We start from the raw sequence: 72,089 nt of genomic DNA, 5'->3' as shown, positions 1-72,089 counted from the left end.
CTGTCAGAACTGCAGCTGGAAACATTTTGCTACAGCAATAGACTCTGCCACTTTGAGAGAATGTACTGATGCTATATATACATAGTTGAGAAGGAGCGTGCGAACCACTGGATGCAGTTCAGTGGGTGCAAGTTACGTGTTGAGCAGCTGATCGAGGTTCTAAAAGGAAGACCCATGCTGCAATTGCATTTCTTTGGCAGCCTATAAACTGCACAGCCAACAATGAAATGATTCCTCTTCCTTCTCTGCTACATGCAGGATCACATTCTGTCAGTGCCCAAGAGCCAGGATCCACAATGGACCTCTTGACAACACTGCTCCCACAAAATTGGGGCTGGGCCAGAAGAGTGCTTGGCTTTCTCCTGGGCACTGTCAGCGCTCATCAAAATAACCACACGATGGCAATGTTAACTCACAAAAGAAGGACATGAACTGAATCCAGCTCAAAACCAACCCCAGGACACAGCCAAGTCAGCAACGTCCCTGATCGCATATCAACTGTCTCAGGACAAAGAGATTTCACTGATTTTCCCCTTCCAAGTGGATACTCTTCTTTCCACTACACTCAAAGATCAACACAGTCTCCTCTGCCCTAAAAAACCTTTTCACTCTTGTAGAGTCTGGTAACAAACTTGAAAACATCTGCCAAATACAAAGCTTCCAAAAGTGTCAGTGGAGAAAGCTCTTTGCTGCTTACAGTTTCAACTGCACCCATCAAACTACAAACACACACCCTGCTATTGCCACTTTCCTTCTCAGCTGTAGGTACTATCATAAGCCTTCAGTCTCACAGAGTCAGGATCCAAATGGAATCACACCAGGGACTGCTCACACACTAAAGCTACAAGGGACAAAAACTCCACAGTTTGGCATCTACATTCCCATTGACAGTTCAACAGCTCCGACCCAGAGAATTGCCTATTGGCAAAACCCTTTAAATTCACTGAGGCCACCCAAAGTGCCCCTCCAAATGTGCTTTCTTTGCCAAAGAGAGCAACTAGAAGACCATCTCAAAAAACAATGGCATCCCCTCCTTCAAAATACAAAACATCCAGGGACTGAACTCATAAAAAGGTGTCAAAAAACTGGTACTAGACTATACCTGCCTGGGGCACTAGATCAGCTGCACATCAAGAACCAGCATAGCTGTTTACCTTGTCCAAAAGAAGTGTGCTGGCAGAATTTCAAGAAGGTTACCTCTGAGAAGTGGAAAACACATGCCAAATTGATTCTTTCAGGAGGGAGATCATCTTCCAAAGATGGATACTGACTCCATGGTTGTAGGAATTGAGTCACTGCTTCCAAGTCAAATATGCCAGGACAGAAAGTTGCTGCCACCCTTGGAGCTGCATGATTCCAACACTGCACTTCCAGCACTGGGGCTAAGATCTTTCCTTCCCATGAGAAAGCATTGCCACTCTCGTTCTGGAATTTACCAAGCAAAAGTTGCATACCACGTCTGGTACTGACTCTGTCCAAGAATGGCTCCTACACAGAAGGGGCCAGGACAGAAATGTCTTGCAGGACTATATTTCCCCACAGCAACTTATCAGCTGCCCTACCAACATTGCCACCATATCTTTTACTTCCCAAGGAACGACATGCTGAATCACTTGGCCTTTCCTTGCCTCCCAGTACTGTCCCTGTTTTTCCTAACCTACCCTTGTTTTGTTTGCCTTGCCCATGTCTGCCTTGCCTTGCCTTACAAGCAACTTCCAGGCTTTGCTTTCCTTGCCTACCGCTCTTTGCCTTGCCTTCCATTCAGGTAAGGCAATGCAAAGCAAGTGTAGGCAATTGTAGGCAAGTCAAGGGAGAGGTTGGCAAGTCTGGAGCCACGAGGGGAAAGCAAATAGAGGCCCAGAAGTTAAAGGCAAGGCAGGGCATAAGAATATAAGTCTAGTAATGGTTAGGCCAGGCAGAAACAGGAAGGGCTAGGCAAGGCAAGGCCAGGGAGGAAAGCCAGTTGGCAGGTCTAGGGTGGGGCATGCACATGCAAAGGAATGTAAAGCAATGGAGGATCAGCAGGGCAAGACAAGGCAAAATTGCTGGTGCACAAAAGTGGCCACGACAGACTGCTCTGTCCGGCCTTGATCTCGCATGGGCCATCTCTAATCTGCACCTAAAACACTTGGGTGTTGAAGTTGAGACTGAAGTGTGACAAAACAACACTCCGTGTTCATGCAGCAGTAGCCAAATTTTATTAAGAGCTTTTCTCTTTAAATAGCTTTGAAAGTCTGCGTGGTTAATTCTGATTGGCTAAATTTATTACCACCCTGCTAACTGGCCAATGTCTGCCTATGTCCCTAATGGCTTAGACCTGCTCCCCAACAGCCCAAAGAGGTCAAATTATATAACTGAGGTAGGTTTATAATTAGTTGCATTTCAGTTATAAAATTATAATTAGGATTAATTATAACTGTAAGGCCTCCAGGCCAGCTGTTAGCCGCTACAGTTCCTCCTTTTTGTTTTTAAATACAAAGGCAGTGTCTGATATCCTCTGCAGGGCCCTTGCATGATGATGAACACAACACAATGTATGGAACAATCATGATGGCATAGTCCAGAAACTATCAGGAACAGCTTTGCAGGGTGGTATGCTGCAAACTATTCATAAGTACAACAAACACCTAACTCATTCACTAACTGTTAAACCTTACAAACTATTATGGGTAATGCTGTTTTGTTTCTACTGCAAGGTACAAATCCATGTGCTTAGTCCTGTTCCCAAAGGATCTGTCTTCTTGAAACATAAGTAAAGTTACAGGTAGGGGTAGACTGTCATTCCACAGGTCCCATATCTTCATACAGTGGTGCAAAGTGTTGTTCCAAATACTGCTCCATGACGTCTGCTGTGGGGCTGTCAGGGAGACGCTGCTGGATGTGAGCCCGAGCAGGCCATAGAGCAGGACGCATACACTGAGCAGGCACCCATCAGATGCCAAGGTCTGTGGAAATACAGGTGTACCTGCACCCCCAAGTAACAAGGTCCCAGGGACCCTCCCATTTATTGGTAAGGAGGTCCTTTACCAATATCTTAGGCTTGGGTGACTGAATGTCACTAGAAGACTGTAAAAATAGAAAATTATTTAAAATTACAGGATTCTGAAAATTTGCAGGTACTGTTAAATGGTTTAAAGTGTATACTGACTTGGTTACCCTACTCTGCAGGGTTTCACCAAAGCCTGCCAAGGCCAGTGAGGTGCTGCTCCAACACTGCTTCCTCCACAATTTTCTCCTTGGCACCAGCCTCACCCCCATGCACCTTTCCCTGCTCCACCTAGGCTTATGGTTATGCTTAGGGTTAGGTTTCAGAAAACCCCAAAGCCCAGAGCTCCAGGGACGTGGCAGATGCAAAAGGCCAGCCAAGGCTAGCACAGTGCTGCCCCAACATTGCTCCCTCCACACTTTTCTCCTTGGCACCAGCCTCACCCCCATGGGGCGTGCTTGCTACTGCTGTACCAGCCTGCTTTCCACGATTCCTGCTATGGTCTATTTCACAACCCGGATGTGCACTGAGACCTTCTGTTTCCTGTGAATTTGTAAAGGAAATCCCTTTTCTATCTCTTCGCCTCACGGTGCTGCCATTACCCAGTGGAGTAGGGGTGAGCTTGTGCCACAGTGCCGCCTGCAGCCACAAGGGAATCAGCGCACTGGCACTATCTGGCTGGGAGCCAACAGCACCGCTTCTGGCTGCGGCCGTAACTACACAAAGGAGGAAAGGCTGGGTGGCTGAGAGAAGCCTGTTAGTGGGTTTCTAAGTCTTTTGTTTGTTATTGCTGACATTGTTGTTTGTTTGCCTTGGTTTTTTTTTATATATATATATACACATACATACATACATACATACATACATACATACATACATACATACGTATATTCTAGTAAAGAACTGTTATTCCTTTTCCCATTCCTTTGACTGAAAGCCCCATAATTTCAAAGTTATAATGATTTGGAGGGTAGGGGGTTATATTTCCCATTCCAAGGGAGGTTCCCTCCTTCCTTGGCAGACACCTATCTTTCAAACCAAGACAATGAGTAATCTATGTTCTGAATTTGACAGGAAAAGAGAGAACACTCTAGTCAGTTCTCTGTGATAAACCATGTTTCTGCAGTCTGGGAGGTTGGGAGTAGTGAGAAATCTAGTCAAAACTTTGAACTGCAGTCATTTTGATAGTAGTCTTTTATCTTCCCTCGCTTAATGAAACAGCTTCAAATTTTGCCAGGTCCTCCTCCTACTTTGCTTTGAGAGTCAGTATCACTTGCATCTTATCTCCATTGAGCTTTAGCTAACAGCCTTTAATGCAGATTTGTACCACTGCATTTGGAAGTTGTGTGATGGTTGTATCTGCGTCTGATGAAAATGAGAGGTAGAGCTGAATGTCATCATCCTACACTGCAGATCACTTTACATCACAACTGCTTCCAGTAGCACCTGCACAGAGATAATGAATAAAAATAAGCAACCACAGGGAGCCTCATAGGTCTCTCTGCAACTGAAACCACCTCAAAAAAGGGAGGATCACTTCCAACAGAATTTAGTCTTTTAACAAAAATGAGTGAAAGATCCTGTTATGGTTTAGAAATAATATTCCCCAACTTCATGTTCCCACTGAAACATCCCAGACCACATACTGTTCATTCATTTACCCCCAGACCTTTTGCAGCTGTGGATGGAGAGAAGAATTGGAGGCACACAAAGGTAAAGATCATGGGTTGAGATAAAGAACAATTTACTAGAAACAGCAATGAAAAAAGAAAACCATCAGTAATAACAGCAATACTACTAATAGTAGAATGTCCTGGGTTACTCTCGGATGTCGCCGAGCTTTGCGACCCCAAGATGTGTTAAAAGTCTCTGTTTCAGCCCGCGCATTCAAAGGATGAGTCGAAGTTCCTCAGTTTTCGATCTTGGAGTTGTTTATTAAATCTTATCTATAATTTTTTTCTCCTGTCCAGCCGAGGTCCGCTCAGCAGGACAGTTCCGGGCACTCTGCCTGCCCCTGGGGCAGTGTTATCTTTATATACTAAAAACTACGTATAACATGTTTATAATTATTTTCCAATACCTATCACCTATGTTAGACAGTGAGCTTCTACTCTAAACCAATCTAAAAGTGCCAACATCACCACTGAAGATGGAGGTAGAGAAAAAGAAGAAGAAAGGCTAGACACGCCCAAGTCTCTCCATCTTGTCCCCATAACCTTTATACTAAAAATCCCAAAACCTACATTTACACCCTGTGATAACTTTATTATTACACTATTTAAATTGCGGTGGCTTTCAGATCTTCATGTAAAGCTGGCAATTTGCTCCACGGTTCATAATTGAACCCACTGGTGTTCTGGGCTGTGTGCCAGAGTCTCTGAGACCCCTGGCAGGGGTTCCAGCAACTCCAGACTCCCAAAGGGATGTCCTGAGTTCCGACATCTCCCCCTTCTGTTTGCTCCAAGAAAACCTCTTTGGCAACTTGGTTCATGACCCATCGCATGTACAAAAAGATGCATGGCATGATAAGCAAAAGAACTAAAAGCCCTGCTAAAATATAACTACCTATCTTTAAAAAAGTTCCTTCTACAAAGGTGAAAGGCTAAAAAATCCAGCCACATCATCTATGAAGCAACCTAAAGTCCACAGTCTTCTGTGGGCAAAGCACAAGGGTTGGAATCTCTGTGCAGTCCACATCTGTACATCTTCTTTTCTGCTTGTGAAATGGTCAGCGTTTTCTTGCCCGTGCTTCTTGTCAGCATTCTCTTGCACTTGATGGAGTTTCATATTCTTCACTGAGATCCACCTGGACTTTTGTACCTGCTAAAACAAACAAATCCACATCCTCGCAGGGACTGGATGATTTTATCAAAATCCCAGAGGTGGAGAATGGGCCCTGGTGTGAAAATAAAACATTGATCGGCTCTGTTTCAGTCTCTATGCAATATTGCATAGGGAAATGTCAGATATCAGCAATAAGAAATCAATTCGATAATACACATAACCATTAACACATCTGAAATCATACAATTGTCAAGCACTACAACGCTGAACTGTCATCCCAGAGTCTGTGACAGCTGATGAACCTTAAAACAACAGAGAACTGGAGAATTCATGTCCGGATTCATGTTTCTCCAAACTCCCTCTGAAAACAGGCTCAGCTGTCATATATGGTCAAATTGCCAAGCCAAAACAGCTTGAATGCTTTTTGATGCAGAAAACACCTGGGCTGATTGTCAATCACTCCATTCAAGTAGAGCTAGGACTTGGCCAGAGCCCGAACTCTAATTGATGGATATCACTTAACACATTCTTGAAACGAGACTTAAAAACAGCAATAATGAATAGGAAACCTTAGGATTAAAGATCAATCAAACCATTAAATAATTGAATCCCTCCAAAACTTCTGTCAGGATAGAAATTCTTCAAACACAGCAAATCTCTTGAATTCTTGGCTGGAGTACCTCTGTAATAATTTAAGAAACAATAACTGAAGAAAATCGCGAAGCTGGCAACCTGGATTTAAAAGAAATCCAAAAACCTATGAGTAATTAGGAAATAAAAAGACAAGATTCTGAAGAGACATGTGTCTTGTAGATGATCACACAAAGAAATAGTGAAACACATGAAAGCTGGCTGCAAATACTACAACACCTTGATAATAATTCTTAGCACAAAATCTGAGAATTCCTATTATATAATCAACTCATCAGCAGGAAGTGTTTGAAGGGGTTAAGACAACCTTTTTTAAAGTATTCATATAACATTAACAATCCTTATTTATCAGTATTACCTATAAAGTCCAAAAATAACAAAGGTTACAAACTCAATAACAACAATTCCTAAAACTCTGAACCATTGGAGAATCAGCTGATGACCACACAGATAGGATCTGATTGATGTTTCTCAAATGCTCTGTTTTCAGAGACATTTCGGGCAATTGAATCATTGCTAATACTTCTATCTTTATATGGTGGTTTCCCTCCCTGAGAGGCATTTTTCACAGTAGAAGATTTCCATCTACATCATATTTGGAATAACATTGATTTGCATTGATTTTCCCTCTTTTCTGTATCTTGGGCAAAAGCCTGGTGCTTTCTCACTTTTCTCTGATTTTGGACAGCTTTTTTACATGTCCATCTTTTGCATCTGAAGCCTGATCATCTGCCAAATGCTGTTTCTGTCACTTCTGCAATTGTTCTTGAACCAGGTTCTTCAGTGCACTCAACTTCTTTTGTTCAAGGGGCCACTGATCCACCCAGATAGGATTGTCTGTCTTCCAGGTTAACTTCAGTGTGGGGAGTGACTCCGACTAAAAATCCACTTCCAACTTCATGCCCCATTGTGCTAAAAGTCTGTCAATTCTGTCGATTTTTTCATTCTGCGTTTGCATCATCCTCTCCACTCGTTCTCCCAACCGTCCTTCCAGTCTTCCTTCCAGCTGTTCTTCTAGCTGTCCTCACAATTCTTGCTTCATGATGGAGGCAACATGCTGAGGCATTCCCACCTTGCTGCATGCCTCTACCATTTCTACCAAGGAAGGTTGACTGGGCATTGCATTGATGACCCCTTGGCAATCTGGGTTGGCATTGCCATAGGCAAGATCTTTGATGACATATGGCTTTGCATCTTCATTGGGCATTTGTTGATCCACTGCTTGAGTGAGTCGATCTGCGAATGACGAAAAAGGTTCAGTGATGCCTTGCTTGATGTTTGTGAAGAGGGTATCTTGCACTCCCGCTGGTGCAATCTGCAGAACTGTTCTTTGTGCTGCCTCTTTGATGTCATTCAGCACCTCTCGGGGAAGCCTGGCTGCTTGCTGCGCTGGATTATCGTCTGGAGGATCACCTGCTAACTGTGCCACTGTGAGGTTTGCATTTGGCCCGCCGTGGTATCTGAGCCTCAATTCATTGAGAGCTCTTCTCCATTTTGCGTCCCACACGAGATTCTGCGTATCTGTGAGAAGCATTGAAAAAAGACATTTGATGTCATAGTGTGTTAAGTCACACATATTGAAAGTTCCCCTCAGAAGCTGCTTAAAATATTGAGAACCCAGTTCATTGTCCCTAATTGCTTTGGGTAATTCTTTGACTGGTTCATGATCCAGTCTGTCCCATCTTGGATTCTGACCCTGTGCATCGTTATGTCACAGGCATTATGATGTCTCCCATACCTTGTAATAAATCCTTTTCCTTTTCCAGTTCTTTTCTAATGTTCACCCAATTTATTGCTGGTATTGTCCTTTCTTTGGGTACCTGCATTCCCATGGGTACTTGCATGTACATTGGAGTCATCTGTGGAGGCTGTGGCCATGCTGCAGCCTCTTCCATCTTGGAAGTCATCGGTGTTGTAGGAATCTCCATCCTTTGTTGAGTTGAAGCCTTGGTCCTTGATCCCAAATTTGGAACAGGAATTTGAAATTCTTGAGCTGTAGTTCCCATAGCTTTGCTTAAATATTGTAAAAGGTATTTTGCTGCAGTCCTTGGTATGGTAACTGTTGACCCCTGGCTGGATGAGCCGGTAGTCGCTGCTGAAAACATCCATGTTGGAACACCCTCTGATGCAGTGATGCGTACGGTATCATCCTGTTGCTGTGCCTCATCAGAAGTATCTTGAGTCTCATAGGATTCATGAACTGGTGAAAACTCCACTTGCTGGGCTGAAGCCTTTTTCTTTGACCTGGATCTCTTTTTATATGTTGTTGGAAAAAATTGTTGCAATGTTAAAGTCCCGCCACTAGATGGCGCTGCGGCTTGAACAACCAAATCCCGCACGACGACCTGCAGTGTGGTGGTCCTGCCACTAGACGGCGCTGTCGCCTGCCTGACTGGATCCGACATGGCGACCGCCTGCAACATTTGCGATCTTTTTTTTGATCTTTTTTGCGAACATTTGGTGGAGGCTGAGGCTGTGCAGTTTGTATTTGGGGTGGTTGCTGCGGTTGGATACGTGTCTGCTGCCTTGGGACCGGAGAGGGGGTGGTACCCCGGGACACAGCCGCGCCCCAAACATGCCCCCTCTCTGCTTGTGTCGTCACAGGGGGGGGGAGGGCAAGCATCCCGCCCCCGACCGCGCTCACCCCGTGCTTGTCCTTGCGCGTGCGCGGTTTCAGGAATGCCCCGCTCCTCCCCGAGACTGAGGTCACCACTGTCCCAAATCTGTTCTGTCCCCAACGTTTCCTCCCTCTCTTGATCCCTTTCGGAATCCTCCTCCTCTTCCTCTGGCAATGTATTCACCCCCACGCCCGACGCGCACAAATCATGTGTGGTACACGCCCGTGACGCTTCAGCGATGCAAGCAGATCTTCTTGTCCCGACTTCTGGGTGTGGCGTCCTCCATGCACGCCTGCCCCGTCTGCCCGCGGTTCATAATTGAACCCAGTGGTGTTCTGGGCTGTGTGCCCGGGTCTCTGAGCCCCTTGGCAGGGATCCCGACAACTCCAGACTCCCAAAGGGATGTCTTGAGTTCTGACAGGTTACAACATGGGATGTACCACCATCTACAACACTTTTTGATGAACTGTTAAGATTGGTGGAAAAGTGTTTCTTTATCTTTACCCTGACTCAACTGTGTTAACTCTCTGTGGGAAGTAGCACCACCACTCACCTTGAGGGGAGGGGGTCATTGCTGCTAGTGGACCATCAAGGACTCCCGGGAATGACTCATGGAATTACATCATCCATTGTGAAATTCCCTGCCCTGTGGGAGATTCCAGACATTCCTGCCTGTGTATAATCTGGGGCCTGAGACACACGACCACCACTGGACACCCAGAGGACAAGAATTCTCCACCACCACCACTGGACCACCAGAGAAGGACCAGGCCTTTCCACAGGACCACCATTTTTGGCAAGACCATATCCATCACTTCAACGGAACAGCAACCACCATTCATTTGGGCTGCTACCGCCACCCTGACCAACAGGGTGACTCTGACGTTTTGGTTTAAGCCAGTGTTTCTGTACTATTGTCTTCATTGTGACTTTCCTAGTAAATTGTAACTCCATCTTGAAATCTCTCACAAGGCATTTGTGTGGAGTTAATTCCTCCCCCTGGTTTACCTTCAAACCAGCACACAGAATGTACAAAATGGGCAAAAGATTCACATGCAACTGCTCACCATGCAGAACTGTGGATCTTGCCATCATCCTACTGCACCCCCTGCACAACCTAACAACACTGGAAAAACCCTAGCCATCTCCATGCCCTCTGCATATGTCTTGAGGTGGTATCCAAACAACTCCAGGGTCCTGGCTGTGTCCCTCCTGGCTGCTGAAAAAATTGCCCCTATCCTGGCCAGAATCAGAACAAGTCTGTATATTTCTGCTAGATCCTGCTACTTCTGGTCAGCAGTGCCCAAAGCAATTGAAAAGATAGAACAGGTACTGATTTTTGGGTATTACTTTCTAGAGATCAAAAATCAATTACAATAGCTCTATTTCAATGATAATAGCCATTAGACTCTGTTCAGAGTCTAAGATTGTCAAGCTTAGTAAGGTTGCCTCTCTCTTACCAATGATATTTTCCCAAGGAAAAATGCTAAGTTTTAACAAGTAGTTGAGGACTATAACAAGCATGTAGAAGACATATAGAAGAGGAATTATGTAGAGTTCTCCAGAGCATAAAAATACATTCAGGATAAGAAGGTCCTCTTCTCAGAGGTGTCACCAACAGTGAGGTGAACCAATTCTCTCAAAGCAATGTGGTGCCATTAGAAAAAGTATGTATGTTCTCAAAAAGCTGCCTCAAAACCTGAGCTGGATGTGGGGTTGGGGTTTGAATTTTGCAGCAAGTTTCAAAAGATCGGATGTCAACTGGAACAATTAATATAGCAAAATAGAGGTCTGTGACTGCAAGTCTCTGATACTCCTGTGCTGTTGAGGGTATGGGAAAAAAAGGCAGAGATGGAAATAATAGAAAAGGCTTTTCAAGGAATCAGTATAACTTCAAAACAGCTAGATTTCATTTCAAGGTTTTCTTGTGTTAAAGGCCATCACTTGATCTGAACCAATCTCTCCTTTTTAAAATATTTGGTTGTCCTCCTGGATACCTAAGATATTTTATGATTTCCGCCCCCCATGATTTAAACAACAGCAGGTTTCTAGAAGCTTCACTGGGCCATCTGCCTTAAGTATGCACTGTGTGCATATCCTTTTCCATTAGGATGAATCAGCCTGCTAAAGTAGAACTTAAAACATGACACACATATGCAACAAAATGACATAAATGTGCAGTGACCTTAAGGAATGTTCTCACTAAAAATTGTACAACCTTCTAAAGGCCTTGGGATGATGCTAGACTCAAGGACTGCAGATAGGGTATACTCACACCACTGCTGGGTGGCATAACCTTACAGAAAGTATTTCGAAAAGCTAGTAATCTTCCTTTCTTTGCTGCCATGTAGTTTCTATACTGGTGAAGGTGACATCACTACATCCTAAGTTTCCATTTTATATCCATTGCTGGACTTAGGCATATAGAAGTGTGTGAGATACATCAAGGAGGTCCATAGTAAACTGAAGCAGACAAGGTATTACCAAGAGCTGCAAAGTAAATTGTTTTTCCAGCAGGACTTCTCTGGGGCAAACAGGCAGCTCAGGATATTCTTGGAGGGGAAAAAAAATACATGAAAGTTTGAAGACTCTTAATTTCTCTCTGCTTCTTTCTGGGACCACAGGACTTCCCCTCCAGACTTATTCAGTACATAAAATGTATTAAAATGCAGCACCTTCCTCTTAATCCCATTTGCAGTTCCCTTACTTAGGAAACAGAAAAAAAGAAGAAGGCCTTTACCTGCTTCATGTGTATAAGAGGGGAAAAATACAGGCTGTGGCATCATAAAACAAGTGGAGGCAACACTAAGCAGCTAAAGAAGGTGTATGCCTCCTTTGTGCAAGGTCACCTGCAGGAGATAAAAGTGCTGCAAAGAGGGATTTATGTATAACGACTCTATTATTCATCATGTTTTATGAAGGGAGAATTTATATTTGGAGACTGTTTTTATTAACCGATGACAAAATTTAACATAAATGTCAGGTGGTATCAAGACAATAATAGTTGTAAAATATTTTTCAGGCTCCCAAATTTGACTGCAGATTTACCAAGCCTTCCTGTTGTCTGTCTCTTTGCCTTTCCCTTTTCTTTAATATATACTTAACACTAAAATTCACTGTGTTATACATGAACATAAACAGTGTTATGTTGGCACTACAGCAAATATGAAACAGCTGTTCACTTCTTAATATTGAAACCAGAGAAAAACACATGGAAAATCCTGTACTCTTTAAAGCATAGGAAAAATACATACTATTTCTTCTTGTACTTTTGAAGACACGGTTCCTTCCACTACAGGCAGTATTTCTAATGGATTATGGATAATAAATAAAATGCACATTCTTGGTACTCAGTTAATTAAAAGAAGTATTAATTGAATTCTGTGAGTATTGCAATGGTGCCAAACCATCAGAGGAGCAGGCAAGTAGGAAGAGTGAAGGTGTGATAATTGAAAAAATTGCTGCTTGGTAAGTCACAGGAGCTAATGTGGTAGCTCAGCATGTGGGGAAGCTGGGACATTCCCAGATGCTGTAAAAACTGTATGTGATCCCCAGCACCATTAGTTGGGGCAAGACATATCACAAGACACCATGACACAGTGAGCCAAATGGATTCAGTTACTTGCCTGATTGATTATCTCTTGGGCTAACAAGGGCTCTTCCAGCAAGCTAATGAGTTTCTGTTGGCGCTGGAATGCCTGGGAGCAATGTGTCCCCTTGGGTCAGCACTGTACAGCACAAAAGCCATGCTGCCTTTCCAGTGCATGGCCAACCAGCAGATTGAGAGGCAAGTAAGCAAGGAACAAGAGGGTGTGGGTGACTACAATACACACACAAATAACACAGACTTCCCATGCCTCCTGATAGGAGCTGCTGTTAATGAATTTTCAGACACACACTGAGTTAATGGGGTGAGCAACACTGAAACATGTTTTAGTTATACTCAGTACTTTACAAAGGGTAATTGAAAAAAGGAAGGAGCAGCAGGGGTGGAAGATGGAGAACAAGGAGAGGGAGGGTGTAGAAGGGGAGAACAGCTCTATTTTTCAGGTGCTGAATGCAAAACCTTTGCAACAGTTGAGTTTACATGCAAGCCCACATCTCATCAGGGCAAAGATACAGTGACTGGCATCAAGTATTTCTTCCCTGCGTATAGCATTTAGCCCCATATCTTGCCCAGACAGCTTTCTTAACTGTGAGCTTTAGCGTATAAACAGCCAATAAGTAAGAACAGTAACTGTAGCTCCTGCTGAGAGCTAACTCTGATGGTCATGCATTTGCTGGGTCCTAATACAGGACAGCAAATAAAACTTCATTACAGAACACTGGAGTTAGCTGCCAGAGCCTACAGATTTGAATAAACAACAAATAAGCAACATCTGCTCCAGCATATGTGTATGGTGAAAAAAAAGTTACAAAATAAAAGAATTTGAAAATGCCAAAAGCAACACTAAACTGCCTGTGCTACTGTAGAGTGAATTTTTAATTGCACATGCATACTGGCAGGCTGTGGGTATTAGTCTCACATATGTGTGGTTGCTGCCAACCTGGGAGTATAGATGAATTTAATTAAATAAGGATTATCCCTTCTCCCCAGTACAATTACTTATTTATAACAATGATAAAATTGCCTAATAAAAAAATTTGTCATATTTTTTAAAACAGAGCTAGTAAACACTCTGCTTTTCCTGTAAGTCATTCAGGGGTGTTTGAACGTTTGAGTGTCTTTTAAAATTAGGTCTAGGTAGTCTGCCAAAAAAGAGGGGGGAAAGCCTTGTCATAAAGTCTACTGCAGTTAAACAGCCAGACTCTACATTATTGAGAAATATAAAGAAGGCACACTGCAGTCAGGGAATTGGCTTTCATGGAGAATGTAGAAAATTAAGCAATTGGACTAAAAATAAGGCCAGGCTACAAAGCCAAGGAATAATACCACTGGGACAAGTACTTCTAAGAGTCTTCTCTAATATGCTTCATCCAGGCAAAGCAGTCTGTTCCTGTCTACCTCTATTTCTTCTCATGTTGGTCACTTCACACTTTCACTCAAGGAAACTCTCATTTCAGCAGGGTCATGCCAGGCTCTCAAGTGATCGTTACTCACACCTATTCCAAAAGATCCCATAGGCAAATAAGTGTGGACCCTTATGGTATCAGGCACTCCATGAGAGCTGAAAAATAGGCAGCCTGTGCCCTAGGGGAATCAGAGGCCAAATATAAATTCAGGCATGTGCTTCCAGGAGCTGAGATTTTCTTTGTGTAGGGTCCTTATGGACTCTATTTCCCACTTGCTCCTATTTTGAGGACCCCTCTTATGAGTCTGAGCCACATCCTACTGAATTTAATGGGAACTTTCTCAAAAGCTAAATATTAATCACTAACAATATTACATTAACCACTGAATATTTTAAGACTATTTCTATGATGCACAGCAAGTTGAAGTCACAGAAAGACTTCCTTGAATAGGGAGGGATATGCTATTTAATAGCAGTGAGAAAAAGACAAAGAATGTGAAAAAAGTCTGTTAAAAAAAGCTGGAAATCACCACTTTAAATTTAGGCAAAACAACAGAGGCTCTAAAATGACAGAGAAAAGAGAATGAAAAATTATGTTGTTTAAAAGAAGTCTAAGTAGTGGTTCTACAAAGGCATAAATCTTACATTAGTTCAGTCTGCTTTTATAATTTTGGTTGATCACTGAACTAGATGACAGTCTTACCTGAACTGAAAATAAATAATTGCAGTCTGTGTTTTCAATCATGAAATTACTACTAAACATGTGCTTATTCATATGTCTTGAAAGAGTATTCAGGATATACTGTTGGTTATTTGCCCCTTATTTTGTGATTACTATACTTATACTACCTGTTAAATCCTTTAATTAAATAGCACATTTTTTAGAGATGGACAAAAAATGCAAAGAAGCATTTGTGTGTGTATCGTTACATTTTGGAATTTTTTTACCAGTAGGACTATGTCCACATTCTCGCTTTTTAGTTTATCACTGAAGGTTTATCTAAATGGTGTTTTTCATTTCACCAGTCCCAGGGCATTGCTATTATTTCTGCAAATACTTCTATGAGCAAGACTACTGGTAGGGGTTCACATCTTTGTTCATGAACATCACAACACTCATCACAAAACGAAACCGAAGTAACCTCTTGTAACTCAGGTGATGAATCTGAATAGCAACGACTTGATATTGAGCCCTGAAGGTTGATGAAACCACATGTTGACAAACTGGACACATGCAAAAATACAAAGGATGTGGCAAGAGCAATTGAATGCCATAGGTATGCAATCCTGTATACAGATAAACATCACACCACTACCACCAACCCCTCCGAATAACAGCAAATATGTTTACAGTAATTTGAAAACACAAATAAACACTTCAGAACTAAATAAATAATAATTCTATTCCATCACCTTTCCTGAGCTCTAGCACTAATCAAAAAGACCCCACGCATTTTGATAAAAAACATCGGCCCCGCTGTAGGACACTGACTTCAACAGGCTCATGATTTCACCCCTGCAAACACAGCTGCCACTCTAGCCAATGGCACCTATGAATGCCCGGCTCCAGGGGATACCTGAAATTTTTTAGATACTGTTTTGGGTTTGGTTATCCCAGTGAACTTTTTCCCATTTCTTACCTGAAAAAGAGGCCTCTGCAAAGAAAGGGCAGTTGAAGCTGAAGCAGGGTGGCGTGTGAGGAATGAATGATGGGCAGTTAAAATATAAAAGAATGATCCAATGGCCCTTTCATTCCACTGGAAATCTTCCATGGAGGGAGGGCATGGGTTGGACACAGGTCTGCTGAACGGGGAAGGGGTGTGATTTTGGCAGTTTCTTAGCTGAGAGTGGTTCAGTCTTTACCTGGCATGGAGGGGGGGTGGTTGTGGTTGCAATTATACCAAAGAGGATATTGCTTGACAGGCAGAAAAAGGCTGGTTTTTACCAGGCTTTTCTGGTTTGTTTGTTTTGATTTTTGTTTGTGTTTGGGTTTTTGTTGCTGTTGTTGTTTGCCTGTCTTGTTTTTCATATATGTATACACATTCATACATACATCTATATATATGTATATATGTGTGTGTATATATATACTCTAGTAAAGAACAACTTTTCTCATCTTTGCCTGAAAGCCCCATAATTTCAAAGTTATAATAATTTGGAGGGAGGAGATAATAGTTTCCATTCTGAGTAGGTTCCCACCTTCCTTGGTGTTATGAACAAAAAAAAAGGTTATCCATTTTTTTTGGAGATGAGGAGTTCACAATTTAGACCAGTGACTGCCAAGTGGGAGCTCTAACTATTTGTTGTTGATTTCATGTTGTAATGTCCTGTAGCGTGTTCTCAATAGTGCGCTCAGCCATCTCACCGCTGCCTGGTGACCCGGGAGCGGTGGGGTGCCCCCCCTCGGGCACGGGTCCCGGTGGTGCCGGGGGAGCCCCATGGGTGGTGCCAGTGGGGACCAGCCCGCCCCGGGGACCGGCGGGGGGCCCCTCGCCAAGCACGGGCCCCAGCTGAGCCGGGGGGGGCACCGCGGGGGTAGCAGGGGGGTCCCAGAGGCAGGAACCAGATCGAGTCCCTTTCCCGCAGGGGCAGCTGCTGGGCGTAGACCGCTGTTTCCGGGGAGAAACACCTCCGGGCGTGGGGAGGAAATTCTGAGTGTGAGTAGCATGCATCCTAGAAGTCCTGACAAGGGAAGTCAGGCAAGTTTAAGGCTTGATAAGGGATTCGAGCAGTGTCACAAGTCCTGCAGGCACATCAAGTCCTGACAAAGGTAGTCAGGTACAGATCCCAGCAAAGGAGACCGGGATTTGTTTGTAAGTCCTGATGTTAAGACTTACATATGAAAAGAATGCGTCTGCTGGGAGGCGTCTGCTTTGGCTGTCTCGGAACGGGTTGTTCAGATGTTTCGGTGAGGGTCACAGCAGCCATCCTGTTAAGAGCGGTTTCTACTAGAACGCAGAAGCCGGTCTTCAGGAATGCACATCACTGGGCAGCAGTAACTGTTTCTCGAAGAGAAGTCCTGCTCAATCTGTGAAATTTCTTCCACTCTGCTCGGTGCGCCAAATGTGTACCGCCACTGGGCCTCTTCTAGCCGGATAGCGAGACGGGTCGAGGGTTCCTTCAGGCGAGCAGTCTCGGGCTGGGCAGCTCAGCCTTCAGCAGGCCGAGTGTCCAAACCCAAAATGCCCTATAGCCTGACACCTTAGCGAGCTCAGTGATTATCAGCTTTTAGTGATTTTCAGGTCTTTTATAATTTCAGCTTTTTGCTTGCTAAGATGCGGCCTCAGTGGCATCCACAGAGCAGACGGAGAGAGAAGAGAAGGCAGCCTCGGAGATTCCATGATGGTTTATTTGCAGGGGGTTCGCGAAGGGTTCCGACGGCAGCTCTTCTACCCAGAATGGGCCAGGGTGGCTACTTATATAGGGTTAGGAGGGATTGAAAACTGACCAATTGTAAGGGTTAGGGAAAACTAGCCTATAGGGTCACAGAGATAAGCTAGGCCAGAGGACCTAAGTGAAGACTCCAGGCTTAGCTATTCTGACTCAGCATTTCCGTATCTCTAGGCTTACATCCTCCATGGGGCCCTAGCCATCTCAGTGTCCGCTACACTGATGGATTAGAGAAATCAGGCAGCCATTTTTCCTGACGGGGGATGTCAGGCACGAACAAGAGGTTTCGTGATTCAAAGTCCTGATAGACATAAGACCTGACGTGGAAGGTTGGGCAGTCAAGAGATCGGGCAGTTGTTTTAGGCCAAAGCTTCAGTTTGTTTAGTCCTGAGCTTCAGGCAAACCTACACAAAGTCCTGACAAAGGGAGTCAGGCACAGATCCCGGCAAAGGGGACCGGGGTTTGTTTAAGTCCTGATGGATTAGAGACATTGGGCGGTTATCTTTCCTGACGAAGGAGGTCAGGGCCACGAACAAGGGGTTTCATGGTTTAAAGTCCTGATAGACTTAAGACCTGACCTAGAAGGTTGGGCAGTCAAGAGATTGGGCAGTTCTTTTAGGCCAAAGTCCAGAGTTTCAGGCAAATCTAGTTTGGTGGGGAAAGCTCCTCAAACAAGATTTCTCTTAAAATTATCTGTTAGAGAAGGTACCTTTGGGATTCTTTTCTGTTAAAACTTAAAAAAAAAAAAAAAAAAAAGGGAGGTTGTAATAGAAGACAGGCCAAAGATTAAGGAATATACCTCCCCATAGTCCCTTAGGAGAACTGTGAGAAAAATAGGATTCTATAGAGGCCACAGAGGGATTAGATAAAATTAAGATGATCCATTACTGTGTAGAGGTCTGGCCAGAGCTAGAGGCGCAAGGAGGATGGCCTTGGTGTGGGACAAGGGACAAGTGGATGTGTCAACAGCTGAGCCGCTATCTGACAGCTCGGGAAGATACCGATCCCGAGCAATTATTGTATGCAGCTTGCTGGCTGAAGAGTGCCATAGGGGATGAAGGTGTGCGAATTTGTAAGGTGCAGAGGAAGAAAGAGGGGAATGAAGGAGGGGAGGCTGGAATTAGTAAGAGATAGGATCCCCTAGATTATTTGCCTCCGAGTGCTCCTCCACCTTATAATCTTCTTCCCCAGGCATCTCAAATGGAAAGTCCAGTCTTTCCCCCAGCTGCCACCCCATTACCACCTCCTCAAATCTCTCCTCCTACCACATTGGCTTCTTCTATGGTAGACCCGGTATCTCCACTGGTAAGCACTCCCTTACCATCCTCTTTGGCTCCTCCAGTTGCTTCTGCACTGCCACAAGAGTCTTCTCCACCTGCTGTCTTCTCCACCCCTTCTCTACCCCCGCTTAACATGCATGCAGGTTCTTCTCCCCCTCCTATTGCTGTCCCTTTAACTCCTCCTAGTTGGGACACAAATGGCTCCTTGCCTGATAAACTGTTATCACCAGAGACATCTCCTAGAGACCTAGAGAAAATTAAAGGTAATGCTAACAGCTCTCAGATTAGTAGTTTGCCTGGAGATGGGCCATACTGCAGTACACGACCCAAGGCCTCCAAGGCAGAGAGACTTTTTCCTCTCAGGGAAGTTCCTATGGGAGGAGTGGTAGGAGGTGTTGGCTTTGTGAATGCTCCTCTATCCGCTTCTGAGGTGAGAGGATTCAAGAAGAAGTTAAGGAATTTAGTTGAGGACCCAGTGGGCATTGCCAACCAAGTGGATCAATTTTTAGGTCCAAATATCTACACTTAGGGGGAAATAAAACTCCATTCTGAATATATTATTTTTCCCCAGAGGAGGTCCGGATGATTAGGGCAGCTGGCATAAGAATTTGGGAGAAGGATAACCATCCAGGACCCCAGGTGCCATCAGGGGAACAAAAATTGCCACTAACGGATCCCAACTGGAACCCTAACCAGGAGGAAGGGAGGAAGGCCATGATGGAATACAGGTCTTTGATAATTTGGGGGATCAAAGAATCAGTTCCCAAGAGAACTAATACCAAGTTGGCATTTGAAGGTGCACAAGAAAAAGATGAAACTCCCGCTACTTGGCTTAATCGCCTAAAGCGGAATTTCCAATTGTACTCCAAAATAGACCCAGATACAACAGAAGGTCAGGTGTTACTAAAGGTCCAATTTATTACCAAATCTTGGCCTGATATACGGAGAAAACTGGAAAAGATTGAAAATTGGCAAGAGAAAGACATTAATGAGTTACTGAGAGAAGCATTGAAGGTGTATTTAAGGAGGGAAGAAGAAAGAGCAAAGGCCAAGGCTAGGATCATGGTTGCAGTAGCTAGAGAAAGTGCAGGGGCAAGCAACTCTATCCCACGACCCAAGGTAACAAAAGAATGGGCGGTTCCACCATCAGGAGGAGGCAGAGATACGCCAGTACCATCAGGTACTAGAGGAATGGAGAGACCTCCAGTCCCTTGGAGTGAAAGGCGCTGCTATTATTGCAGAGAGACCAGACATGTAAGAAAGTTTTGTAGAAAGGTCAGTATTGATGAGGCAATAGCCAGGGAACAAGATGACTTACAGAGGATTCTTAGGAGGAACAATTGGGGGTGTCAAGGGCTCTATACTTTAGGGGACCCAATGCAACATCTAGAGGAGCCCTTGCTACACTTTAGGGGACCCCTAAAGGAAGAATTAGAATTTTTGATACATACAAGAGCAGATAAGACCTCAACAAGGCACCAGAAAGTATAGTAAAATGCACAAAGGCATCTGGGGTTAGACAACACAGGTAGAGAGGTATCTGAGACTGGCCAGCAACACCTAAACTGGTAACAGATGATGTGAACCTAGAAGGTACCTCATTATTGTAATATCATTGTGAGTGAAGGTAAGTCACACAAAAGCACCAACCTCAACTTCCCGAGCAGGTGGGAAGGGGGGGCAGTGGAAAGAGTGACCTGCAAACCAGGCTATTGTCCCCAGGCAGGTGGGGCTTTAACTGAGGAGTGTGTGTGACCTGCAAACCAGGCTGGCATTCCCTAAGCGTGTGGGGAAGCCAAAGCTGGAGAGTGAGTGACAGACAGACAGCCTCACAGGTGAACCGGCACCTGGGGCGGCCAGAGTCAGGGCCCTTCCAGGAGGCCCAGAGAAAGATCCACTCGGTGTCTTGAGAGTGTGAAGGCATGTGTGATGGTGAATGAGATAGAAAAGTGAGTGAATGTAGAAAAGTAAGTGAATGTGGACAAATGGGAATAAAAGTAGTGTAGAAAAGTGGTATTTAAGCTACTAGTGAAAGTGAGAAACAGAAGCAAAGGATGATTAGATGAGATCTGAAAAATCATAAAGATCTGGAAAAATCAGTAAATAAGATACAAGGAAAAAAGGGGGGGAAAAAAGTACTAGCAGAGATAACTCCCAAAGAGCTTTCTTGGAGTTAAGTAAGATAACAGAGATGCAAGAAATACAGCTCCTTGCAAAATATAGAGTATGTAAAAGTTGATCAGAGAAACATGCAAGCTATGGAAAAAAAGGGAAATTCACCAATTATACATAACATTAGCCCAGGAGATTGAGTTTTGATAAAACCATAAAATAGTAGACCATTAATGCCTATATTTACAAGCTCCTTTCAGGTACTCCTAATTGCAGCTTCGACTGTGCAGACCAGAAGAAAGAGTTGGACCCACATCACCAGATCCCACACCACTCTCATCCCCTGGCAATGGTACACCTTCTGGCATTGGACCAGATTCCACACCACTTTCTCCCTCACATCCTGTGGCATTGGACTGAGTACAGCATCAGCCTCTTCTTCTGGCATTGGGCCAGATTCCATACCACTTTCTCCCTTGCATCCTCTGGCATTGGACCGAGTACAGCGTTGGCTTCTTCTGGCATTGGGCCAGAATCCACACCAGTTTCACCCCCTAACATTTCGACCAAGATTCAACATCACCTTCTCCCTTTGGCATTGGGCCAGAATCCACACTACTCTCACCTCCAGGCACTGGACAAGATTCATCCACATCGCAAGTATACAGTTATAAAAGGACAAAAAGATTTAAGGTTGACTCTCAGGAGGAAGAGTCAAAAAGAGACTAATGAACTGTATAAGGAAATAGATTGGTATTGGAACCATAACATATCTTAAAGGGTTTTGGGAGGGTTCTGTGTTTAAAAAAGGTTGTAAAAAGTTAAAAGCTGTTAATAAGTAGTTAAGCTCCCCCAACTTAAGACCAAAGACTCCAGGTTAATCTTCTACAGAGTACCCTCCTCAGGATAGACCAAATTAGTAAGGACAGACCAAGAGAGGCTTAAACAGAGAAATGGGTAAAAGGGACTCTACAGGGCTTAGACTTCTTCTAAGTAAAATCCCCAAGAGGCAAGGCTGGGTGGGCAGGCTGTGTGAGATGACCCATACCGGACTCTTGGGAAGGGTAGTAGTGAAGGCTTTCATTGCTGGTGGTGCTCTGGGGAGCTGTGCTGTAAGTGCTACCAACTCCTTGATGAGGAAGAAGGAAGCTCCTCATCAAGAGTCCACACTAATTTTACCCTAATGGTGTTAACCTCTCCCAATTGGTCTTTTTGTCAAACAAGATGACAGAATGTATTAGATGGCCCAAAATACCACCACTTTTGGCAGCGACTCCTAGGAGGGTGCCCTATGGGAAAAGCCTGGTTGTGCTTTAAATGTGATGCTACTGAAGCATACCTGGTAGATCTGGTTAAAGAGAGAATGATTCCTTTTACACTCTAAGCCCCTCCCAAAGTTTTGTCAGTCAACTCTTTCTCTGGTGTCCATTGGTGAAGATTAATTTCTTACATCTTAATTGGAGGTCAGCTGTTGTTATGCTGCACCTCCTGGTAACAAGCCAGCCCTCCCCAAATGCCCTGACTACCAAGGCTGTTACAAGGGGGAGGGGAAAGAGGACTATGGAAGGACATATTACAATAACATCACTATACATCTACAAAACTTCTCTTAACATACACATAATATCTATCTCTTAATTGCAAGAGCCAACCACCACTTTACTCATTTATAACAACCCCCCCTTTTCCTTTTTCCGTAAGTCATTTGGCTTGAACAATTAACTCTCATTTTTGATTTTCAATAATCTACTCCTACTTCTCAAAAAAAAAAAAAGAAAAAAAATTAATGAGTTATACTAGCATCTGTTGATGTGGTTTCTTGCCCCCCCCCTTACCATGCCTACACGGTTGCTGCCTGCAGCAGGACTATAATCTTCTCAGTGGTGAACAAAAGGGCCAACCCTGTCTTGCCCTCTATTTCTTGTCTTATTATACTGCTCGGTTCCTAAGGAAACCGCCCCAATACCTTATTGGAATTATACCAATATAACTGGATGGGACATGCCTGGGCTTGTCTGGCCCTTGCTGCTTGACCAAAGGTGGCAGCTGTGGTGTTTTCACCTCAGAGACAGCTTTGGCTAAGCTGGATGCCGCAGCTGGGTGCTAGAGACAAGTCCAGACATGCAGGAGCTCAGGTTTACCTTGGTGGAAAAGTTTTAAGGCAAGGTGAAGGAAAAGGAGTTGGGTTTTGCTGGAGGGTTTCGATCCAGAGCTTTATTCCTGGCCCACAGGCCTCTGAATCCAGTAACAGCTCTAACAGAACTTTCCGAACCGCGTGGTTGCTGTTCCTTTTAACCCTGAGGAGAGGATCTCACCAACCAGGTGCAGGGCAGGCAGGTCTCAGGTGAAAGGGACATCTGGATGGCCCAATGGCCCCCAGGGATGCAGAGCATCTTTTGAACTCTGCCAATCACTCAACGCCCTTCTGGAATGCCAGGACTGACAGACAGCTCTCAGCAGGGGTCAGGGTGGGGGAAAGGAGGGGTGATTGGCACCTGGGGAAGGACCGAGGAAAGCTATGACATCACACTGCAACAATACATCTTATGGTTCCTTGTGTATTTCTCCTCAACAGATGCTTGTAATTCCCATTTATTAAAACAGGACAATTACATCAATGATACCGTTCAAACTCCCCGTCCAAAGTGTTAGTTAAAACAGTCTTCGAGCTAGCTGGTGGTAGCTTGACTTTACTTTTCAGACGTCTTTGAGCTTCTTTGGTTATCTCTCATCTGGATGAGGTCTGGATGTTCTAGTCTGTCCTTCGGGTTCTTTCACCAGGCCTTTAATTCTGTTGACATGAGTCCATACTCACTCTGTGTTTTGCACAGCTGATTCAGTGGTTAGCAGTACCAGGAGCACTTCCACGTAGAGTTTGATCCTTGGAATCTGAATCTGAAAAGAAAGGAGGAAGAATTCTTTCTATTGGTAATGATTTTTAATGTTGGAGAAGTTAGGAGCAAAAGAAAAAAACAAGCAAAAATAAATTCTGGATGTTTCAAGACGAAAACATGCCTTGAAAACACCTTTCAGATGGTTCTCTTTTTGTAGCCTTCTCTTTAAAATAATCTCAGAACCTTTCCAAGCCTAGGTGAAAGTAATAAATTCATAAAGGTTATAATACACTAATAATATTGTTTAAACAAACTCAGAGAAATGTCTCTAAGAAAAAGACATTACTTAGCAGAAGAAATCCAAGAAAATATTTTTGCCAAAGGATATATGTAAGGTCAGATTTTTTTTACTCTAGACCTATTTGACTTTTTCATAATAGCAATGAGTATATCATGTCATAGTGCTGCATAAACTCCTTCAGAAAAAAAAAATTCAGAGAGGAGGGGATCTATTAGATCTAAGTAACACAGTAACCTTGATGTTGGTCTGTTCTCCATGCAGTCTGTAGCGTAAGGGGTCCCTAATTCTCATTTTCAAAGGCTAGAATAAGAAAGTAGGATCACATGGTTTCAAACAGTACATGGTCTTAATTTATTGATGTGGTAGAGAATAGTCAGAAGTTAAACAATATATTCCCTATCTAATTTGAGAATATAGCACTTACCAAATTATCTTAGACATCTATCTGGGGAGTTTACAATCACCTGTGTTTATTGCCCAGTCAGTGCCCTCACTTTTGTTTGAACTTCTAGTCATGAAGCTGCAAGTTCAGCATGCTAAGTGCTTTTGAAAGACATTGAGATTGCGCCAGGGCTATAAATTTGCAGTGCTGCAGATCTGTAAAAGACACTCTTATTTCCCACCAAGGCTGATAATTAGGTCCATCTCCAACTCTTGAACAAGCTCTACTGAGAGAAAAGCTGCACCAACATAATCACAGAAAAATACACTTTTGGAAGGACTTGAAAAGATAAATATCTTTTCCTTGAGAAGAATACTACCACCTCAACTTTCACAATGTTTTATTTGATTTATAATAAGCTAATTTTACAGAGTGATAGATCATTTCAAGCACTACTATGAAGTAAGGCTAATTTTGCCATGCAATCTTCTGAAAAAGCACAACAAAAAATCAGTTTTGGGGGAAAAAAGAAAGATAGGAAAAAAGGATCAACCCTGGTCAATGACTAGATCTATAAAAATATTCTTTACCATATGTATCAGTGTCCCTGCAACCTCTATAAAAAAACCCAATACCTAGTGCTGTGTTGGCAAAATAAAAATATTGCCATCTTACACTATCATACTGGTTGAATGAATCATATCTCAGTAACTTCAGTGGTAAATTCTTTGACAATATCCTAACACAAAGACAATTTAAAATTATCAAACCCCCAACAAATAGTGTGAGTTCTAGTAATTTTCCCCATAATTCTGCTGTATGGTGTTTGTTGAAAATATTTACTTTAGCTCCCATCCTGAAAAAGGGAATCCAAACTTACACTGTAAATAGAATGGAGATAAAAGTACAAAATTGAGGTTACCTCTTAGATTTCAAAAGAATTGGCACCTTGCAGGTTAGGTCAGCCACTTTTTTGAGCATGTGGGCCACCAGAAATGGAGACTCTTTTCTTGGCCTGTTTATGGCAGGCATCTTGCATGCAGGAGAATTGTGGGGCTGTTCTGCAGCTAGGTGCAATGAAGCCCACTCTTTGATGGCATTGGTGGGCACTGGGATGTAGGATATGCTAAGGCACATTTGTTTCCAGGCACTTGTTGCTGTGTCAGACAGCCTAATTAATACATGCTAAATATGCGCCTGGACTGTCCCCCCACCAGCAACATCTGCACAAGAACAGGGTTGCTTTTTTCTGGAGAATATGGGCAAACTGGCTTACCCAAGCACTAACAAGCCCTGTTTCAGTAGCTGATGTGGATTTTATTTTTCTGGTGAATTTTGTCCCATTTGTTACCTGAAAAGGGGGACATTGTGAGGAAGACACAGTTGATGCCCAGGAGGGAATGAATGGTGGGCAGTTAAGAAAATGTGGCTGAGTTCCTTGGCATACTGTTGGAATGATTCTGGGGGAGGGGGAGAAGTGGAGTGGTTTTGGCAGTTTCTTAGCCGGAAAGTCATCAATATTTTTCCCAGCTGGGAACAGAGACAATTTTGTGGCTTTTTCTTCGCTTTGCACCTCTCCTGTGCAGCCATTTTTAACATGGAGCTCTGCCCGCTGCAGGCTTGTATGCCTGTTGCTTGCAACAGAAAAAGAAAGTCCCAGCTACTCCACAGACACAGACTTCACCAGCTCTGTCTCTGACAGAGACCAGCACAGTCTGTGTGGGTGCCTGGGGCAGTCGACCCTTCTGCCTTCTCCCTCATCTGAGTTATCACCACCACCGCGAGGTCCCGCTCTTGCTTTGGAGTGCCGCCTGAAGCCGTGAGGGAGGTACTACAGCCTCTCTGCCTCAAGGCAAGCCAACCGTGTCCCCTGCCAGTTGTTGTTGTAACTACATCAAAGGGCAAATTGCTAAATGGGCGGGAAAAGGCTGTTATTGGATTTTCTTTCACTTGCTTTTGCTGTTGCTATTGTTGTTTTTGTCTTGTTTTATATATATAGTCTAGTAAAGAATTATTATTATTATTTTTCCCATATTTTTTGCTTGGAAGCCACATAATTTTGAAATAATAACAATTTGGAGGGAGGGGGTCATCTTTTCATTCCAGGAAAGTTCCTGCCTTTCTTAGCAGACATGTGTCTTTTAAATGAGGCAGTAGCATTGGTTGCTGAGAAGACCTTTACAGGAGCTTGACTTATTCTTTTCCTCTTCAATTATGTGATCGCGGGTCTGAGTTTTGCAGCATCCAGCAGAATAGTGTCACCCCTGCCAGTGTCCTGTGCTTTGGTCTGTTGGGTATTGACATGGGTCAGCAAAGATGAGAGGGCACTGACTACATGGTCAAGTACTTCCAGCTGTCCTAAATGTTCATAAGTTTGGCAGAATGGGAGGCAATATGGTTATTAAAACTCATTACTTGAAATAATCAGGTACAATGATTATTCAGACTTGTCATTACCAAGGCGCATACTAATTACTTCATTAAAAAATGGCTACATTTTTCCATTTGCTTCCAAAGGACCAGTTCATGCTACATAGAGACATCAGTGTGTAGTTCTTTATATTAGAAAACCATGCAATGTTGAATTCATTGGGTCAAGTGCAGCTAAATACTGCTCTCTGTGAAAGAAAGTTACAGAATCCAGCCTGAAATTCTCCAGTTGGTTTGGCCAGACTTGGATGCCATATTTCAGGAAATATTAAAAATCATGTGAAGAAAGTTATTGAAGTCTGACCTCAAAAATGTACAGCTGCCAGCTGTCCAGGATAGCCATAAAATGTATAGTCATTAACTGATGAAAACTGATGACAAAAGCTATATTCTCATTTTCATAGGAGTACAAAGTAAAACACTTATCTCCCAGGAACTCATAGCTGATATTGATATTGTACTAACCCCCTGTAATTTCTGGGGCATTTTTTCCATGATACAATAGATATAGAGAGATAGGTCAAGAATGTTTTATCTAAGGTATCTTGGAGACTACACTACACTACTAGGAAGTTATACAGTAGAACACAACACATTTGCTTGCATGTTCTGTTAGTACCTATTTCCTGAGGCAAAAAATATGCCACCTTGAGAGATTCATTGAGGACAGTAGATGGCAAAATGCTAACTTTCTTGGCTGTTGTTTCACTTAGAGAGCAGACACATTTTCTCTATGCAGTTGGCATGCAAGCTGTTGGTAAAGCTGGTTCACTGACAATTAGTCAATGAGGGGATATTTAACATGAATGTGGGTTGGTCCACTGGTTGTAACACCATTACACGTAATTCCTTATAGTTACTATCAGAATACTCCTTTCTGTCTTTGCCACTGCCTATATTTTAACTGGAGAAGAACCTGGCCACCTTTAAAAAAGGTTTCACCTGATACTGTTTAACAGAGTTATGTGGTCTATCTGATTTGATCAACACTACATGTTGCACAGTGCTGTATACTTTCCATTTGTGTTAGGGTCTCAGAGTCAATATTTTTTTGTTTTGTACATCCATTGTGTTATTCTCCATATAAATCAGATTTTATGCTCAGTATTTCATCTGGATTCCACTACATATCACACCATAAACATGTCAAGTGCTAATCTCCTTTGTCTGACAGTGTCACAGCAGTCCAGTCATTCCTTGATTTGAACCAGAAAAAAAACTTGCCGTGATTTGTTTTTTTTTACCCACTGCTTAGATTTTGTAAATTATTTTAAAGAGCTTGAGATACCTAAAGAGCAAATTGAACAAGATAAATTATAAATAAACAACAAAAAAATAAACATCTTACTCATTCACAATGTAATAAATACTCAGGTCATGAAGAAATTATGTCAGGATAGCCTTGTTTCATGGACTATTTCTCTCCAAGCAAGCAGTGCCTTCCATGTCTATGTATGTTCTCTAAGTATTGCATCTCAAATGAGCAAGAGGCTAAAAAGGTCTCCTTAATCCCTAAAAAATAGTCTAAAATGGTAACACAGTGCCCCAGATTGCAAGGCAAGATGTATTCTATTTGCCATCTGTATGGCAGTTGTCTTCTATTAAGTGGGCAGTTTTCCTTATCTGTTCCACATCCACTCCTCCTTCTGGGAGGGGGGAAAATCTGCTGATAATAGGCTATTGAAAGTCACTGCATGACTGATAAGAACTAAAGCATCCCATTGTGAGAGGCTCTGCCCAGAGGGAGGAGCCAAGCATTCTACCCAGATATAATCTGGAGATTCTAAAATACCAACACAGCTTTTCCACTAGATTTCCCAGAAAAACAGCAGCTGCCTCTTCTTCCACTGGATCATCTAAAGAAAACTACACCCTTTTCTACAGGATCCCTGCTCCAACAGAACCACACCTGAGACTCCAGGAGAACTGCAGCCACATTTCCAATTGGACTGCTACCAACACCCTGACCACCACAACCAGTCAGGTTGTGTTCTGATTCTGTCAGTATTGTTTTAGTTTACTGCATTGTTTATTTTATCCTTTTACTTTCTTCCCTATTAAAGAACTGTTATTTCCTGCTCCCATATTTCTTGCCTGAGAGCCCCTTAATTTAAACATTTATAGCAATTCAGAGGACGGGGGGGGTTTACATTCTCCATTTCAGGAGAAGCTCCTGCCTTCCTTAGCAGGCACTTGTCTTTCCAAACCAAGACACACAGATAATCTATTTAATGACCTAAACATGGATTCATTTTTATTAGAAACTTCGGCCAAAAAAGCAAATGGTCATGCTGTAAATAAGATCAATCAATCTTAAATAGCATCTCTATTTTTTTATCCGTTTGTAATGACTTTATTATCAACCACTTTATAGTTTAAGAGAAGAAACTTAGTTTTGTTCCTCCTTCCTTAGATCTGGTATTACACAGGCTGATGTAATTATCTATGTGAAAGATTTGGAAAGTCTTTAGTAGGCCCACAATGAGTTGAAGAAACAGAACATTTACAGACCCAGCAAAAAATTTTCAATCAACAAGTTTTTTCACAGCAAATGGCAGAATTTGAAAAAAGATATTCTAACTTTTCAGTGGGAATATCAAGACATCCGAAATGGTTCAGGTTTTCTCAGGAGAAGTAAAAATGTAATTTCAGCACTGTCTACTTTGTCATATATTAAAATATATTGGTTTCTCTAGATTGTTTCAACTCAAGTCTTGGCAATACTGCCTTTGTTTGAATCAAAGCTTTGCTTCAGAGACTACATTTAGCAATGTATATTTCATTACTCTTTTAGGAGTGGATGACATGTATTTCCTCTCTAACTATCCTGTGGTAGTGACAGGACAGCAGTGTATGATGGGGAATGATACCTAATTTACTTTTCTCACAGAGAGGTGTAAGACTTGAACTGTTCCAGTGAGTGGCTTGCAGCAGCCAAGACAGACAGAAATGAGTGTGAAAAATCCACAGAAACAAGACACAATACCCCAAGTATATTTAGATAGGGCATTATAGACAGGTGACACAGAAATGTTGTGGGTTGGGGTTTTTTATTATTAAACACCAGATTGAAACATTTCAATATTTCTGAACTGAGATGTTCAGAAACTTTAAGTTTTCAAAGAATTTGGGGATCAACATATTCAGCTTTTCACTTAAATTTTCTGACTGTTTAGTGACTATTTTCTTCTGTTAGGAAGTGGCTAATATCACTTCTAATGAGGTCAGTAAAATTTTACCAATGTAAAATGATGGGGATAAGCTTTTCTTTTGGATCTGGCTGAGAAATTAAAAGGGTGAATAGTGTTTCTGAAAATACACCTTTTTTTTTCTTTTTTTTATTGGTGAACTGAACCTCTTGAAAACTCTGACAATGCTGAGGAAACAGCATTGAGTGTGGGTAAAATTAATAAGTCTATCGTAATCCATGCTTATTTTAAAAGATCTAATCAGCAGTGAAGGAGGCCTAGAAAACTATGTTCCTGAAAGAGCCAGACAGAAACAGAAAAGGACTGCAACAGGAAATTAATGAAATATGAAAATGGAAAGACATCGCTCAACTCTGAAAATCTTTAGTCTCTCTCACCTCCCTCTCCCTTTTTCGTCCAGGTTTCTCATCTTCCATATTTTATCTATAACTTTTCTCCTTATCTCTTTCCCATTTTGTATGATATGATAATACATATCATACTAAATCAACTAACTTTCTCTGCTGACTCAGAGAATATGAAGAAGTAAACTGACAATGAGAAAACCTCTCAAGTATTCTCTAACTCATATTAAGGAATTTCTTCCTTTTCTTCCTCAAGGAAAATGAGAATTATTTAGAGTGCTTTATCATTGAAATGGCTCAGTGATAGTAAACCAAACAGTTACCATTAAGTAACTGAATTCATCCAACACCACTATCTCTGGAATCAGTGTTTCAATACAGTCTTAAATGTCCAAAAGTGCATATGGTCTGCCTTATTCTGGTATTTCTTCTGGTATTGTCCAACAGTAAGGAGTCTGGAATTCACTAAATTGTTCGTGGAGAGGTAAATGCTGTGGAACATCTCTAGACCCGAAATTTTGTGATGGCTTGATGCTGGCTAAATACCAGTGCACCCACTAAAATAATTTATTAATTTTCCTTTGCTCTAGTTAAGCAGAGGAGCGGGAAAGAAAATTCATGGGGTGAGATAAGGATTAGGAGAAAAACATTTTAAGGGCAAAACAGGCTTAAAACTTCAAAAGGTAAAAAGAAACACTTATTAACAGAATTAAAAGAGGATAATGAGAACTAAAACTGTTAGAACATCTTTACCCCTCCTGCTCTCCCCCACTCCCTTCTTTCCTGCCCACAGGAAACAGCTCAGGGAAACAAAACATGGGATTTTTAGTCAGTTTGTCACTGTTATTCAGTTCACTCAGGGAGAGAAGTTTATTTTGCTATGCCATGGGGTCTTTCCTACAGGTAACAGTTCTCTGTGAACTTCTAACGTGGTTTTAATTTTCACGCCTAACAGTCTGCCCAGAACCCGCTTGCAATGTGAAATCCCTTCCAGAACTTACAGTCTTCTCAGACCTGCTTTTCATGGACTATCACACACTGTTAGATACTGTAGGGCAGTGTAGAGTCCTGTACAGTGTAGGATACTGTAGGGTAGTTTTACAGGAGAAACACCTATGGAAGTAATACAAAAGCTTCTGTGTAACTAACGGTCTGTAAAACCACTGAGAAGCTGTACACACCTCTGTGAAAAACACATGTTAAAGATGAAAAATCCCGGGAAAGCTGTCTTTCTCTTCCAACCAACAAAAAAGTAACCCCAGCCCCCTGTCTTGACCAAGCCAGGCTAGGTGACCCCAGCCATGGGGCTGGGCCCCTTCCCCTGGGACACCCACCAGCCCCTCATCAGCTGCCAGGGAGGGGAGGGAGTACCACTGGCCAGGCTGGGCCATAGCTACAATTTCTAACATCTTACCACTAGTTCAGTGGTAATTAGCGAACCAAAACCACTACAGGCAGCAGACAGAAGCAGGGGGGCAAGGAGATAAATCAACAGCTACCCCAATCACTCAGGCTGCAGCCAACACCCCAGCTACTCAAATAGTAAACCAAACAGTAAGCCTAAGCCCATAGCTAAACTGGACAGTGAGCCTCAACCAATGGCTGTTGCTCCTACCATGAAAGGTGGAAAACACAACCAAAACTGCTCAGCCAATAGACAATAATGATGATCTGGGGGAAGGACCCTCAAAGCCAAAAGCTGACACAAAACCAGAAGTCGCTATTAAGTCCTTTTCCCTACAAAATCTTCATAGCCTAAAAAAATTACACTCGATGACCTAATAAATCTATAGTTAGTTAGTTTGTCCATCTTTAGAATGCTACAAGAAAAGCTACAATTCTAAACAGTACTGAAGTGAGGCATTTGAGATCCCTGTCACGTTATCTGATTATTGACCAAAGAATTATGAGGGGGGCTGACCCTCACAATATCTGGGCACAGGTCCTGAAAAGTGTAGCACAAAGATATCCATGTAACAATTATCTCTATATGCAACAAACCCAGTAGAAGACCATAGAACAAGGGATTCAATGCTTGACAAAAATGGCAATGGCAGAGATTGTCTTCTCAGATGACCTAACACTATAAATCCAGACTTGGTACCATACACATCCATAATGTAACTTGTATGACTTGGGCCACAAGAATATGCTTCTGCTTTAACAATATTAAAGAAGATTTTATTGTTTGTTGTATTGCACTAAATAGTTTATTTAGTTGTTGTTTTGCACTGGTTGATATGAAATTTGCAATGAGTATGTTATGTTATGTCATGTGGATTGTCCCTTCTCCCATCACATGGTCTCTCCCTCATTCACCCCCCTGCCCTGTACCCCTGGTGGTCTGCCCCCCTGGCTACCCCTCCCCTCGCCCCTCCTCAATGGTATCCCATTAGCTAAGGTCCTTTTCTCCCGCCCCCATTCCTTGGGTGTAAAAGTCCCCTGCAATGAGGCAACGCCCTCTTTTCTACCCCGGGGGGTCGCCAGAGTCTGAGGTGTCCCTTCCCAAGCCAATAAATAGGACACTCGTTCCCACATGGAGAAGAGCATTTCTCGTCTTTTGCTTTCGTCCGTGCAAGACCATGCGGGCCATCCATAGCTAGCTGGAGTGGACTCAAACAACAGCTCGAGAGACACAGATTTTACAGGTGGCACCCCACGTTGTCATCTCCCACAACGGTCAGACGGCACGAAGAAGCTGGTAATTCACATGAGTGGATTACGTTAGCTTTTGGGACTTTCACTTTCCTCTGACTTCTTCATCGCCTTTTTGTCGGCAAGAATGCTAGAGGGTGGAATTGGGACCTCGCCATGCACCTGGCGTACTGGTTTCGGACAAGAACTTCCTTATAGCTGTCCCAGCCAACCAAAGTCCCCGACAGGGGTAAGTATTCCCTGTGTGTGGTTGTGGGACTCCAGGGGGCCCCCAGAGGGTAGGGGTAAGCTCCCGGGGCAGGGAAATGTCCAGTCCCGAGAGTGAGGGTTTGTGTGTCCTGTGGGTCTCTTTTTGTGGGTCTGCGCAGATCCACGCGGGCGGAGTGGCTCTGGTGCTGCGGCAGCACCTGGGCGTAGTTCCGGAGGCTGCGAGGTTCCATCGGTCGAGTTCTCCCTGCATGCAGCTCTGACAAGTGGCGCCACCATCGCACGCAGTGTGATTCAGTGGCGTGGGCAGGTTTCGGCACAGCAGAGGAGTGGGCATTGGCCAAGTAGCTGCGGCTCGTGTTTTTTGCCGTGAGTGGTCACTCCCGGGCAGTGGTGGACTCTGGCAAGCGGCAGCGGACCGTCACGGGTGGCTCCAAGCACCCGCGTGGCAGACACATGGTGCGGGGGAGCCGACTGCTGCCGCCTGCCATTTTAAAAGCTGTGTGGTTTGCACACGAGCAGATTCGTCTTCCCTGGAGAGGAGGTGGGGGGAGGCTGCCCAGATTCTTTCTCGGATTGGCTGTGGAGTCAGTGCTTTCAATTTTTGCTCATGCTGGCTGTAAGGGAGGTAGATTGGGTGCTGCAGAGAGCAAATAGCATCAGAATGGGTGCAAAGTTTTCTGCAACACAGAGAATAATTTATATCCTAATTTCAAATAGCCTAAGTAGTGGAAACATTATGGTGTCCAAAGCAGTTTTGAAACACTTTGTTTGCTGAATATCTTTCCATTTCCCTCAGTTTACCCAGCAGAATGTTAATTCTGTCTCTGCCTGGGACAAAATTGGAGCCTGGTTAACAGCGAAAGAGGAACAGGGAAATGGGACAGTGTCTCAGTCTTTTCCTGTGTTCCTTGTGTCTCAGATAGAAGCGCTAAAGACAGATTTGAAAAGACAGCCAAAGAAAATCTCCCCTCTCACGGCCTCTCCTACCTCTCTTCCTGAACCCTCTGCCCCCGAGCTGAGAGAGACGAGCGAGGCTCCCCGGCAATCACAGGTGTAGTGTATAGTAGAGATAATTCATGCTATATATGTGTATAAAATCCAACTTATGTCTTTGACCACCCTGGCTGGGAGCAGAGTCTTATTTCTATTCAATTAGTTCCCGGACATCGTTAAGATAATATCAAGTCCATTAACGTAAGAATGAAACCTTCCCAGGCCATGAGTGCCGACTTCCCAGGAACGTCTGAGCCGTTCACGAGAACTTGCACCTGGGTAGATTGCATCTACCAACTCAAGCACCGGCACCACTCTGTTACATGTGAAAGAAGGCTATTCTGAAGAAGTTCAGACAGCCATCCGGACATCTGGACTGGCTTTTGTATATTTCTGCATCTGTATGGTCCCAGTTATACATGTGAAGGGACACAAAAGAACCTTCTGTCATTTCTGCCTCAGGCAGAATAAACGGGATATAATCTAGCGGCATGAAGCAGGCGGGGTGAACCACTGAGGAGATGCTGGCACTCTGTCAGTTGGATCCAGGTTCACCCAGTGCCGACTTCCGGGGTTGACGCTGCCTTGGCTATGGTGGTTTTTTGAAATTCTATTTTTGCTGTTGATCTAATAAATCTTTGTTAAATTTTTTCATAAATTTGGCTGCTGATTTGATCATTTATAACAATTTGGTGAAACCCAACGTGATCTGATACTGGGGTTTGGGAACCCCTTTTCCTACTCGGGGGACGCCCCGCTGAGTTCAGTGGCCCGAGCAGGGATTAGATTCTGAAAACAATCAGATCCACAAAAAGACCCACAACCGGAGCCGCGGACCATAATTGGAGCCGCGTGCTGCAAACAGAGCCACAGCCAAGGGAGATAGGGGGCCCAATTCTCAGCTCCAGAAGATCTAGAGAGATTTCCGAGACCCAAGGTTTTTTAATCCATAAAATTCATCGTGCATGAAGAGATCCACGCAAGAAAAAGAACTGTAAGTATTGTGTGGTTGAGTGGAGCGTGATCGGATGTGTGTGTGAGATGTGACATTGTCATGAGGCGAGTGTGGGCCCCCAGACTGCAGTTCCACCATCCCACAAGGGGCGTGGTCAGTCAAGGGGGAAGTGAAAGGTTTTTGTTTGAAACACAGGAGGCCTGGGACTCAGGGAGAGTCTAGGAGGAAAACTGATCATGTTTGGGATCAGGAGGTGAGAGACGAGACTGGAAAATTCCAGGAACCTGTCCACCTTCTGAAACTGGAGAAAACAGGTAAGGAAAACAGCTCAAAAGTCAGCAGAGCAGTTTGCTGTCCGACTTGGTCAGGCTGGCAGCTTTTTGCAAGCCAGAAAATGCGACATTGGAGAGAAAAACGGGACTCGAGATGAACGTCCCGGTGAAATGAGAGAAGGTAAGAAAAATTGTAACTTTCCTTGAGAAAATGGGGTTGGGAAAGAGCAGACACTAGAAGAAAACTCAGGAGAAACCCTCTCGAGTCCCTGAAAGAAGTCTACCAGAAATCCCCAGAGACAGTTCCCTGAGGTAGATGCTGGAACACTGGGACGAGAACCCATGGAGGGTGGGAAAGTCCAAGGAGAAAATGATCCATTTTTGTATGGAAAAATGGGGAGGGAGGGAGATTGGACAATATGTGGTCTGGCTGATATTCGGCATGTTCGAAACCTGGACTTGTGAGTCTTTGTTTGACCATGTGGCCAGCTGCAGCCTGTGGGATCCTGAGGAAATCGAGTACACTGACATGTGGAGGCATGCTTGCTCGGGTCTATACCCCAGTGTGAGCTCGCCAGCGCGTGACGAAAGCAGGGAGGGAATGGGAACCGTTGGAAAATCTTCCACCCCCTTACCTTGTGGCCCCGCAACAGCCCGATGCCTCACAGGCACAAGCGGTGCTAGGGATGCCTCCCGAGGCAGGGGCTCCGCAAGCCCAGGCGACTGCACCGCCACCGCCACCGGAGCAGGCGGTGGCATCCGCTTTCCCACATGGCCACGTGGCTGCAGCACAGGCATCTCTGAAAATCGAGGAGAGAAAGGTAGACGTCTCCAGGGACGTCTCTCCCCTAGCACATCGGACAAGGCGGAGAACGAGGAGGTCGACCGTGGGGGAGAGTGGGGACGAGGAGGAAAAACCCGCTATCTATCCCTATGGGAGGTACCAACAGCTCCAGGGCTGATTGGATATGTCTACACCCCGATTGACACCAGTGATGTAAGGGCATTCAAAAAGGCAATGGGAAAATTAATGGATGATCCTTTGGGGGTGGCGGAGAGGTTGGATGAATTTTTGGGAACCAGCAAATACACCTATGAGGATCTCCAAGCGATCTTAAGATCGCTGTTTAACAACAAGGAGAGGAACATGATCCGGTCAGCCATGATCAGGGATTGGGAAAGGTGGAATCCGAATGGGGGAGTCGGGGAGGAGCAATGGCCAAACCAAAAGCTGTCTTGGGAAGCCCAGACGGAGGAGGGGAGGCAAAAGATGATAAATTTAAGAAATATCGTTATTCAAAGTATCAGGGAGGCAGTACCGAAAGGGCAGAACATGAGCAAGGTGCTCCAGGAATGTCAGGGGAAAGACAAAACCCCTATGGAGTAGTTGGAAAGACTCTGAAAAAGTCTGAGAATGTACTCAGGAATGGACCCTGATTCCCCGGTGGGGATGGTGTTGTTAAAAACACAGTTTGTGGTGAAATTCTTGGAGGATATTTGAAGAAAGCTGGAAAAAATAGACAGATGGCAGGAGCAGGGATTGCAGGAACTGTTGCGGGAAGCTCAGAAAGTATACATGCACCGGGATGAGGAAAAGCAGAAGATTCAAGCCAAGGTCCTTGTGGCAGCAGTAAGAGAGGCTCAGAAGCAGGAACAGGGGAAGGACATGGCAAAAAAGGCACCAGCAAAGAAACCGGGTCCGTCTCAAGAGAAGGGCTCGGACGAACAGAAGCGGGATTTGGAGTGGTTTTACTGCAAACAGAAGGGGCACATTAAACGGAATTGTCCCAACAGAGCCAACCAGGCAATGTTTCAGGAAGATTAGAGGTGTCAGGGGCTTTTCAGTCTGGGGTCCAGAACATCTAGGGAGCCCTTGATAAAACTAAAAGTGGGACCCTACAAAGAAGAAATATGGTTTATGGTAGATTCAGGCGCGGAATGGACAACAGTGCTACAGCTACCGAAGGGGTGCTCTCTGAGCGATGATGCCATGATGGTAACTGGGGAAAAAGGGGATCCTTTTGAGGTTCCAATCATAAAAAATGTAGAAATAAATACAGGAAACAGAAAGCACAATGGTAATATTTTGTTGGCAAAGGACGCGGACTTCAACATACTGGGGCGAGACATGATGGCTGCTCTGGGAGTGCGGTTAGCGGTGGAGAATATTCGGCTCAAAATAAGACTTTATAGCCTCACTGTTCCAGATGAGGAAAATATAGACCCGAGGGTGTGGCATGTTCCGGGGGAAGCTGGGAGGCTGGACATAGAACCAATTCAGGTGGAAATTGAAAGACCAGAAGACCCCATATGGGTCAAAAAATATCCCCTCTCCATGGAAGGGAGGAGGGGTTTGAAACCAGTGATTGATGAATTAATAAAGAAAGGCACACTGGAGCTGTGCATGTCAAGGCATAACACCCCAATTCTGGCAGTCAGAAAACCAGATGGCAGCTTTAGGCTGGTGCAGGATTTATGGGCTGTGAATCAGAGGACTAAGACTTTGTTCCCCACGGTCTCAAATCCTTACACATTGCTGAGTAATCTCTCTCCGGAGGACACTTGGTACAGTGTAATTGACTTAAAGGACGCTTTCTGGACTTGCCCTCTCACCGAGGACAGCCGCGATTATTTCACATTTCAGTGGGAGGACCTGGAGACGAACAGGAAGCAGCAACTCAGGTGGACTTTGTTGCCTCAGGGCTTCGTGGACTCTCCAGACTTATTTGGACAGGCACTTGAACAGGTTTTAAGTCATTTTGTACTGACTGGAGGGAAAAAGCTTATACAATATGTAGATGATTTGTTGGTCACTGGTCAGGGGGAGGGGGAGGTAAGGGCAAGCACAATTGAGCTTTTGAATTTCTTGGGAGAAAGGGGATTGAAGGTTTCAAAGTCAAATTTGCAGTTCACAGAGCCAGAGGTCAGGTACTTGGGACATTGGTAGACTAAGGGCAAAAAGAAACTGGACCCGGAAAGGGTGGCAGGGATTATTGCCCTGTCACCCCCACAGACAAAAAGGGAGGTCCAGCAGCTTTTGGGATTGCTGGGATACTGCCGGCAATGGATTGAAAGTTACAGCGAAAAGGTGAAATTTCTCTATGAGAAACTCACCACAGATCAGATCAAATGGACGCAAAAAGATGAGGAAGAATTCAGGAGAGTCAAGGAGGCACTCACAGCAGCTCCAGTACTGAGCCTCCCAGACGTGAGGAAACCTTTCCAGTTGTTTGTGGATGCTAGCAATCACACAGCACACGGGGTATTGACGGAAGACTGGGCGGGGATCAGGAAACCTGTGGGATACTTGTCCCGGCTTTTGGACCTGGTCAGCAGGGGTTGTTGGCCCATGTGCTTGCAGGCGATTGTGGCTGTGGCTTTGCTAGTGGAAGAGGCAAAAAAGGTGACCTTCGGGGCACCTCTGGTAGTATTTGCACCACACAACGTGCGGGGCATACTACAGCAGAAAGCAGACAAATTGCTCACTGATGTGAGGTTGCTAAAATATGAAGCCATTTTGATTCACGCACAGGACTTGGAATTGAGGACAACAAGTGCGCAGATTCCTGCGCAGTTTCTGTTTGGAGAGGCTGCAGAGAAATTGGTTCATGACTGTGTGGAAATAGTCAAGTTGCAAACCAAGATCAGGGAGGATTTGGAAGAAGAAGAATTGGGCAAGGGGGAAAAGTGGTTTGTATATAGGTCAAGCAGAATAATTGAAGGGAAAAGAAAATCGGGATACATGGTCGTGGATGGGAAAACAGGAAAGGTGATTGAAGCAGGTCCCCTGAATGCGAGCTGGTCTGCATAAGCATTGCGAATTGTATGCAGTTTTGAGGGCATTGAAGGGACTGGAAGGGAAAAAGGGAACAATTTTCACTGATTCAAGGTATGCCTTTGGGGTGGTTCACACGTTTGGGAAAATTTGGGAAGAGAGGGGGCTGATCAACACGAGGGGAAAGGAACTGATGCATGGGGAGTTGATCCCGCAAATTTTAGAAGCTTTAAGAGGGCTGGAGGAAATTGCAGTGGTCCATGTGAAGGGGCATCAGACAGGAATTCAGTTCTGGACCAGAGGGAACAATTTGGCAGATCAGGAGGCCAAAACTGCGGCGTTGATGGAGGTAAGTACCCCAGAGATCGAAAGGGAAGAAACCCCTGTCGACGCCCCCCCCCAGCTCTCCCAAAAGAAATTGAATGCTATGAAAAGATCAGAGGTGAATTGAAGGAAGGTAAGTGGAGGTTACCTGATGGGGGGGAAGGACTTTACGAAAATTGCACCAGAAAACGCACTGGGGGGCACAGGCCCTGGCAGAACAATTTCTGAAATTTTTTGGGTGCAAGGGAATTTATGAATTGGCAAGACAAGAGCTACAAGGGTGTTTGATTTGTCAAAAGGTAAACAAACCAAGGGCCAAAAAGGCTGCCCTGGGGAGTTGCCTCATTGCGTACCGACCATTTGAAAGAATTCAAGTTGATTTCATGGAATTGCCAAAGGTGGGGAGGTTCAAATTTGTACTGGTAATTGTGGACAAATTGACTCATTGGGTGGAAGCCTTCCCCAGCTCACGGGCTACGGCCCAGACCATGGCCAGAAAATTGTTAGATGAAATTGTACCCCAATATGGGGTAGTGAATTGCATCGATTCAGATCAGGGAACACATTTTTCATCAAAGGTTATTAAGCAAATGGTTGATGCACTGGGCATCCGATGGGAGTACCATACTCCGTGGCACCCCCAGAGTTCAGGACAAGTGGAAAGAATGAATCAGACTTTGAAGGCACAGTTATCTAAATTAATTTTGGAAACAAAGATGTCCTGGCTGAAGTGTCTGCCCTTGGCATTGCTTAATATCCAAACCATGCCTCCTTTAGAGATGGGGCTTTCACCGTTCAAAATGCTATATGGAATGCCATAGAAACATAGAATGCCAGTGGGACACCCCAGGTTTGAGGACGGGCAGATTCAACCATATCTGGTTGCAATCAACAGAAATTTACAGGGACTCCAAAAACAGGGAATAGTGGCACAGAGTGCTCCTCTGGGGTTCACTATTCACAAAATCCAACCGGGGGCAAGGTGTTTGTGAAAGTGTGGAAAGAGGTGCCACTCTCTCCTCACTGGGAAGGTCCTTTTCTTGTGCTCCTGACAACAGACACAGCCATTCGGACAGCGGAGAAAGGCTGGACGCACACATCTAGAGTGAAAAAGGTCGAACAGCAGGAGGAAGCACCTGATTGGAGGGTCAGTTCTTCTCCCGGCGACTTGAAGATCAGACTCCAATGTCCTCGTAAATGACCAACAGCGAGCGGGTAAGTTGTATACTGTCAGATTGTGTATGCTATCTGTTTGTACACTTTAAGTGTGAAGATTGTCAGGGGGCTTTTGTGGTTCATTGCCGAAGGGGACAGAGGCCAAAGGGACTGTGTACCTGGTGTTTAGAGGAGGAGCTTGAATTGACTGACCATATCCTGACCTTAGCCACCAGTTTGGGTATCTTTGAATTGGACTCGCAGGAGTGGTTTCGCATTTTTCAAAACGGGGTGCGTGGGAAGCTTAGATCTCAAGCAGAAATCTTGGACGTGGAGTCCAGAAATCCATCAGGGTCCCGTGCAGTTCTGATGCAATCAGGGTATCACGGTTGGGAGCCTTTAAGAGGAGGTATGCGGCTAGGTCTGAGGGCGTCTTCCCCGAAGAGTACTCCTGCTGCTGCGAAGATGGTCTTCCTCACCACTGGTGGCACCCCAGGGAGCGGAGACAAAGGCAGAGGAGCACGCCTAGTGGGAATCCTGATTGGCCTGAGCCTAGTCATGTGCAGGACACAGAGTCTGAGCACTGAGGTCCCAAGGAAAGGCAGAAGGGAGAGCTCCACGGATGAGTGCGAAAAGTGCACTCAGGTGGTCCCAGTCGCAGGGGACGGGGGACACTCGGCATACCAAGCCCCAAAGGAATGTCTCAGGGCAACTGGCAGGTACTGTTGGAGGAATGACACTTGGGTAAAATTATGTGAATTGGAGATCGGGACTAGGTGTATCAATCCCGACACTGGGCTAAGGAACGGACAGTCAAATGATCACAGGAACCAAAGAAGGAAATGAGACATGGAACAGATGTCAACCCCCATTTGTAACCAGTGTAATTGAACCATGTGGGTCGGGGGGAAGACAGAATCTATTTTCATTGGATATCACCAGGTGAACCCATTGTGTTATAACGCAAGGCTGGAAATATGCATGATGAATGGGAAAATATACTGGATGACAAAGAATATGAAATTTGACAGTAAGATTACCCTGAACAAGGACCCTCTCATATTGGACCTGGCACCGGCAAACGATGCCTACAATATGATAGGGTGGTTTGCTTTGCAAAAAATAAAAATAATGAGGATCCTGAGGGAAAGATGAGAGAGGTAACTCAGGAAATGAAACTAAGGGAGTCAGAATCGAGGCGACAGAGAGTTGAACAGGAACGGTTGAAAACACTGGGCGAGCAGTACGCAGTACTGGAAAGACAATATTCTGATGGGGAATTACCTTCCCCAGACAGAAACCTGTTCATTGATTTGATGCAAGAAATCGCAACGGAATTGAGTTTGTCGAATTGTTGGATTTGCAGCGGGCTGAAATCTGCAGAAAAATGGCCTTGGAAAGGGGAAGGTTTGTCTCCAGAACAGCTCTCGAAATGGGACAATCCGAGGGTCTCAAAATTGGCGCAGAGACCCGAGGGGTGGATTTTGAATCAAAGGGTGATTAGCACAATCTGTGTCAATCGGGAGGGAAGAGAATACACCGAAATGGTGGAATACACACCGTGTGCATCTACCCTGACGGTGAACTCAGATACGAAGAGCAGAGCCTGGCACCCAGCCCCTCCTTTGGGGTATTGGAGCCTGAAAAATGATACAAATTGTGAATGGGATGAAAGAATAGGATTGTGCTGGGTCAAAAGTCCAGGAGCCAACCCTTTCCAATCCTTGGAAGGTGCGAGGGAATACTGGGGAGACCCAGGGAAAATAAATATTAAATGGAAAGCCCCTGATGGAATTTACTGGATATGTGGGAAAAAGGCATACAGTGAGTTACCCGCAAGGTGAAAGGGGTCTTGCCCTTTAGACATGATCCGACCAGATTTTTTTACTCTCCCAAGAACAAAAAGTAATCTGTTGGGGGCTCCATTATATGAGACCCTGAGAAGGGAGAGGAGGAGTCTGAAAAAGATAATACTGGTGATAAGCGGTAAACAAGCTTGGGGGGAGGAAGAGTGGCCAGCAGCATGAATAATCAATTATTATGGGCCGGCCACGTGGGCTCAGGATGGAAGCTACAGGTATAGGACTCCGATTTATCTACTGAACAGGCTGATTAGACTGCAAGCACTTATGGAAATTGTTTCAAATCACACCTCCAAAGCCCTGAATTTACTAAGTCGGCAGCACACCCAGTAGCCAGAATCCTATTCCTCCCTTCTCTGATTCCATGCTTTATCAGACTGATCCCCTCTGTGGTCAGGGGAATGCAGATTGCAATAGTTCCCATAGACTCGGAGGGAGCTTCCAGAGGCGATGCATCCAAGATCATGTGGTTGGGAGAAAGAAAGTATGCCAGCAATGCTGCAGAGGCATTGCCAAAATTCAAGAAACAGACAACTGGAGAAACAAGTAATGTGATATATCAGGGTATCCCACAAGGGGAGTACCGAATAGTGTAAAAGAGTATTCCATTTGTGAGGAACCCTCAACAGTGATGGGTAGAAGTAGAAAGTTAAAAATTTAACAAATTGTAAGCATGAATTAAATTGGTGAAATAAATGGGGAGGGATTGTATTTTATAGTAGAGATAATTCATGCTATATATGTGTATAAAATATTGAAAGATCCAACTTATGTCTTTGACCACCCTGGCTGGGAGCAGAGTCTTATTTCTATTCAATTAGTTCCCGGACATCGTTAAGATAATATCAAGTCCATTAACGTAAAAATGAAACCTTCCTGGGCCATGAGTGCTGACTTCCCAGGAATGTCTGAGCCCAAGAACTTGCACCTGGGTAGATTGCATCTACCAACTCAAGCACCGGGCACCACTCTGTTACATGTGAAAGAAGGCTATTCTGAAGAAGTTCAGACAGCCATCCGGACAGCTGGACTGACTTGTATATCTCTGCATCTGTATGGTCCCAGTTATACATGTGAAGGGACACAAAAGAACCTTCTGTCATTTCTGCCTCAGGCAGAATAAACGGGATATAATCTAGCGGCATGAAGCAGGTGGGGTGAACCACTGAGGAGACGCTGGCACTCTGTCAGTTGGATTCAGGTTCACCGAGCGCCGACTTCCAGGGTTGACGCTGCCTTGGCTATGGTAGTTTTTCGAAATTTTTTTGTTGTTGTTGATCTAATAAATCTTTGTTAAATTTTTTCATAAATTTGGCTGCCGATTTGATAATTTTTAACACAGAGTACCTGGCACTGCCACTGTTTCCCTGGCCTCACATCTCCCTCTCAGTACCCTGGCACTGGGAGTTGTGCGCAGCCTGAAAAAGCACCTTCCCTGCACCCCTCTAACCTAGTTCCTGTTACCCTGATTTCGCGTTCTGCCCCCTCCATCCCCAAAATGGCTACAATCACATGGCTGGCATTCAAGATACTGCTAACCACATGGTCGGAGCCCAAAATGGAGGCATCAATGTGTTTGAGCCCTCAACTTACCCTTTCTCTCCCTACAATCTGTTTCACCCACCTGTCCCCTCCCCCAACCCCTTCCAGTCTCACAACCCCTTCCTTTCCTTGGACACTCCTCCCCCCACCCTTCATGTCCCCGCCCCACATTGATTGTTCAATATTATTCGGTTTTTATACTAAAAAATATTTTGCCTGTTAAATAAACAAATTTTTTCACTTTTCTCCAAAAAAATCTATTCCCAAACCAATTAAGAAAAAAGCCACTTAAATCTATCTTCAAAAAAAAACCAAACCTTTAAAATATTCTCCCAAATTTGTCCTAAACCAAAACAAATACAAGTAGTAATGAAATTACACCTTGGTTACTGACTGTACTTACACTATGTAAACTCCTTTCCTCAAAGGCTTTTTCTCTTCTCTCATTCCTTTTTAATTCTCTACCTTCCTAGTTTCCATCCACCATAACAGGGTCATAGAATGCCTTGGGTTGGAAGAAATCTTAAAGACAATCTAATTCCAATTCTCCTGTCTGGGCAGGGACATCTTTCAGCACAGCCCAGCCGGTTGCTCAGAGCTCCATCTAACCTGGTCTGGCACTCCTCCAGGGATGGGGCATCCACAAGTTCCCTGGGCAACTTGTTCCAGTGCCTCACCAACACCACAGTAAAGGATTTCTTCCTAATACCTAATCTAAACCTATTCTCTTTCAGTTTGAAGCTATTCTCCCAAATCCCATCATTACATGCTCTTATAAAAAAGTCCCTCATCACCCTTCTTGTCACTATGTTCAGGTACTGAAGGGAAGGCAGCAACTAGGTCATTCTGAAGCCATCTCTTCTTCAGGCTGAACAATCCCAACTCTCTTAGCTTTTCATCATAGCATTTTCTCTTTTCTTCCTAAAAGCTCCATCCCTCTGATCATCTTGGTAACCTTCCTTTCAACTCACTCTAACAGGTCCTTTCTGGCTTGAGGACCCCAGAGCTGGATGCACCCCTCCAAATGGGATCTCAGTAGAGCAAAGCAGAGGGGCAGAATCACCTCCCTCAGCCTGCTGGCCATGCTTAATTTGATGCAGCCAAGGACACATTTTGCTCTCTGGGCTGCAAGCACACATTTTTGGGTACTGTCCAGACTCACATCCATCAACACCCCCTATTCTTTCTTGGCAGGACTGTGTGGGAATCCACAAAATCAGAGGGTTTTGGGAAAGCTGCACAAGGCAGGCCTCAAACACAGCAGAACTGTGATTAGAGCTAAGCAGTAGCCAGGAAGTAGGTCAGCAGAAAAATTATTTAAAAAGTAGAAAAGCAAGGACAATAGAACAATGGTCTGTGTTTTAACTCTTGTCTAGAAGAACTCCCTAAGCTGTAGAAAAGTTTATCTAACAAGATATAAGAAGTTTGAAGCTTAATAATGGAGCTCTGTGCATTGTGTTTTAAGGCTTACAAGCAGGTATTGTATTCAAAATAAGAAAGCATTGTTTTAACCAAAGGTATGTGTGCTTACAGTGATTGGATGGAACTATTGTCAATACACTTCTGCTTTGTGTGATTAGTCAAAAAACTTATAAAGTAAGTTGTAACATTAAGTTCTTTGTCTGCTGCCTGGGATGTGAGCTGCTGGCATCTCCCCATTGTCATAACCATGTGACCAGACTGATGCTGAAAAATAAAACAGCTCAAGGTGCATCCACAGCAGTCGTGTCCCGTTTGTGATTTGTACATAGGCCCCCAGCTGGCGATAGACTGCTCTCTGTCTGTTCATCCTCCAGCCTCAGTCAGAGGCAGCATCTTGCACTTGGTTTTGTTAAACTCATGAAATTCCCACAGGACCACTACTTGAGTTTGTCCAGGTTCCTCTGGATGACATCCTGTTCTTCAGGTGTGTCAACTGTACCACCCAGCTTGCAGTCATCTGCAAATCTGCTGAAGGTGCACTGGATCCCAGAGTTCATTGGGATTGACTACTAACATTGACTACTACCCTCTGAGCCACTGACTACTACTACATCCAACCAATTTCTTATCCATTTAAGAGTCCTCTCATCAAATACATTTCCATCCACTCATACCCAATAGCTCAGATCCATCTCTTCCCTCTCTCTAAGGAGAGGAATAAAATGAGAGCTGAGAAATATCTTTTATGTATTGGTTTGCTGTAAATATTGAAATATGTGCACAGGCCTTGCTATAAAAGGAGAGGGACTGGGAGGGGCAGGGGGATCACATTTTTCACAATGCTTTGACATTTCACTTTCAATTCTTATTCCATCCTTACTTCTTGCTTGGTGCATTTCTACACAATAATACATGGGCTGTGTGAGAGATCCTGCTTCACTGAGCATCTTCAGTAAACAGAAGATTTCAAGAGCCATCTGGCTATCCTGTGCCACAACTTGTGGGAATATGATGTCAAAAAGAGACTTTACAGATGTATGATATACCAGCAGATTAACAATGCCATTTTAATGCAGAAATATCTTCAGGATGAAGACCTTGTATTCATTTCTCAATAGCAAAATACACAAAACAAGAACTAAAAGCATCTAAATTAATAAAACTCAAGACTGTGTGCTTGAAATGGTGCCATTTTGAACAAGGAATTTGTTGTACTTAAAATATGATCTTCATCTACCCATAATGCATATTTGAACCACAAAACTGTTAGGTTCTAGTTAGGGTCTAATGCACAAGCTCTGGTACCTCTGGTCATGGGAAGTTAATATCTTTGTTATGTGCTCTGAACATTGTCCTGTGAGAGGACTCCACCAAGGGCAAAAGGGAACGTAGGCCCACACCTGGCCTGGCAAAATTCCATACCTTCTCTGTTGCAGTCAGGTAGAAAAATGATTTAAAAAGGCCGCATAAAATCAGGCCTGCTCTGTTAGATCAATGGCTTGCCTGTCATTTCTAGTACTTTGCAAGTTCCCTTGTGGAAATAATCCTGGTCTGAATAGTTTGTTAACATAACAATCTATTCCTGGGTGGAAAACTACAGCACCTGCATAAACATTAAATCTATCCCATGAGAATCCGTGAAGAAAATATGTAAACAATTTAAGAACAGAGAGATTTGACAGACAAGTACATGGTTTCCTTTTACTAACCAATAGAGTAATTGGCAAGAAAGCTATTAACTAGTTGGAGTCACACACAAGGTCTGTAAAACAGTATAAAAATGAATTATGTGAATAAAGAAGGGCTGTTGCTGCATGAAGAAAATGGAGTCTAACGTGTTTTGTTCCAATATCTATTGACTTATATCACCAGTGATGGTCAGAACATATTAATGTACTGCTGGTGAAGTGGCTGAGTCGATGGATGCATTTAATTCTGCAGCCTCTGCCACACCAGGGACTATCTCTGATTGTATGGTAGGTCTTACAGATGACATGCATTTTTTTTTTTTTTTAAATGCCACAAGCTGATAGCTTCAGAGCATAATCAGAGTCCATAGCTGAGTAGAGCTAAACAATACTTCAGTCATATCAGGAAATATCATTGTCACAAAGGGCTCCTCAATGTCTCCTAAATACATCTCTTTTTCATAAATTTTCTTTCATAAGCCTCTTCTTCTCTACCCTCTCAGTTCCCCTACTATTTATGGCTGAAACTTCTCCTTTTGCCAAAATGTTTCTCCTTACCATATAGGTTTGGCCTCTCAATGTCCATCTGCTTCTTCTGAGCTTCCAAAAAGGCTCTGATGTCAAATCCTTTTGCCACAGAAACACCACTGAGGAAGCGAGGAGGGATTTTTGCGCGGACATCAGGTTCTTCTGCACCAAACCCCAAATTAAGCAGAATCTCCACTGGATCTTTTTCCCAGAACAACAGCCATTCAGTGATGCTGTGGTGAAAACATCAAGATTATTTGCATCACTGTCTTGGTACCACTTTTATCTTGCAGTAGCCCTCATATGGTCTTGTTTTTAATAATTATCTTCCCTTCTTTTCCTCTCTTGTGGGGACTACTGCTGAAGTGGAAGTGGTCACATTGCATTTTGGGTCATGTTGCTAAAAGATTAATATATGTTCCTTTCCCCAGAAAAATCTGGTGGCATTACATCTAGATAGCTTAGCAAGTAGAACATTAATAAAAGGTGTAGGTTCCCAGCTCTGCAGGCTCCCTTTGCTCTAGACACAACACAGACAAGGCATGCTGCAGCTGCCATAAAGTCTCACAGCCTTTTACCTTTCAGAGGATGCAAAGCCCACTGTAGCTTCAGGTAGGTTTTGATTTTTTAAAAATACACTTGAGATCAGTTAACTATTATTGAGAAGATTATTTTAATCTTGTTCAAATAAAGCAGTACATGGCTTTTACAAATTAAGACTTTGACTCCTTATTAAAAATTGTACTCACATTTGTTGATGTCTGGACAGACTAATAACTTGTATTCCTCTCTGGTAATATATGGATGTAACTAACCTTTGGGGTGGACCAGTGGGCATGATCTTGTGCGAAAAGCTGAGACTCCTGCAGCATGACATAACTGGACTTTCTGAAAACTCTAGCAGGGACCTAGTTGGTAAAAAAGCAACCATGAAATATGTTTACTTACATTCTCCTCTGAGATGTCATTATTATTTCTTCCTAGAGTAAACATTTGTATTTTGTCTTAGTTTATTATGATACATAATAATACATAATAGCAATATCTTTGAAGTGGAGTTGATATGAGTGAGGCAATAGGCTTCTCAAGAGCAGTATGTTACAGTAGGTGTGAGAATGTATGTGTAAGGTACAAGTTAATTATAAAGGTGGCACAGTGGCTCACTTTTTGACAGATGGTGAATCTGCAGAACGAGTTGCAGCAGCAGGAGTGGCAGCTGAGAATGATTCTGTTCTTTACTTTATTGTGTCTGTATTTGCTAATCTGTAGAGAAATAACTGCTTTTCAGAGCTCTCACACTGTAAAAGGAATATCCCACACCATGGGATAGTCTTTGCCAACAGGTTTTATCATGCCCAAAATTAACTTTACCTTATGCACACCTATTAAGATCAATAGCAAATGTTTATATAGAGTAGAAGCATTGCATTGATAATTTTTTTTACCATTGCAGGTTATCCATCAGCTCACATGCCTAGAGGCATATGCAGATTATTGAATTAACACTGTTGATATAAGTTTGAGAGAAGGAAATTGCAAAGAAGAACTAAAAATAATTTATTTTTCTTACATTTTTCACTCAAAACAGAAATTGTCAAACTAGAGAAAAGACCAAAAGACTGATTTAATAAAATAAGAAAAAAATTTACCCTGAGTGACAAAGTTCAAACAAACAGTATCACTGCGTGAAGCTCAAAGTGTAGTTTAGTAATAGAATAATGCAATACATGTCAATAAGAAAAGGAAAATAAGTACCTTTGTATTTCATGAATCCACAGGAGTACACTCTAAGCCCCTGCATTTAAAAGTAGGCACTATGAATTGGGTTCCACTGTGTACCGCAGAACCATTGAAGATATATATAGAGCAAATTTGATTAAAATAAATTTCAATCCCTGGTTTGTTTTTTTTTAAATAAAACCCCCACAACTGTAATATAGTGCTTTATATTCTCATTCCAACATATACAGGTATGATTTTTTGGTACATAATAGTTTTTCAAGTATATTCAAAATTTTGTAAATATTTGTGAATATTGATTGCTCTGGGCTTAGCATCATACACTAAATATGTTTGAGAGTAGTGACAGAGGCTGAATACTTGCAAGAGTTTCTCGAGGAAGAAGTATATGTCCAAGAACTTCAGACACTGTTTAGCGGACTCCAAGTGTGCTATACCTGTGAGCTGTAAGGTATATATTTGATCATTTCATGAGGATGAGCTAGAAATAAAATAGATAAAAATATACTGTGCCTGTAGTTGTAACTTCCAGTTCTAACACTGAAATAACGCACTTGGCTGATCAGAAAGCTAGGGTAACATTTGCCTACAAACAGCAGAAGATACCTGAATTACATAAGATAAATACAATGGGCTTTTTCATCTATAAAAATAAATAGAGAAGAAAAACTTTCAAAGTTTTCTCTTCTGCTTAGAAAAATTGTCTCAGTAAAGTAGGAGAAACCATCCTTTCAGAGGATTATTATTCTGCTCGTAAATGAGTTTCTTCTAGCTTATTCAGTAAAAGAATATCCATCCAAACTGAGAACATAAAGGTTACTGACATCCTGTAATTTGTGTAGTAACATAAAACAGACTTTCTAGCAGCAAACTGAGCATGTTTTGAATGAGAATCAACTGCTAGTTATATACTATTTCCTACTCATGTGCCAACAGAAGCTGTAAATTCACTATAAAATCCTAGAAAATGTAAAAAATAAGATTAGAAAGTGAGAATTAATACAATTTTTCGCCTAGCAGCACATACATACTCCTCTCTGCAAGAGAACATTATACCACAAACTGACTGCTGGTGTGATTTCCTCAATATCTCACATTGCCAGGACTCAGTGAACACAAATGCTTCAAAATAAAAACCTAGCGCTGTGAAGCATTGGCTAGGATGTTAAGTAAAGAACATAATGACGATTTTAAGGTTGCTGTGTTTATAGGCAATATAGGCAGTAGCAAGTCACCAAATAATCAAATGGGCAGAACATGATAGGTTATTCCAAGTTGGGTAAGAGGCAGTAGCTGGTGTGGCTGTACTCTAAAATGGGGCAAACACAGGCTGTGACACCTTAACTAGCTTTTGTTGTAGGCCAAAGTTGTCCTGTATTTCTATAGGGCAAGAGCATACCAATATACTGCTACCAATACTAAGACATCCAATCTGTGAAGTGGTAATAAACTGCTCAGGACTCCTTGTCCACCTCGTGACTTGGTCAAAGTTTACATCTCTGGGTAGGGCAACACAGGTCATTTCACTCATGGTTAGTGTCAAGCTTTTCTCCTAATGAGAAGACTCTCATGACAAGTTTCTCATTAAAGAGGTTGTAATTTTTTAGAGTTTGTTTTCTCCATATTCAAGACATTACAGAAATTGTAATGGGGAGGGCACAGTATTTATGTTTTCTGATCTATATAAGTATTTTGTTCCCAACACTAGAAACACTGAATCTAATTACCAAACTGGAACATACTTCAGGGGAAATAATAGAAATAATGCCCTTTAGAAATCTGTCAGAAAATATAATGAACATAAACAAATAAAAAACTCTTTTTAGACCAACTGTGGTGCTGATGGGGACTCTTCACTGAACATCTAAGTATACCTTTGCCAACCAATGTGGCCTCATATACTTGAGGAAAGATGGGACATTTTTAGCCTTAGTAATCTCTTACTAACAGGAGACAAGATTAAATCACAAACTGTTGAACTTCATCTTCTATTCAATAAACAGAAAGTGTAGATATGAAAAGACTGATAAATAATATTTTGGGCTTCAAAAATATTCTTCTGTGGACATGAAGAACTGTGAATTGATCTGAGCTTCTGGTTCATTTCCTATTAAAAAAAAATCTCTGAATTCCCTGTGCTCAACAGATGAAGAAAGTAGGTGAGAACAAGTGAGAAGTTTTGCATTTAGGTCAAGCAGAATTACAGTCACCTAATAATCTCATACCATAACTTCCAGAGTACGTTGCAAACACATCCTAGAAACTTCTACTCCTTCAGCAGAAGAAAATGAAATCATGCCAGTGAAGAAGGTGAACCTGGGACTTTGTGGTTGAAGGCCTTATCCGAGAAAAAATATAGACCTTACCATGGTATCACATTCTCCCAATAACTCCCCCCCAGCCCAGACCAAGTTCTGTGATGCTTGATATTTTATCATTAAACAGTTCTTATTAGAAATGATGAATGGTGTTCTGATGTTCTGTCTTACCTTCCTGCTCTTGGCCTTGCATGTTATTCCCCCTTGTTGGTAGACTGAGAAAAAAACAAACTCAAAAGAACATCTGCTCTGTCCCAAAGAGAGACCAGTTCAGGAAGACAGTCCAATGGGCAGGCACAACACAGGTCATTCAGGACATGGATGGGGATGGCTTGTGGAAAAACAGAGCCATAGGTTAATGTTTCCTGTATGCATATCCTACTTTCCCTTCAGTATATATCAACTTCTGTTAAGTATTGAGATTCAAAACTTGAGTTTATGCTTAAAGCAAAACTAATGAATTTTAGCATTCTGCATGAGTAAAGTCTGCCATTTCTGAACTTAAATGTTATTAAGAACCTAAATAAATCAGCTTATCTGGGCCAGGAGTGACTAGAATGGAAGTAAAAGCCTTTTCAGTGTATCACCTATGAGGAAGCTGTATGATAGCTCTCAACTGTTCCATGTTTGCATAGTGACATGGTAATTAGTAATGACACCTGCAATAATAGCTAGCTCTCCTTTCTATGAATGTGGCTGACTTGGTCTTACCCTAATATTGAAAAATGTTACTATGACTGTAATAAAAGGCAACTAATTTTTTTTTCTTTGCTCCTCATCTCACTTCCAAATATCATTCCTAAGTCTGCATATGTTCTTTTTTTTCACACTTTAAAAGCAGGGAATACATGAAGTCGTACTGAAGAATTAATGGGAAATACCAGTCTTTCAGGCTTTGTTTTTATACGCAAGTTGGACAAAAATTTAAAAATATCTCAATTTTGGTGATCAAAATACAATTAATTTTAAGTAAGTTTAAGGTTAAAGTATATTTCTCTACAGCGGTATTTTGCCTATGGAATTAGGTACAATATGTGTAATCACAATTTGTGCTATAAATCATTCTTGTACAGTGTGCTACATCTACCCTGGGGCATACAGTCTTGTGAAATTACCATGGCAAAGCAGACTATTTGATCAGAAAGAGATTGAAACACATGATGGGAAATTCTCTCTTTCAAAGAATAGCCTGGAAATTAATGGAGTATTGAGATGCATTTCTCATAAGGGACTGTGTCATAAGCAAGACAGGTCGTTTCAGAACAAATAGTTGTGTAGAAAGCATTTTGATGGAGTTTAACAAAATAAAAAGCTCAATCTTTCATTCAAATCAGCCAAAGTAGAACATTTTGTTCAGCATTTTCAGGGGTCACAATTTTCCTACCGGAATCTTCAATACTGAAGATACTATATTTCTTACTGGAGGAAAAAAGATAAATAGTTATATAATGAAGTAACACAAACTTACAGAACACAAGAATGCAACCAGTGATGGATATTTTCTGCTATATAGTCCTCTAAAAATAAAAGTAGAGCTCTCAGAGGAAGACCATTGCCAAATTATCTTACCAATTACCACCCCATTGAATTACTTCATTTTTGGTCTAACTTAGAATGGATAGGCAATACTGGGAGAAGAGTCTAGTAATTTCCTTTAGTGGTCTGATGGCTTTTTATAACTAAATTTGGAAAGAAAAATAAATTTGCAAAGCATTACTTTATTCTATGCAGCCGTAAATATTCTGGAAGTATCTAGCAGTCCTAATGAAAATTGAAAACAATATTTTCTTATTCTGCATGAATGCATCCCTGCATTCATGCACAGTTCCTGCATAGCTTGAATTGTGGAGACTGTCCACTCTTGTGCAGAGGGAGGATTATCTTCCAGCACAGCGAGAAGTGGATCCCAGCTCTCCCACCTTTCTTTTCAGTTTTTTAACCCAAAGATAAACAAACATGGCTCACAGATATTTAAGTCATTGCTGAAGAATATCAAAAGCAGGCTTCTTTCCCTGCAGGTTCAAGGAAAGCTAATGAGACTATCAGTTTAAGGATACATTACAGAGGAGGGAGGCGAGGGCTGATCGGCAACATGGCTGAAATAGACATAAGATAAAGTGGGAGGTGGCTTCATTGCATTATTACCTCCTGGATTCAATGCTGCAACTCTCATTAGCACAGTGAAAAGATTGGAACATGGAAAGATTGCAACAGTCACAAGTCTTTACACTCAAGTCTTTAGAGACCTAATTTTGACACGTGGAATATGAATTTACAAAGTTACTCTGTTGGGTTTTTTGGGGGATTTTTGTTAAACTACAAAGCAACAGATTTGTTTGAAGACTTCATGTCTGCCTAGCTGTAACTCTGAAAGCTCATAATTGGTTCACTGAAGATTAGACTATACCAGACCAGTAAACCAGCATGTTTTCTCTCAACAAATCTTTTCAGTTCTCTTTATGGTCAGTAAAAGAGTTCACCCATATTAGGAGGAAGACACAAAGAGGTTTTTTTCTCTGTTGATAGAAAAAGCAGCCTGGCCTTGGACTAAACACAGAGCTGTGAAATTATATTTCCTGACAAGTGGCGCATTCACCCCAACAAAAATGAAAACAGTAAAACACTCGTGAAGGTTTGGTGAAAGAAATATTAGATTTTGCTACACTGGCAATGTTTTACCTATCCATTAAAGAAAAAGAAGGCAAACCACAATCATTACTATGAGACTGAGTATCAATATAAAATTCTGGTACTTAAAAACTCCCTTGGGAAAAAAGAAAGTTGTGCTTTTTTAACATTTCAATAGTGTAGTGGGTTGAGTGCATCCACTAAAATTAGTTACTAATTTTCTGCTGTGAGATAAGGATTAGAAGAAGGGCAAAAACAGTTTCAAAATTTTAAAGGGTATAAAGAGAGCTTAATTAACAGTACTAAAAGAATTATAAGAATCAGAATAAACCTTCAGAACTCTTCCCCCTACTTCCTCTTTTCTTTCCCACTGACAAAATAAAGAGACAAAACCTGGGACTTTCTGTCAGTTTACCACCTCTAAAATAGTCTTTCTTCAGTTCACTTAGGGAGAAGAGTCTCTCTTGCTGTGCCATGGAAACTTCTCCACAAGAAAGTGTTTTCTTGTGACTTCAACATCACAGTGAATCAGCTGCCCTGGAGACAGAAATCTGTTCACCATGTGAAAGTCCCTCCCCTCAATTTACAGCTTTCCCCACAATTGTTTTCAAGAGCTCAATCTTTGGCTAATGTGGTACACTTTTAAGGATGAGCTGTTCAAAAGCAAAGGTTCTCTTCATCTATCTCCAAGCTCATCTTCATCTCTGGGAACAGAAGTGCAAAGACCTTGAAGGAAGGAAGGTCTCATCTCATCTCATCTCAGGAAGACCTCATCTTCCCTAGAGCCAAAGTTCTTAATTACTTATCTCTCTCTGTTCAAGCTTCTTACTGGATCACAGCTACTTCAACATCTGCTTGCTTTAGAGCTGGTGCCTTTGCTCATGTCTACAGTTTAAACACTCCATCCTGTGAAATACAAAGCTGTGTTTCGTGTCTGGCACAGAAAGGAAATGTGTGTATTTGTGATTGCGATATGTGTGGACACCAACCATGGGACGACTGCAAATTCTAATATTAACTGAGGAAAGTAAAGCATGGAAGGCCTCTGAACCTAGCCTTTGTTTGCAATTAACCTGGATTAATTTAAGAGCATTTGAATTACAGCATTCGGGATGTTGCTCTTTGCTTGTAGTCAGGCCTTAAAGAGTGCTGTAACAGTAACCTTTTTAGGTATAATTTTGGAATATTGATTGTATCCTTGAAACTATAGCTTTGGAATGTGTAGAAAGGAAATGTGCTTATCTCACTCCTTAACAAAACTGAGAAAAACAGCTTGAGAAAGGAAGAAGGACATCCTCTGAAGGATTTACAACTCCAAGGGGAAGCTGGACATCACTGATAGTCCTTGTGATAACAAGGGGGACCCACATCTGGGGAGCTGGACTTCACCAGATGGGATTCATCATTGTTCTTGCGGAAACTGGACCAACATCTCGGAGGCTGCCACCACCATCTGGAGATCCTCCTTTTTGGGACACATCCTGAGAAAAACTAAATCACAATAGTGTATAGAATTGTGATGTAAACAAGTAGAAATAGAAACTGCTGAGAAAGCTTCTGAGTACCCGTATAAATACCTGTAAGCTCAAATATCAGTGTACAGTTGGAGGGAAAACTGCCTTCACTGTACCCAGCGCTGTTTTGCTCATACTTTACCATAATTAATTAATAAATTGATTGTTGCTTGAATATTGGCCTAGTCAAGCTTCTTATTTATAACAATCCCCCCATGCGTTTAATGAATTACATATATATTCTAGTGTATCATAGTCCATCACAATGGACTTAAAAAAGAACTTCAGCTCTTAAGTTTGAAGCATCTCCTCTTTCTCCTTCCTCTAGATTTCAGCTCTTCCTTCTTCACTGACTTTGGTGTCTCTGTGTCGTTCTCTTCATGTGCCTTCACTTTTTTACTTTCCTCTGACTCAGCAGAGGATTGATGTCTGTTAGTTTCATCTGTGCACTGAAAGAGTTCATATCTCACTGGACCTCTTCAGACGGTGCTGTGATCTCTGCAGAGCGGTGGCTGCTCGGGCTGCCTGGCTGTTTTCCGGTCCCTGCCGCGTTCAATTCCAGCCGCGGCGCTGCCTTCTGCGCGGGGCTGCAGGCCCGGCTGTGTTCTTCACCGCATGATCTGCCGCAGTGCCAGCAGGACGGCTCGGCAGCTCACGGCTGGAGCGGGGCGCGGCTTGGCTCCACCCGAAGTCAAGCGGAGCCGGCCGTGGTTGGAATTCCGTGGCGGCAGAATCCCAGCGAGCCGCCCGGCAGCACGCCGCGCTGCGGCCCGACCTGGCCAGGCCACAGGGCGGAGCGGGGTCCGGCCCGGCACCGCCTGGCCTGCGCTGCAGCAGGGCCGGGTCCGACCGGGCCCTGCCGGGCCACGCAGGCCCCCGGTTACCTGTCTGTCCAAAAGCCGGAAGCAAGAGAGTTTTTCCTGGGCTTTGTTAGTTTTTAAATGTGATTTCAGAGCAGCGTGTTCAGCTTTCCTAAGGGGTTTAAGAGGGGTGTACACCCCAAGGGGTGTAAATATTCAAAACTAGCCGGCTGATTGTTTCTCTTGGGTCCGGAGGAAGCTGTTAGGAGTCCTCTCAGAAAATCACTTCAGTAGCTGATGGATTTCTCCTTAACTAAAAACCAAGCTATGTTAAACCAGGACAAACAGGAAATACAAACAGGTGCAAAGATTCCACCAGAACCTCTGTGCACAAGAAAGCAACATGAGAATAAAAATGAAGATGGAATTAGTGACTGAGAACAAAGCACAAATGCTTGTCACCGGTACAATACTGAGTCTGATGTCATCTCAAAAAGCAAGTCTGGAAACTAAAGAAAAAAATCCCCTGCACTTATTTTTTGTGAAACATCAGTGGGTTTAGAGCCCATCAGTCAATAGAGAGCTCTATTGCTGATGATATTGAGGGAAGATATTTTTGGAGGATGAATCTTTGGGCTGCTACTCTGGAAACACGAGTTCCAAATGGACAAATCTTCTCTTTCTGTTGCACATCAGTTTCCTTTGTCTTGCTAATAGTATCCTTTTAAATTGTAAGATTTCTGTCATTGTACTCTAATCAGTGGAATAATGTGCTCTTTTTTTCCTTTTTAATATCACTGTAACAGAAATTTGGAAATCCTCTGAAACAGCAAATGTTGGGTCATCATGTTTTTTATCACTTCTCATGTTTTTCAGAAATTAAACCTTTCCCAAATATTCAGATGCCTTTGCAACCAAATGTGAGTTTAGTGTTATAGCACTGACATAGCTGTCCAGCTGCTAGCCCTCAGACCATGCAAACTGCTCCATCACACCACAAAAGCAATGTTTCTTCAATGCAATTTTTAATCACATCAAGGTTCCTGAAATGGTGAGAGGAGTAAGGAAAAGACATAGAAACCAGGCTGTGTTAAAGACATTCAGAGAGAAAAATAGATTAAGCCCTGCAAAAGCAGCTTTTAAATGGTTTAGTATCAGGGGACATGGTGTTGAAAGGGAAGACTTATAAAATGCCTAGACATATAAAAGACTTATAAATGTATTATTCAGTGAATTTGGAAAGCTTCTTGTCTGACCTTGGGAGTGTTGGTTCAAGGCACAGTTCAGCTGCCACAGAAGAAATGCCTTCACTTTGCTGAGACACTTGATCTGCATCACCTGGGACAATGCCACCACCTCCTGAGGAAATCCCATACATGAGGTGAACTACATCTAAGAGAGGTGATTTTATGACTTTCCTGGCATGAAACACAAAAAAGCCATGTCTAGGTCTGCAACAGTCATGCACAACAGCTCAGATGTAACACCAGAGGCAAAATATGTTGCAAAAACACTACAACTGTTTGGGGTAAAAAAAAAAATTTGCTTTCCTGTTACAGCATCACAAAATAACAAGGTTGTAAGAGACCTTTAACACCACCTAGTGCAACCATCAGTATGGTAGCAACATAATGACCCTAAACAATACCCCCAAGAATGCTTCCAGAGATGGCGACTACATCACCTTCATGGGCAGCTTATGTCAATGCCTATTTACTCTTTAGGTGAAATTTTTTCCCTAACATCTAATAAGAACCTCCCCTAGTGGAACTTAAGGCCATTTCTTCTCATCCTTTCACTTGAGCCATGGCAGAAGAGATTGACACCTACAACTTTCTTTCATGTAATTGTTGGGAGAAATGAGGTCTCCCCCCCAAGCTTCCTCTTCTCCAGGGTAAACAACCCCAGTTCCCTCAGCTGCTTCTCACAGGACAGATTTTCTAGACCCTTCACCAGCTTTGTTGCCTGTCTTGAAGTGATTTATGATGATAGTCTATTCCATAATCATCTGCTTTATGCCCAAAAATGGTTGCTGTGTCTTTAAGGCCCAGGACTGGATGTGTGCCAGACCAGGGAAGGGGGAAGCTTTGGGCTCTTTGGTGGCCATTTTTGAAGCCTCCCTGCCCAGGCATTCTGTGATGCTGTGTGGTTAGGTTTTGCTTGGCTATCTTCGTTTTTTGGCCCAGGCAAAAACTTTTCCCTTCCATGTCTTGAAGGAGCTGCAGTAGAAATCTTTCTGTTTCCTTGAGGTGAACTGAACATCTGCTGGTCCAAGAACTGAGAAGCAGGACTGGCTGGAGTGGGCCACTCTGTTCCAACCCCAAGCCTTGGAGAAACAAGCCAGGGAGACAAAGCACACCAAGAGGCTCCAGCCCAGCTGCTTCATCCACTGTGATTGCTGTGGAGAGGAGGTTGATGCCAGAGAACCACGAGGTTTTCACCTACCTGGACCTCCCCCATGGAAGCTCCACTTTCCTCAGAGTGAAAGCTGGTGCTATTTTGTATCACATGTCAGGAAGAGGTATTTCTCCTACATTTGCCCCATTTTCCAGGCATTTTTGGGTCTTTGTTCCTCTGTGTGTGTGGGTGGGTGTGAACTCTGCTAATTTGGTGTTTATTAGTTCTTTACTTTTCTGCCCTGCCTTGTGGGCATTTGTTGTTAACAAACTCTTGGTCTGGGTTTTTTTCCCACTTTCTGCTATTAGTATTAACTTTATGTTGGTGGAGAGGGATTGTCGAAACCCTTTAGAGGAGACTACTCATTACAGAGTGTCCTCTCTTAAATATATCTCAAAATTGAGATGTTGCCCTTCTTTTAACACGCTCCAGCACCTCAATGTCCTCTCTATTTGGGTGTATTTGTGGTGACTGGGTTGTTTTGGTATGACAACAGAATGCTAAGTATGCTTTTGCAACATAGAATGAATAGGAAAAAAGTATGCTTTTTTCAGATCCCATAGCTAGGATAAAATTCTGTTATCAACTCTATGAACTGTAGAGTTCATACTCTGTATCTTTTATGAATTAATTGTTGCTTTTAGGTAATGCTTAAAAAAAAGCAAATGGGAGGAAAACAGCAGATATCCTTCATACTACAACTGTGGAGTCACTTACATGACACAGTTGTGCTCTCCATTCTGATTTAGCTACACTTATGGCAGTTCCATCAGGGAAGAAGAGCACAGTATCTGTCTACCAATGGCTGCTCCAGTAAACAAGAAGAAATATGCATCTAGTCAGGTGCCCTGAGGAACAGAATAGTCATTTTATGGTCTGTATTATTCTTTCTTTTCAGTTGCCATGTATTAGGACAAATCACTGCTTGAAAACGTACTGTTTTCTCTCTGTCTTAATCAGTAGCACAAGGAGATGACAAAAACCTTTTCTTTAGCTTTAGGATCTGACTTTGGGCAGCTAAATGAAGCTGGGGTCCCCTTTCCCTGCCCATGAACATCCAAATTGTTAAGCACACTGAACTCAGAGCTGCTGTAGGATGATCTTATTTTTCTTTTTTTTTTGTCTCTCCAGCATACCTGCCATTGGCTTTGACAGGAACAAAGGACACTCAGTTTGATATTCAAAGCACTGCTGGAACATGTGAAAACTCACAAGGATGAGTGATTCCAGGAAATGAAGCTTCCCTGAAAGCATAACAGGTAATGAATGCTGTAATCACACTTCAAGCTTTCTCATATGCTGGTAAATATAAATTTTGAGAGGGTTCTACCCATGTGAAGCCTTTGGTAAAATTTCTGTCCAGAGGCCATAATATCAACTTGATCTGCTCTTTTCATAAAGCTGTTTGAGACAAGCAGTGTTGTTCATTCTAAATAACAAGATTGGAAGCTGATGGTATCTTCATGCTGGATTTTAATTATTATTAGAGAACTCACTCTAACTGAGAACACTACAGATAAAGGTAAAAAACAATAGCTAAAGATGTTTCACAGAATCACAGAATGGATGGGCTTGGCATGTACCACGGTGGGTCATCTGGTCTAACCTCCCTGCTCAAGCAGCCTCATCCTAAAGCACCTGGCACAGGTTTGTGCTGAGATAGTTCTTGAGTCTTTCCAGTGAGGGAGAGTATATACCTCTCTGGACAATCTGTTCAGTTCTTCTTTGTATTCAGACAGCATGAGACTGTGTTGAAGAGGGAAAGAATTGCATTATAAACTTTCCAGATACATAAGGAAAAGTGCATAAATTCAGTGCAGAGGTTGCAAAAGCAGAAAATTAAAACAACATTGGAAACAGTATCAACAGAAATAATTTTACAGTACATTCAGTTTAAGTCTGTTCCCTTAGCTCAAAAATGTATCTGTCCAGTCAAAAGAGAGTCTCTGAAGCTATGAAAGAAATAAAAGCTCTTTAAATCTGGAATTTAACTCTTTTAAGTAGAATTAAAACCAGAAATTAAGAGAAAAAAAATATCTTTACATCATATTTTACAGATTAAAAAAAAATCTTTCTAAAATATTTTGCCATTACAAAAAAAAAACTAACTCTAACCTGTATGGCTTGATCCAGTTATTAATATAGTGGAATAATAGGAGGCTGGTGCACCTCTGCCTCTGCTCTACTACATGTCTGAAAAACTGGAATACGAGCACTGGCATTCTTCACTTGGCTTTCCACACCCATTGTTTATATTTTTTTGAAAATACCAAGAAGGTCAAAGAAAGGCTTTTGCAAAGAAGTAGTGTTTAAGTTGGCAGTTTGACTTGATAATTGTTTGCTTAGCCTTTTGGCAAAGGGAAAGCAGAAATCAGAACTAGTCTAGCTTTTAACAATGGGAATTACAGAAAAAGACAAGAAAGGAAAGAGAGGGTGAAGGAGTGAGTGCAACAATAACTGACACACAGAGAAAATAATTAAAAAAAAAAAGCAAAGATGCTTTGGTTGCTTCCCTTTCCATGAAATATACTACTGTTCCTTTAATTTTGTATGCCTTCTTGGCACATGTACCAGGGAGAGGATTACACTTCACTAAGGAAGTAATGCAAACTTACCTTCATTTGGTTACCATGGATATGGCACTACAGGAGTCAAAGCCTACAATCTGCATTGCAAACAACCACGGGGAGTGAAGGACACACAATATGGTACTCTGACAAAAGACTGTCCCAGGATCTTCTTTGTGACTGATTACAAGTAAAACAATCACCAGCTTTGGGTCTACTTTGCTATGAAGAGAAAAAATATAAGGGATGTAGCATTTCAGATGAAGAAGGAAGAGACAGAATTACACACATCTGCAGAACAGTTTGTATTTCTTGTACTACCTAGTGTAAAATAGCTAACAGATAGGTATGACAACAATTCAGCTTTCTGTCCTTTTCCCTGTGGGATACTGAAGCTAAATGAATATGCTGATAACCCGGGCTAAGCACTGGAATGGTTTAAGAAGCAGCCAGATCTTAGGACTGTTCTGCAACAGTTTTAATCTAGCCGAGTGTCCTCTTCATTCTGCAGAAGTACTGTATAATATCTTTGTTACTAAAGGACAAGTTAAATGAGCAGTTCTCTAAGGAGACCTAGTTGGAACCAGTGCAGTACAGTTAACAGGGAGGAGGAAAATTGTCTTGTTTCCCAAAAAGAAATCATGGATTATGATGTTTGGCTGTTAGATCACTAGATTGTTAGCAGTTTTTATTATTACTGCTTTAAGTTCTTCCAGATATAAAGTCATATATCATTTTTATTTCAATTGACATGGGGTACAAATGGTGCAACCCTGCTTCTATGGAGAAACTTGGCCAAAGTGCCATTGGTTTGACAAGAAGAAAACTGCATACCAAATGATTCATCCACATATGTGAATCAAGGGTTTTCTTTCCAAAGGATCTTAGGCAGAATAGTGGAACAGATGTTGAGCAAAAATATTTTCTTCCCTTAGCACTGGACTAGGCACTTCTCTGGTGGTGCTAGGTAAACTATATCATTCCAAGATACTCTTCTTATCTCCCCACTTTGGGAGAGTGGCCCACAATTGGTGACAGGGCACCAGCACAATCTCAGTAGGTTTCTTTTGACAAGAAGAGTGCAATCAGACCTCTCTGTTCTCACACCATCATTCTCTGTGCGTACGAGGGACTAATTAGGACCACCAACTCTTCAGTTGCTCTCATAAATATCCATGAAATAATAGATTTGCACCAATATAATCCCACTTACATCAGTGGATTTGTTTCCTGTTGCTGTCTGCCAGTGAGAGAATTATCAACTCCAAACATTTTTGCCTTTTCACTTTCTTACAAACCAAGCAGCTGGCACCATGCCTATCCTTGAATGCATTTTCTATCACTGTTGCCATGGGGAGCTCAAGCCCACTGCCATTGTATTCCTGAGCAAATACTGGAAGCAAAGAAGAGGGAGCTTGACAAATAGATTAAGTTACCTCTTTGCTCCTCTGTCCCACTCAACATGCTCCTTGAACTCAGACCCGTTCGCAGTCATATATACACTTGAGGCCAGTTTTAGAAGTGAATAGCAACATCACTGGACCAAGATCTTCAGATACCCTGAGGATTATTTCAGGCTTTTCCAGTAGCCCTAATACTAACTACCCATGGGACAGATTTTCAGGCTTCTGGGACAGGCCTGAAAATCTGGGACAGGCCTTTCAGCCCTTGTGCTGCTGGTGAAGAAGAAAGAGAAGGGAGCATGTAATAAAACACAGAAATACTGCCCTAGCCTCATGTTGCCTATATAAGCACAATTAGACATGTGCTTCAGTCTTTCTCTATCTTTTCAGAGAACTTGATGATTAAATAAAGCCCTGGGTCTAGTCTTTCCTCTTCCCTTTCTGCACTAGCCCAGGAAGCAAGTCAAGAAGAGGTGTGAAGGTGGGACTTGAAATTGGAGCAAACAGCTGAACCGACAGCAGTCTCTGCATGCCTACAACAGCTCTCCAGGCCTTTGAGTCCTCAGCCTACCCTTGCAGCAGTGCAGAGTGGGGTTGTGTTGCCCATGGGCTACTCATAATGCTCTTCCATATGCACTCCATAGCAGCAACAGGAAAGCATAGTCCAGTGTCAGCCTGTCCTGTTAAGCCAAAGCATTACAAATTCTTACTATGTGTAAGTCTCCTTGAAAACTGACTTAGCATTTTCTTTATTGTTAGTCTCATCCTCCTGCCCTGTCGGATCTTTTCCTTCCTCTGCTACAAAATTTGTTGGGAAACAGTTTTCATGGAATTTCTTTAAACAATAGTGTACCAGCCAGCAGAGATGAGTGAGGTAGTCAGGATGGTTAGTCTCTTGAATGACAAATGACTTACAGGGAATAACCTATGAAAAGTACTGTCTTCTTTAATGTCTGAAAACATGTTTGGGCTCTGTCCTCCAATCAATAGGTTTATTCCCTCTATGTGTTCAGTCTTCTGTTTATTTTATAAAAAAATATGTTGTTACTTTAATTTTAATAATCCTGTACAACTTCAAGGGGAATGGTAAAAGCAGCATTCCCTGTCTCCTCATATCAGCATGACAGTGAAATCTATATCGAAATGCTGAATCTATAAAAGGCAGATATCCTGCTATTTCCATTTCCACTGGTTTCAAGAGAGTTACATACAAATATTCCAGAAGAGGCAAATGGCCTGGTTGTTTTTATTTTAGTGTTGTCAGAACCAGGAATAACTGCCCTCATTCTTATGGACAAAGCTAAATTTCCAGTACTGAAATTTAGAACATTTTGTTTTCTTTTTGATAAAATTAGTCTCTGTAAGTCATAAAGGTTACAGCAATAGTTGAGTGTACCAGCCCTTGCAATGTAAAATGAGTCCTATAAGGAGTCATTTCAGGGTACAGCATCAGTGCAAACTATTTTTACATGTTGCTATTTATAGGAATACAGTTCAGGTAGAATCCGGTTCTCACCAAACTTTTTATCCCTACCTCATCCTTACATATGAGTTCAAATTTCTTATTAAAAAATACCAAACAATGGTTTAAAAAGCCATTATTGGATGAGTATTCATTTCACTAATGTCTCAATAACAGTTTAACACAGAGAAGCAAACACTAATTCATCTTGGTTGCAGCTAGTTCTACACAATTTTGTCATGTATTTGGAGCAGATTCAGATAACTTTTGGTTGGTTCACAGGCAGCCTGGCTGACTTCAGTCAGAAGTCAGCATGCTTGGTGTGTGTTGGTTTATAAGGAAATAAGTCAGATGAGGTTGATCTTGTATCTCAGATTAGAAATACTACAGGTTCACCAGAACTGGCCTGACAAGTGTTTAATGGCAATTACTCCTTTTTTCTCTCTGCAGTACGAAGTTTCAACTGATTTTTTAGTACATAGGTTTTGTCCAAAATTACTCCTGATTTAACTGATAGTCGCTTCAGATCTAATTCAGAGGCTACAAAAGTAAATTGAAAGTTACCCACAGAAAATTTGGTAAAGGTTTCATTCACATCAGACTCTGCTAACCTTCATGAACATTACCTTTGCCCATCTGTGAACTGGCAAAGTTAATGTTAATGAAGGCCCTGAGGGCACGCATTTTGCTTTTGTGTGTTGATAAGAGCATATTTGGCATACTGGAGTCACAGGAGGGACATTGTAAGCATATGTAATCTTTTGTGTTGTAGGCCAGATTTTTTGTCCCTTAGTCAACCAGATATTTCATTTAAGCAATTACTAATTCTATATATCTGAGAAAACAAGGAGTATAGTTAATAAGTCAGTAATTTAATCTGACTTTATACAAGCCAATAAAACTACACAGCTTACTGTCTTAGATAGCGTATGTTTCATTACTCAGTGACTTAAGTTTCAAGCTTTAGCCACTGGTAATGGCATTGTCCCATTTACCTGGAATAATATGGTATGAGAGACAGTCCTGCCATGTAAGACACACCTTCCCTCTATATTAAATGTATTTGAACACAGTGGGACAGCAGAAAAGGAGTTTTGTCCTCCAAAGATACTTCCCTTGGCATTGCCCTTCTGCCAAAAAACGCTTCTGTGGAGCAGGCTTACAAAACACATGCAGCTTCAATAAAGAATAAGGGCAAGTAAATAAGTCTTACCAGTGCCAGCACAGGTACTGCAGAGCATGCCCTAATGCTTCCTCAGAAGCCAGAGGAGGGACAAGTGAGAGTCTGCTGTAAAACAGCTCTCCTATCTCTGCTTTACAGCTCTGGAAAACTCTCACAGCTTTCCTGTTTCTAAAGGAGAGAGGACAAACATTTGCCTAACATGGACTGATATTTTCATAATCCCCACCCATTGATGCCCAGCCTCCCCGATTTCCAAATATGCTTTGTCTACTACATATATAAGTGTTTTCAAGAACAGACAAGTTCAGGAAGTTTTGTATTGTTGAGTTTTTTCTTAAAGTAATGTGAGAAGTGGATGTGGCACAGAATTTAGGGCCTTTGACAATTATTTTGGCTGGCTAATTGCAACCATCTTCATTGTACACAGACATATGAATGCAAAACACTCTAGGCAATCCTGCCATTAATAAGGAGCTATGTCATGTATGCATGTGTCTGCTCTTCTATGGGTGCATATGAACGATGTACTAAATTGGAAGAAAGTGTTGAAATCATATTTTTCCAGCATTCTCTGTGAATTTAGCGAGAAACATGCTAAAGAACAAATCTGGATGGCGAAAAACTAATACAAGTTCTCTTGCAAACCAGGTCAAAAATACATCAATCTGTGCTCTTGCCATGCCTCTTCTGCTACCTTTTTTGTCACACAGGACACTCCAAGTAGGAGTGCTAAAACCAATTTGTGAAACCAGCATATAAATGACAGGAATTTCCCTGTCCTGTGACAGCATTCTGCATTGAGATATCTGGCTGGTTGGAAAGTTTCTGAAGAATTTTCTTTTCCCAGCAAAAAACAGGAGTATGTTGAAATTGAGAATCTTCTGAGACTAAAGCTTTCACAAACTGGGATTTTTTTTTAATGTGGTTATTTTTTTTTTAAATTGTCTTTAAACGAGCATCTAGTATTTTCACATTGCATTTTACCAGTCTGCTACTATGGTACAACTGGCAAATGCTGCTCAGCAACTACAGGAAGTGGGTATCCTCCCCCCATTTTTTCTTTATTACTTTCTGATATTTATCAATAACAAAAGTTGGCACATATTTTCGTAGAAAATAGTGAGCTAGAAAATGGTACTGTAACTTTAGGAATTTAGGTGATTCCAGAATTCAGATAATGTTTTCAAAATGGACAAAATCTAGGAAATATACAAGGCCATAATTTCCTATTTCTCCATGCCTGCCTAAAAACTAATACCACAGTCCTTGCAAAGTTTGTTGGTTGTTGTATTTCCCTAAGTACCATTCATAGGAGGAGATGGAAAATTACAAATTTCATGAACACAATTCAGATCACAAACCTTTTGGATCCCATAGAAAGGTTAGAAATAATCTATTAGTAAATGCAGAATGACCATTGTCTTCCAAATCAAATCTGTCTTCTCTACAGATAATTCTAGTATCATTTACATGATTTAATTTTATCCTTACAGGAATCTGCTCATTATAAGGAGAAGATGAAGCCAGAATGGATGCCACAGGCAAAATGCTTTATATAAAAACAAGTATTTGGGGTCACTCTATCTTTTCTTTAGTTTTTCAGCAGTTGTGACATCCTCAGTAGTATTTCTTGGGCATATATATTTCTGGTACTGAAGACAGGTGATAATCTTCTAACATACAGCAACTCTGAAATATTCCAGTTCCTCTTAGAAGATTACTGTAAAAAAATACTGAGGAAGTAGTGCAATAGCATTTGGACACAAATGTTTATGAAAAGACCTGAATAATGATTATTTTAATAGATGTGCAAATTTCCACCAGCAGAGGTCTTTTTCACTATAGAATGAGTTAAGGAGTTCATAAAAGGCTGTCTTTTTTTTCCTCAGAGAATATCTTAAAACAGTCCCAGTTTCTGAAGTATTCATTATCAAAGCAATCTTGGGATATCAACAAAACTCTGTTATCACATTCCTTATAAATATGGGATTGATAAATTTAAGTGACCCTGCTGGCTTAAATATTTTCTCCTGAACATATATATTTGTTAGGAAAAAGCTTGCCTTTGCAACACTACAACTTGATATTAGTCTCAGTAAAAATGCAGTGGGCAAATGCGAACCACCTATTTTCTCCTTTTCTTCTCATGTCTACCAGCATCAGCTGTGACTCCCTTCCCAGAAAGACAAATCCCATTCTCATATAACTTCCCTGGTGGCACAGCTGCCATTGAGGGGCATCTCTGAAAAACAGATTGTGTTCACAAGAATATACATGCATATAATTTGTCTGAAGATCTAATTATGAACTAATACATATCGACATTTGAGAAAAGTAGCTTCTTTTAGATTTTTAGCTTTAACAACAGTAAGAGCTCTTTAGAAAATTATCTGTAATTAAACAAAAAAAGTTAAAATTTAAGAAATATCTCTTAGGCACAGCTATGGCATGAACATGAGAAAGCATTGAATTGTACTGTAAAAAATTAGAAATACAAATTGAGAGAAATGGGTTACAATGATTCAGGTAAGGGGACATGTATGGGAGGAGAGTTGATAGTAGCTATTCCTCATATAATGATACTGAGAAACACACATATGTTGGTTATCAGGGAGCTCTGATTTTTGGATTGTCTTCTTAACTTATGGGTGAAAAGATGCTTAGAGAAACATATCCCTCTACATTGTCAAACTGCCATTAAAATACAAGCACTCACTGGCCAAACTCTTACTATGTAGTTTTTCCCTTAACTAAAAATAAAATTTTCTGATCTGGATATATTGTGCTATCTGCTCATGAAATACAGTATAAAACCAGTACTGTTTAACTTTATTACAGTGTTTATCATCTATAACATCACATGATTTTTTCCCACACCCCAGCAGAGGTGAGGATTCAACTGCACTAGACACTGTGTTTATAAGCACGCACTGTCTTCTAAGTGTGTAGAAATAATTTCTACATAAGTTTAAGTAATTCCTAGCAATGCAAGGAGCATCATTTTATACTTCATTTGTAGTTCTAGCACATTTTTCTCACAAGATACATCCTAAACAGACAGATCAATTGTCCCTGTCTTTCACACTTAATATTTTTGTAGACTTCCTACCCCAAAACCTACCACGAGACTAGATCATGTATATGAAACTACCGATACAGAATCCTAGAATCATTTAGGTTGGAAAACACCTTTAAGGTCATTGAGTCTAACTTTATTTATGTACCTATGCAACATTTCACTTCATAGTAGTATAATGCAGTTAAAAGCAACTCAGAGGAAATACACTATGGTATTTTTATTGTAGATCCAGTGTACATGTGGCTCTCCCACACTTGAAAGAGACTACCTGGATAGGCTACCTTGTCTGTCTGGTGTTTTGAGAAGGACAATATATGTTGGCCAAGAAAGAAATTCAGTTGCAAACTGGACTGTGGACAGGTGGTGTCCTGTACAATAACACACTCGGCAAAGATAGGATTGAGTTTGATTCAAAGCTCCTGAAAGACAATAGGAAAACTTTAACTGCACCCAGCAACAAGGATAGCAAGAGACAGATTTTGTTTTTAAGTGCCATAAAGGCAGTTACTGGAAACAACATGAAAGATGGAGAAAAGGATGTGAAATTTCCCTTCTAAGTCTGAAAACAATATCCCTATTTCTCCTTGGTTTACACCAAGGACTGAAAGGGGTGTTGAAGGAGATTGATTACTTTACCTGCTAATCAATGCAAAGATATATTTTTCTGTCCCTCCATTTAATAATTTTTATTTAATCTAGTTGAGTTTTTTTTAAGATTGCCAGATGTCACAGTTTTACTGGGACAATCCTGGTTTTTAAGGTACATCCCATCTGCTCTTGAAAATACTTCTGTTCATTGCTGTCCTGTTCATTGTATACTTTTAGAGCAGCCAGCCAGCACGGGACTGCAGGAGAGAGGCTCATAAATTATTATAAAATTATAAAAAGCTGTACATATTTCCGCAATACTGAAAATTCATTATTTAGGGACACTTTTTCACAAAATGTAAATGGTCACCATGACACACAAGAAATTATGTTTTCCCACCATTAGTGCCACTGCTGCTCACAGATTGCCCCTTAATGTGCATACATTTCAAACTGGAAGCCATAGTCTACCCTTTCTAGGGTACATGAGCTCCAGTCACAGAGGGAGTTCTGAACTTTTGGATGGTGCAGCCAAGAAAGGACATTCTTTAAACAGTATGGAAGGATGACATTGCAGGAAAACCTCAAACCAGGAGCCAGACTGCATGCAGGAGCAGTGGAAATGACAGCGGTGAGACTGCTGCATCCCCCACCCAGGAAATCCCACATGGGAAGGAGGTTACAGGTTGATTAACCTAAATCCAGAAAAAATTTAAGTTCTCTCCTAGAGTCTGAGCTCAAGATATACTATGCATTATTATGCATCTAGATCCCATTAATGTATTACATTAAAAAGTATGTATCACAATAGCTCCAGCTACTGAAATCAGGGGAAATCTTTAAAAATCAAATCTATTCATTTAATGAGTTTGCAAAAGACTTCACAACATCTATCACAGGTTGTGCTGACACTAAATGCATAAAAGTTCTTTCAGTTAAGCAGCATCTTTGCTTGATTTTTCTTCTCTAGTGTGTGGGGAGTTAAAAGGAGAAAAAAATCGATTGTTTTCACTCATCCATCAGTACAAACAAATATTTTAACCAATATTTTAACTTTAAGAATTAGAAGTATGATAAATATATTTGAGTTAATACATACATATGTACAGCTAGTACATATAAAGTACAACTTGTACATTTATAAACACAATTCAAACTTTCTTTTGCGAATAACAGCATACAGGAGTACAAAGTTTCTCATAGGAGAGAGGATTTACTTAGAGATAAGAGTTCAAAACAGGGAAGAATAGAATACTAAAAAAGTAGAAGTTGTTTACATAAAATCTTGTGGAGACCCTGAGAAGCATTCCCTGGGTTAGGGAGACACAAGAAGCTTCCCTCAAAAGCTGTTATACCACATTGGCTCCTTCCCTTGATCCTATGTCCTTCAACCACTCCCTCCCTATTCCCCCATTGGCCCTCATCTTTGTACTGCCCCAATACCACTGTACAGCCCCTATCTCTTGATACACAAAAACCTGGACTCTCCCCAAGAGTTGCCCCCTTGGACCCTGAACATCTTACTGCACGGCTGAAATAACATCTGTGGATCTATGCAAAGGTCCTTTCTGCTTCCTTACCTTGGACTTAACTAGCAGTTAGTTCGGCTGCTACAAAATCTAAATGGAAGATTATGTCCATGAAACTCAGATGCCTAGAATAGGGCACATTTGTCCAAATGACTGATATCAATGGGATCCACCTTCACCAAACTCACCAGACAGCAGGAGTGAGTTGGGATGCATTCTACTCCTTTTTTCAGAGTTTAGAAAGCTGCCGAATATTTACTGACTGTAACAAAACAGAATATTAAGTATTAACAACATATTTACTTTACAGCACAGCAGAATCATAAGAGAGTAATACTGCCTGGAAACAGTAATTTACTTAAAATAGTAAAACAGTAACTTACCTAAAATACTTATTTGGTACAGAAACCATTTTGAAGGGCTGGAGTACTGAAGTGAGAATATGATTCTCTGGCTTTCTTCTGGGATAAAAAAATCTAGCACAACAAAAATATTTCTTTTCCTTTGTGTTTATAACTTATGAAAAGAAACTCTAAAAATGTTCATCCTGACTTTCCAGCTCTGTCTACAACAGTCAGTTGTCTCACCAGTCAACAGAGTCCTTCTGCTTCCTCTTCCTCATGGTAAATGTCTTGCCTCCAAACACAAGCTCACTGGAGCAGAAAAAACTGGGGTTTTTTTCTTGCACTGCAAGGTCCAGCTCACATGCAGGTACTTTAACAGCTATTCCCCATTCTGCTGCCAAGGCTCCTCTAAGCACAGCAGTTACCTAGTTCTTTAGTTAATTAGTATTCTTCCTTCTATTGATTAAATGATTCTCTTGATTCTCATTCTTACTACCCTGCTTGATCATTCTCTTGAGTCCATGGTTTCTTGAGTCAGTGGTCACAATCTCACCCTGCTGGAATTACCTTTTAACTAGCTGGGGCTAGTTAGTGCAGTTACTGAGTTGTTTTTTGACTTTTTTCTTATCTCTGCCAAATGTCTTTGAGGTCTGTCCACTATCAGTAGCATATTTTTTTTACCAACCTGTGCTGTAAAGCCCTAGACCCGAACAAACTAAGCAATATGATCTTCCTCCCACCCCACCCCCCCCCCCTCCCCTTTTGAGGCTATGAGGTCAAGTTTTTGATTCACTGGTAAGTCAAGACCCTGTTTCACAGCCTG

General features: G+C 42.2%; 1 protein-coding gene across 1 annotated transcript; it reads right to left on the bottom strand.

Moving 5' to 3' along the window:
* Positions 1-26,562: 26,562 nt before the first annotated feature.
* ITPRID1 (ITPR interacting domain containing 1) lies at positions 26,563-49,067 on the bottom strand (the record flags this gene model as incomplete). The annotated part of the gene is made up of 4 exons (XM_084207240.1): positions 26,563-26,708; positions 47,745-47,947; positions 48,530-48,622; positions 49,012-49,067. 4 exons carry the CDS (start codon positions 49,065-49,067, stop codon positions 26,563-26,565), a joined length of 498 nt encoding a protein of 165 aa, XP_084063366.1.
* Positions 49,068-72,089: the final 23,022 nt, after the last annotated feature.

This window comes from Fringilla coelebs (genome assembly GCF_963513975.1).
Source record: "Fringilla coelebs genome assembly, chromosome: 1".
NCBI lineage: Eukaryota > Metazoa > Chordata > Aves > Passeriformes > Fringillidae > Fringilla > Fringilla coelebs.
Note: the sequence above shows the minus strand (reverse complement) of the source record. Positions and strands in the feature narration are given on the sequence as shown.